Genomic DNA, 72,089 nt, shown 5'->3' with positions numbered 1-72,089 from the left:
TAAGGATTGTTTAATGATCAAACGTATGATGGCAAATAGACCACCTGTAGCCTGGACGGATGCGCCTCGAGCTCCTGTATTGATGCCTACTCCACCTGTTGAGCAACTACCGCAACACATGGTCCCTAGATCTCAAAATGTTGTACAAGCTACACCGCTACCACCTCCTGTGCTAGGACCGCAGCCCCCGCATCCAAGAGTCGCCCCTATGAACCAAGTGGGTTGCGAGCCATCAAATGCTTATGCAGATGGCTGTGAGGAGGAAATAGACACTAGTATTGCCTACGGACTTGATACATTGGAAGAGTGTCCTATATACTACATGGAAGATTGTTGGGGGCAAGTCAAGCCGGTTTATCAAGCTGCTGCTCTCGCATCCAGAGGTCAAAATATCAACACCCAGGCTAGGAAGCCACCTCTTCAATGCTACGAGTGTGGTGGACCACATCGAGCAGCGGAGTGCCCTATTAGGTTGCAAAAGAATGCTGCACAGATGCAAATGAATCAAGGGAGCACGTCTGCAATGCCAATACTCACATGTAATCGTTGTGGCATAGATCACTTGATTGCCCAATGCCCCTATAACCCAAATGCGCCTAAAATCACACCCCTAAATTTGGTCGAAATTGCTAGTGTGACATCGCCAATACCACCCGTCGCACCCGCTTATGCGATTACACGGTCCATGCTTCAAGGGCCAGGACATATCCTCGAAGAGAGAGATACCGCGTCAGTTATCCAAGCAAAGAAAAAGAAGACACGAAGGACGAAGTCACAGAATACGGAAAATTCAAAGCCAAGTTCCAAAACAAACATAGGAACAGGAGATGACCCCGTGTATATGAATGACCTCGAGGATGATTCAGAGTCAGTCGAGACAATGGAGACTAGAACCAATACCACAAAGGGAAAGACCGACAAAGAAAACCGTAACATGGAACCAAATGAAAACCGAATAAGAGAAAACCATAAAGAGCCTCTGAAAACACCACAAGTGTTTCCAAATCTAATCCAAGACCCCCAAGATAAACCGCAGGGGCAAAAAGGGAAGAATCGTAAAAAGAAGATTGGGACGTACCCAAACCCTGTAGACGAGATTAAGCAGGTGAAACATCTAAGAGGTTTAGTGGAGGAGACTCAAAGGAAACTAGAACCAGAACCCATGCAGGTCAAAATTCATGACACAGTGTTTTCCACGCAAGTTCATCCACCCCACATGAACCATAGATTGTTAGCCATATCTAGTATCATCCAAGAAGGGAGTGAGGACGGGACATCAGAAAGTGAGCATACACCTTTCTTGTTGGAAAGGATGTTTAATGAAGGAATACCTGATCCCATTGAGGAATATGAGATTCCATCCTCACCAGTTCTTAGTCAAGGACGTACACCCTGCAAAACGCCTATGAATGTTGCCAAACTAGTGGACTTCATGTCTTCTGAGGTCCGAACCACGATCATAGCAAAGCTGTATGGAGATCCTGAGTTATTCCTTGCACTTCGAGCATTCCTTAACAGAGAGATGCGAACGGGATTACCGCAGTTTGCGCAACCAAATAGGCCTGACTCGATTATGATTGATGAGGAAAATCATGTGCAATCACTTGACTTAGATGGACACGAGTCTGTGATCGAGGTACCCATTAACGAATTAGGGCAGTATTTTGAAGGCGACGAGTCTAATGCGACCCTACCCATCACTACCAAGGGATTAACTATAAAGGGAATTTTTGATGGTGGTGCGGGAGTTAGCATCGTTACAAAAGATTGTTGGGAATCCATGGGAAAACCCCGCCTCAGTGTTACTAACATTGTGGTAAAGATGGCAAATGGTACCATAGCCAAACCTATGGGGATGCTCAAGGATCTTATGATCAAAGTTCTAGGACACAAGGTACGACATACGTTCATTGTAATGGATTTCTCTAAACACCTTATGTCATATGAAATGATTTTAGGACGACCATTCATGAGGGAAGCACAAATGGTGAAGTGATAGGTGAAGTGAAGAGATCAATTTCAAGCCAAGCAAGCACAAAAGTAAATAATCATGATTATTTACAGAAGTCATTTTTTTTGCAAGACTTGACAATTTGATGACCTAAACATATTATACACATATAGAACAAGTCCTAAAATGAATTTGGTAAAGTTTAGTCATGTTGGCATCACTTCGTGCTCTTGTGAACTCTGAAATCACCAATTTTTGTGACTAGATGGCATGTGGAGTTGGTTAGTCACTTTGGAAGCTATGGACTTGTCCGCTACATAGTCTTGATTCTACCCATTAAGTTTTGGCCCATTTGGAGTCAGTTTGACTTCATATGTCAAATTTGACGCTCTGTAGCCTTCGAGCTATAAATGAGGTGATTTTGGGCTACCTTGGATATCTATACTTGGACTTCCCAAACTATTTTTCCCCAAATTCTCGTGTTAGTCCTAGTTGGCCATGAAATCTATGTTAGACTTAAAAAAATTTGTCAATCGGATTCCGTTAGTTCATTCTGCAAGAATTTGTGAAAGTAGGCCTTAGCGGCCTAATTTAGGCTTCCCGCTTCCATCTGTCAATTTCATTTAAATTTTTTGTGCCTGTCCCCCTTGTCCTTCTGATCATAAATGTATCTTCAATTTCTACATCTGAGCTCATGTGCTATTTATTATTAATTTTTGACCTGTTTATTGACAAAATCAAAGAAAATAATAAAATGCGCTAAAAAAGCAAACTGAAAAATCAATAATTAAGAAAATCCATTGAGAAACACTCCTTTATTATTTTTGGGTGGATTCCTCCATTTTAAAGTCCCAATATCAAGAAAAATAATAAAAATAACAAAAAAGACCATTTTTTAATATTTTTTGATAGTATATATACTATTTACACTCATTGGAGAGATGTTATCAGTTAAATTTTCCATGTTGATGATTGTAAGAGAATTATTAGGTAATTTTGAAAAAACACACATGTTAATATCAAACTTTCCACCCTCTTCAAACATTACCCTTAATTTATTAGTTCCCTTTCAGCCCTCCTAGATGGCGTACTCCGGAACAACTCTGTGCATGGGCTGAACAATTGTGTCTATGCATAGACTTATTTGGATCTATCATGCTTCGAAGATCATTGCAATTCAAACCATTATGTTGTGCAAGAGTTGGATCTTGAGTAATTAACTCTAGGGTTTTTGAGGTCGAGCTTTTCTATTGTTGTTTCCCAAAGAGCAAATCTTGTAGCTTGTGTGCTCTTTGTCTATTGTACCATTAGGATGCTTCAGGATGCTAATTTTCTGTGAGCTATCGATATCAATGATGATGGTTGTTGAGATTTAACTCGCCATTTGTATCTTGGTTTTTCTTCGATGAAATGTTGTGGTGGAGTGTTTTGAGACTTAACTCTCCACCGTTTCATCACTTTTACAGTTTGTGGAGAAGATGCCTGCTCCTTTTTCTTCCAAATCCATTGTGTTTTAGGTTCCCTTCTCGAAGATGTTCTTCTTTGTGTTATGAACCTTTGAACCATCTTTGGTACAGTAGATGATGTTTTGGGCACCCAAATTTGAAACGGATTGTACTTAAGTTGTGCTTTTGGTACCCAAATCTACCTGACTCCTTGCATGCTACTTGTAGCATTTTCTTTTCTATAAGATGGAGAAGATTGATTTCTTTGTGGTTTGTTTTGCTGGGAATCTCTTTTCCATTCTTCTTTGCTTGGTGTAATTAGAACAATGAATTTTCCGCCTTTAGGTGATAGCTTCAATCTGTTGGTCTCCCAATCTAGTACTACCTTGTACGTTTGCATCCATGAGATTCCAAGAATCATTGTTTCATTCATATGTTCATCTGGTAAGCATAAAAATTGATGAGGGTATGAAAATCCATGTACTATCACATTCAAGTTGACTACTTCCAGTGTAGGTGTTGGGTTCTTGCTGCATCCTTTGATAGTCGAGATTCCTGATGTCAAAGACTTATTCATTGATTTCTTGTATGTGGAATAACTGATTGCATTTACTCGAGCTTCTATATCAACCAATACATTTGTGCTATTATTGTTCAGTTTTACTTTGATGCAAAGTTCCATTGCATCTAACCATTCATCATCTATTGACACTACATCCTTCTGTAATTCCCATACTCTGTCATCTGGTTCCAGAGGGCTGATGGGAATAGGTATTTGTTGATTTTTGAGAGCAGCTTTCCATTTGAGTACTCAAAGTAGAGCTTCCTCTTGGGCTTCATCAATAACCTGCTGTTGTTTTATCTTTCTTTGCTTTGCTGCATGCATCTTTTTTAGCAATTCATTGGTTAGTGAAAAAGTGTACTTCTTTAAACGGCACCCACTAATCCAATTAGCCATGGGCTCACCATCTAGGGTGAACAACTTAACTACTCCACTTGCAGATACGTCTTTAATGATAAATGGTCCATTTCCCTTTCTCTTAAACTTAGGAATGTGTTGTTTAAGGGAATAGACTAAAACTAAGTCCCCTTTTTTCAAGATTTTGTAACTAGATGGGAGTAAAAAAACTATTTTTGTTTCAGCTTTTGTGCATAGATGTGAGCTACAACTATTAGCCTTTTCTCATCAAGATTTTCTAAATCGTTGAGCCTCTCTGACAATTCATGTCCAGTCCACTCAAGATCCTTAGCTACCCTTAGTGTCGGCAATAGAAAATCTATCGACAGTAAGGCATCTAGACCATAAACAAGGTTAACGGGTGTAGCGTTTAACGCTGTCTTGAGTGAAACTCTATAAGCCCATAGGGCGGCATGCAGATTCATTTCCCAATCATTCCGTCCAGAACTAACCACTTTAGTCAATATCGAGCTAATAATTTTATTTGTATGCTCAGCTTGTCCATTTGCTTGTGCATGATAGGGAGCATATTTGTTATGGATGACCATAAATTCATTAGGGAAATACTCGTTACCTCATTGAGGAAATGAGTTCCCCTATCACAGACAGTTTCTATTGGCAATCCATATCTTGTGAACACATTCTCATACAAGAATGCGGCTGTGGTTCTAGCATCATTCTTTTGGGTTGCCTTAGCCTCCACTCACTTGGTCAAATAGTCCATAGCTACAATGATATATTGAGCTTGGGTTCTATAAGCACGTGGTTGTATTAGCCCAAAACAAAGTTTATACCCCATTTTGTAAAAGCTCTAGCCACCATCATCGGTCTTAAAGGCATGCTATCTACACGGGCTAGAATTTTTGCTCATTGGCATACATCACACCTTCGAACATATTCTTTGGAATCTGCAAAAAGTGTTGGTCACCATATGTCTGCCATTACGATTGCTCCTGTGGTGGTTTCACTCAAAAAGGGACCTCCATCTAATCCATTATGTGCTTGTTCTATAATGGGAATATATTCATCTTCATTTACACAAAGACGTAGATGTTGATCCTTTCCTATTTGATACAATTGGTTTCCAATAAGAGCATAGTATCTTGCTTTAGTTATAATTTCTCTTTGTTGACGTTTAGTCATATCCTCAAGAAATGTTCGGCTTGATAAGTAAGCAACTAGATAGTTACTTCACTTAGGAACGAGTGATATTTGGAACAATGTCACATGAGGTATGGGTGCGTGTTTCTAGCATTAAGTACATTTTTTTACAAATGAGTGAACATCACTCCTCATAGTTGGCCAAAATACTCCAAGTCTCAAGATCCGTTGCATAGTTTGTTCTTCCGGAAAGTGGAGTCCCACTTTGGTAATATGTGCTTGACGTATTGGGTTTTCACTTTAGGATTAATACACAAAATCAATATTCCATCTTGATTTCTTTTGTATAGTCTTCCCAGCTAGTAATTGATACATAGCCAATTGCTCAATTAATCCGGTTGTAATAGGAAGTGGTTTTTGCAAATCAACTTGAGCTATGGTCATCAATGATACCATATTTTTTTACCATCGGGGTATCATTTCCATGGAGAACAGATATTCATCTGGTAGATCATCATCTACTACCTTTGGTGGTTCTCCTGATATAATCCTTGACAAATGATCTACTCTTTGGTGAGTGGTGCCCTTTTTCACAACTACAATGTGAAATCAAATTCCAAAATAATAATGAACCTCTCACTATTCTTCCTGTGTTGCATGGCTTGTTGACCAAGTACAATAGGGCTTGGTGGTCCACAAAGAACACAAATTTATTAGCTAATAGGTAATGTCTATACTTTTTAACGGCATAGGTCATTCATAATCCTTCCCTTTTGGTGGTTGCATAGTTTTTTAATGCCATGTCCAACTGTTCACTAGCATAAGAAATAGGAAAACAAATTTTTCTGTCTCCTGTTTGAGCTAGTATACACCCAATGGCAAAATTGGAAGAATCTACATGTATGTGGAATATCTTATTCCAATTTGGTGCTTTAAATATTGGGGCTGAAGTGAGAGCTTGATTAAGCTTCATGAAGGATTCTTCACACTCATCAGTCTATTCAAAGAGTGTAATCAAGCTATACATAGGTTTTGCAATTACAGCGTACATGTAAATGAATCATCTATAATATCCACAATGTCCCATGAACGCTTGAGCCCCTTTTGGCTATTGTCGGTCTAGGAGATTTAGCAATAACATGAATTTTATCCATATCAGTAGCTATGAAATTTTTAGACACTATAAGTTCAGGTAAATGTTTCCTTGTCTGCCCATAAATGTGCACTTTTCAGGATTTAAGCAAATCCTATAAAGTCTACATTTTTTGAATACCTTTTTGAGGTGTTCAAAATGATCAGGCCGGATTGATGAATGTACACATAAATCATCCATATATAGTTCCAAGAGATTCCGAAGGTATTCCTTAAAAACGTGGCTCATCAGTCTTTGAAAGGTGGCAGGAGCATTAGTTAACCCAAAAGGCATAACCCGATAAGCAAAAATACCCCATTTAGTTGCAAAGGCAGTTTTATGATGATCTTTGGGGTCAACCAAAATTTGATTGTATCTCGAAAAGCCATCTAAAAAGATGTAAGATTTTTTTCCTGAAACTCGTTCTAACACACCCAAAATTTTCCATTTTTCTTGGGTACTACCACAATTGGAGACACCCAATCTGTGTGCTCAATTTCATAAACAAATTCGGCTTTCTTAAGCTTTTCTATCTCTTTCTTGATCTTTTTGGCAAATTTCTCATTATAAGTGTATGGCATTTGTCTGCTTGGTTTCACATCATCTCTCATAGGTATGGTATGTTGACAGATTTCTAGATCAACACCCTTGAGATCCTTAAAAGACCAAGCAAATACCTCTCGGTATTCTTTCAGTAAGCTTAACACAAGCTCTTCTTCTTCTTCTGTCCGGTCATTTGCAATGGAGACATGTCTAGGCTCCTCTCCTAGTTCAACCAGATCTATCTCTTTTGCATTCTCAGGTCCTTCGTAGGACTCGCCCTGTTTTCTTAGTTCCCTGACAAGTTTTTTGACTGTGATCTTTCGGTCTTAGAGAGTATATTTCTTGTACTAGTATGGAACACTCATTACATCTTTACCTTCCTCCTCGGTGGTTTCCATTTCAGTTGTATATATCTCCTTTAGAGCTTTTATCAACTCTTGATACTTCTTTCTTTGTTCAACTCGTGTCATGGTCAAATACTTGTCTTGGTTTTTAGGTTTTGCTTGAGTTTCTTTTCTCGTTTTTCTCAATGTTTTTGATATTTCCTGCTTTTTGTTTAAAGGATATTTACTAGTGATTTTGTCTTTGACACAATCATGCGCATCTATTTGCATCAAAAACTGTGTTCTACTAGAGACTGATTGCATAGGTCTTTTATACCATTTTTGTCTTCTCGGTTTTTGGTTTGGAAAGTCAAAAAACTTTTCCTCCCCTCCTTTTATGAGTAGTTTAGCTACCTCTAAGGTCTGTTCTGCTCTTTTTATCTCAGTGGTTTTACACATTATGGATTTGTCTTTGTTATCTCCTAAGTAAGAGGGTAGTGTTTTTAGAGTCATTGGTTTAGACATTCCTGAAGCTTCCGAGCCGCAATCTCCATACAAGGGTTGTACATCCATGTCCATATTAGGAGGTAGATTTTCTAACCAAACTTCATCTATTTGAAGTCGGATCCCATCATTAATCTCTCTAACTTTTTCCCATAAGTGTCCTGGCTAGTCTTCTTCTATGAAAGGAATTCCATCTAAGGCGTCTTCACTGTCAGGCACTATGAGTCCTGGATCTTTAGTTTCAAGGTGGGGTTCTATCAGCACTTTGGATTTCTCTTTATTGGTTCCTACCACAAGCTCCTCAGGTTTTTCTATACTCTTGAGCTTGGATTTTTGTTTTTCCAGTGTCTCTTGAGTAATCCTTACCAAATTTTGATAAGCTTCCAGCTTAGCTGTTTCTATATCTAGAGAAGGATAGTTTTTCCATTTTTTCTCCATGTTTTGACCTGCTTTAAGTCGTGCTTGGTAAGCTTCCAAGGCCGCATTGATTGGCTCAAAAAATTTGTCTACCAGAAATGATCCTCCAGATTTCACTGTGGTTTCCTTGATTTGACTCCCAGTTTCTTTCACTTTTTCTTAGAATAGTTTCTTTGATTTCTCCTCAATTTCAGTCCTTTGTTTCTATTTTCTCATCTCATAGCTTTTGCTTTTGCTTCTCTTGGTCGTTCGAGATAAAATTTTAGTTTTCTCTGAATCATCAGAGGAGTTATTTTTCCTTTTCTTAGCCTGGGCTCTGGTACTACCTTGATTGGAACAATAGCTTCACTCTCCGATGAGCTACTAGGTATCACTTAATCTACGTTCACTACTGTTTTACCCTTGTTTAAAGGATTTTTTGAACAATCTTCAGGGAAGTGTCCTCCCTTTTTGCAACATTGCTTCAACTGGATTAATGTTCTTGTCAGGCTCTGGGAATTCATTTTTTCAGTGATAATTTGCACAATACATATGACAATTTTTATTTCCTAGCTTAATCATGGGTCTTACCATCAGAGGTCTATCACCTTGATTAGCTACATAGTACATTGGTGAAAGTTTTGGTGTAGTATAGGTCACAAGTTCTTCCATTGGTGGTGGATGTGAATGATACCAGTCTCCTTCTACCATTACTGTAGATGGAGTAGGCTGAGCATAGGGTGTAACAGGCACTAGTGCTTGTTCATCTATGACTCCCTCTGAATGCATGTACTTTACAGGTACTGCATTATATCCAGGATATGGAGGTTGTTGACCCCACACGAGTTGAGGTCTTTCCATACCTATTGGTGGTCTTTGAGTTGGGGCCATATTAGGTTGATATATGTACGGGGGTTATCCTTGTGGCCTCATACGCACATATTAAACATTTCCATCATACTTTGGTTGGTAGTAGTACTCATTGGTCTCATGGTTGGTCCATTTATCCTCAATTGCACACCATTTTTGTGGCCTAATTGGTTGTCCTTGTTGAGGTATCCCTTGGCCAGGTCCCCTCATATGTGCTTTTTGCATGTTATTCATCATTTCATTCATTCCTTTGAGCATCTTTTCTATGGCTGTAAGCGGTTCTGCAGTAGCACTTTCCACATGTGCTGGTTTGGCTGATACTATTTTCTCACTTAGATTATCCTTATGGACATCTTCTTCATTGAAAATATCCCAATTGTCTCCTAAGTTGATAGCATCTGACACACACTCTTCTAGGGTCATATGTTTCTTGCTATACAATATAGAATGAAGTTCTTTGTTTAGTAGTCCCTCTAGAAACAATGATACTAGTCTTTGTTCTGCAGGTGTTTCTAGTTTTAGACATATTGTAATATATTTTTTCATTGTAGTTGCACAATCCCTAACAGACTCACCTTGTTTCTATTTGAAGCTATAGATATGAGCTACAATATTATGTTTGATCCCCGTTTTGGAACATGAAGCTACAAATCCTTGAGCTAATGTATTTAAGTCCATGATTGACCTCGGTGGAATGTTTTGGAACCAAGTCGGTGCTTTTCCTTCTAATGTCATTCCAAATCCTCAAATTGAGTATGGAAATCAAATATGCGTTCTCCTCTTAGCACTTGCTTAAAGCTTGCTAAGTGGTCATATGGATCCCCAAATGCACTTATTTTTGGTTCATTTTTTAAAATTAGCTAGTTTGACATGTCTATTTGGTTCAACTCCTTGCCTCCTAGGAATTGGTCCTATTCTGAGTCCTTCAAGCCAGTCTGTTGAAAATAGTGATTCCTGTAGCCCTAGATTGGCTTTAGTGTTACCTAGTTTTCTTCATGATGAGGTATTTTTGGACTTTTAACCTTACTTCTAAAATATCTCTTGCGGAGTTCCTCTCTTGGAATAGTTTCTGGCTCTTGGACTAATATACAATCCCTTATGGAGTACCCTTGGTATTTGGTTTGTTCCATCTCCTCAGGACTCATCATAACAAAGCTATTGTTATAAAAATCCCTAGATAGGTAAGTTGGTAGATCTGCCGAACCCTTATCTTTGGTTTTGAAGATATAGATGATCTTCATGGGTGTTAACTGTCCTGACCATAGAAAATCTTTGACGTATCTATCCTCCCAACAATAGAATCTGATCCTAGGATTATTCGTGCTAAGCCGTTTCAAAGGCTTCAAATCAACTTGATCGTATTCCTCAATTCTAAAGTCTATGGTCCTTCTTTTGCTGCCATAGTTATCAACTGTTTAGTGTCCGCCCAATTTTCAAGAATCTGATTTAAGTATCAATTTTGTGATCCAAATTTCACCAAATTTGATTTGTGACCTTGTGGTATACTCAAATGTACAAAAATGTCCAATTTTATAGCAGATGTAAATAATCATGATTATTTAGTCCTGGTATTTTTATGCAACTTTTTTCCACAATATTGACACAGAATGGCTAGGCAGCTCAAACTAAGCTCCCTAGCCAAGTTTCATCAAGTTTCGATAATCCTGTTCAAATGGTCTCAATAGTTTTGTGCCTGCATGCTGACTTTATAAATTTGGCCACAATGTTCACTTGAATGATATGAATCTTACCAAATTTGATTTGTGGCCTTATTATAACATGCTAGAACTAGTGGTATGTGGGGTTGGTCAAAAAAGTTGAAAAATGGGGTAAAAGTAAGTAATCGCAGTTTACTTTTGGCAATTTTTTTCATCTTTTTGGTCAATTGAGCATGTACACTTGTTGAGCACTTCAATATAAACCTATGAGTCAAGTTTCACTAAGTTTGAATAAAATTTTCCCAATTCATCCTCTAGTTCTCAACAATCGGTCGACAATCAACACAGATTTTAGTTTTTACCAATGTTTTGGTCAGTTTGGTGATCCAAATTCTATGGGCCTTTACAAAAGATGTTTGTACACATGCATAGAGTCTCTGATATCAACCTTGATCACTTTTTAGTTGAAAGTAAATGATCACGATTATTTACTTTTGGCACAAAATGAGAACTTTTTTCAACTTTTCCAGTGGACAAACTTTTTATGATCTATTTTAAGCCTCTGAGTCAAGTTAAAACTTAATTTGGCCTAAAATATCAAGAAAAAGTAAATAATCAGAGTTTTCACAAACTCTTAAAATTTTACCTCAAATACGTCCTTACGTCTACCCCACTGGTTCATACAACTTTTAAAGCATAATCTCAAGTCCAATTTAATGGTGGATAGCCTTTTGGTGTTGTTTCTAGCGGTAGTCCTGAAATTCTGCAACTTCACATAAACAACTCACAATTGATTCTTCTAGAGAGATCAATGTTATGAGATCCACCTCGGATTCTACTTACCCTACTCCTAGATTCTACTGCAATGGGGTTGTGGAAAGTGTCCACAAACACTCGTTTTCTGATCTTGAGACTTGTCTCGTCCATCAATTACTCTCAACCCTAATCTAATCTTACAATCCTAAAAGGTACTTAGCAAGTACAACCTACTTTCAAGATACCTCTACATAGCAAAAGACGACAATCTTAAGCTATGCGGTTTTTGAAAAAAAGGTTTTGAATCTAGGTGATCCTAGATGAAGTCAAAGGATAACTTCACAAGCCTGTTGTGTTTTTCCCTAGTTTAGGTCTCTTCAATCCCTAGCAGAAGTGCCAAATGTAGGACGGGTGTCTAACCTCACTCCTACCTTATTGCAGACATAGCGAGAACCACAAATATAATTGTCATTACATAGGATGAAGCTGACTCAACTAGTGTATAAAGGCTACAAGATGTTTTCAATCTCTTGGAGAACAACAAACAACTCGTATCTATCTCAAAATCTACACTCAAATGATAGAAATCCCCAAAAGATAATCGCTAATCGGCAAACAAATCATAACCGTTACACCATCAAACGGCATCCAAATGTTACAAAACTTCTAGGACATGTTAATAAGACCTAGGCACACATGCTTATGGTCTCAAATCTGTCAAGTGAAAAAATTGTTATTATTAACGACAGTGAGTTTTTGACGTAGTCGTTTTTGACCTAGAATGCATCTAAATGCTTAACAATGATGACCAAATACTCCACCTATACTTATTTTATAATTTTGAAGCTTAAATTAGTACTTATGATGAAATTAGGCCACGGTTCCATGATGCTAAAATCTAGAGAATATCATGAAATGCTTACGTCAATGTGTGGAGCTCTTACCTGTGATTGCAATGCAATAGACAGCACTGCAATGTGACAAACGGAAATGGAGTAGGGAGCGCAAGAAGGAGAGAATTGAGTGCCGTTAGCTCACGTTGTGTTTCTATTATCCAAAACTTTTCAATATACTTACAATAATATACCTTAGCCAAGGTTTTTTGGTCAAAACTAATAGTATGGGAGCGCTCTAACTAAAGATAGGTTGCTACAATCTAGAAGCTTGTAGCTCTGGCTTATCAATTACACTGTTTATCTGGAAAGTAGGAGTTACAACATTTTTGATTCATCAAATAATTGTTTTTACTATGAAAGCTCAGAAAAATGTTGTCGGAGCTAGCTTGCTGCTAATACCTATTATGAGAGTTAAAAAAATATTTAGAGAATTAGCTCCAAGACACCCATAATATTGTAATGAAATCATAAACATCAAATTTTGATGAATTAAAAAAAGCGTAGACTCAATTTTGATTCACTTGTGTACTAAGTTTTTTATGTCTCCTTGTCTTGTTTTAGATGGATCTTCTTAACACTAGCCCTGTAATTGAACACTAAAGTGTCCTGAGACACTAAAGTATCATGTTTTCCTACCAAGTTTCAGCAATTTATTTGTCAATCTAAAAATAAATTCTTTACACCTTGCTTTTACCTTAGGTTGGTTATGAGGGAAAGAAAACCTTGGATTTTTCTCCATCCCAAGATACAATCCCTATGGAGAGAATTATGGTAAGTTATAAGCCATAAATTTTAGTAAAATTTCAAGCTGTTTTGCAAAAAAAATCATAAAACTCAAATCCTTTTGTAGAGATGGTTTTTTTTTGTTTATACAAGTCAAGTGTTAGTACTTATTGCTACAAAACAATAGAATTCCCTTCAAACACTAGTTTCCATGTCACACGCAAGTTATATGCGTAATTTTATACTTGAGAATGTGTTGAATAAGAGCATAGTTTGGTCTTCCAAAGGTCCCCTCGTGGAATTGTAGTTTGACAACTAAAAGTGACTTTATATGTTAGAACAGAGAAAGTACGTACTTTTTTGGCTCCCTAGCTCAGTTAAATCTCATTGCTTGAACTCTATCTTGAATTTTTTTATCGTGCAAAAACTCTTGAAAATCTTGTGTTCTCCATAATAACATTGGAACCAAGGTTCTAGGCGCCGCAGTTGTTTCTGTACCACCATGTACTTTGATACTTTTAGTGGATCTACGTGGAAAGTTTGATATTATTTGAGGTTTTGAATGCTTATGTCTCAAGAATGAAAATATCAAATTTTTCTCTTACGCATTTTTGAATATTTGAAATAATCCAATAATTGTTGCATACCAAAGCCCTTCTCCTTGCCATCTTGAGTCCTCAATGGAGAGGGTAAGCAACGTATCACTTTCTAAAACTCACAAATACATCAAAAACATATTTTTCTTTGTATACTACGATATGCTCGAGATGGCCATATCAAACACGTAAAGCTTTCCATTATTTTATATACTCAAAAGTAATTTGTTTTGCGCATGCACCTTTATCAATAGCACAATTGTGGAAAAGTCACGTAAAATATTCTACAAGGTTGCTTCATTTTTTCTGGAGCTTATAAAGTCGATTTCTTCAAAGCATCAATTGTAGTCTTACGAAGGTCAACTTGATGAGTATAGCTAATGATCGTGATATCTTCTAAAATGCAAGGTTATATTTTTAAAAGACCCTCTAAGTGAAATTTTTAATCATATCAAGAGGGTTTTCATAAATGTACCATCTAATGAAAGTAGCATTTAATTTAAATTTGTGAAAAAAGAACACTTGAGTGTCTTGTTTTGGTACCAAACTAGTGTTAATTGTCTAGAGGAACCCCCGAGTGACTTTGCGCAAAGATTCTTTTTCAATTATGCGGTTGGATTCAGTCTCCATTGGGAAATTAAAGTGGTTCGAGTTTCAAAGGGGATTAGAGATTACCTTGTACCCAACACTTACGTAGCATGGGAGTTATATGTTAAAGCTTAGCCTAAACATCGAACACAAGTGCTCGATAATTTTATGACCAACCCATATATTTGGGTAAAGGAAAAGATTCAAGAAGACAATGTTAAAGTGGAAGGATATGTTCTTTACCTTAACAAATGTTCTTTTTTCGACATACCCAGCTGTGAACTCATAGTTAGTAAGAAGGCCCTTATGCTACACCAAAGATACGGTTTCTGTGAGAAGGTCATAATCAAAGTAAGGAAGAAGTCAAATAGCGGCAACCAATTCTATTATATACCCTAGGATTGGTTTAATAGAGTCCATGGACTTATTCTCAAATACAACCCTCACAATGTCACCGTTACCTTTGATGACTACGAGAAACCAAGGTGCATTAGTGACTTTGCCCAAGCATAACCAATGGCAGTGAACTCAAGTAGATATTTCTACATAAATGATGTAAATGAGAAACATGCTCATGTAAACTTCTTTAATAGATTATCAACCAAGGATGTATCACTGGGGGAAGAATGATACGAAAAGAAAGATGTGACTTTTAGTACACAAGTTGAAGTTCTAAACTTTAACACCCAAGATGTGAACAAATATAGGGATAGAACCTCGGTTATAGGAACCAAGAATTGATTCATTGGACCCTTTTGTATTTATGTATCTCCCTAGAAACACTATGTTTCTTTTTGGTCTTCTGCGGTTATAAAAAATTGATTTTGATATTGCACATATTGTTTTGAAGATAAAACTTTAACTTTGAATATTGGTTTTATCATTCTAACTGACTTGAGTGATAGGGTGTGTGTGCATAGATGACTGACATCTTACCTCGAGGATTATGGGCAGATATACTCTCTCGCCTTATGGTGAAAGAGAATTTCCAAACTGGAGTGGAAGTGCAAAGGCTTGTCACTACCATGCATAACGGGGAAGAAAAGAAAAGGTTGATGTCTACGGATTTCATTGTACCTAATACCTTCCGAGCTTGAGTTTAGACCACTTGAGTATAAACCCTCGCCTATTGGGAGTATCAAGTGGATAGAGTCCAAGTTGGGAACGGAGATTGTTGTCACTAATCAAATAATGTACATAAATGCTTATGAACTTACCCTAGGACCGACAAAGGATACATGGATAGCTAGAAACGTACTTACTTTAGAAACTGCTACAAGATGCTTTGACATTGTTATGTTTAATGTATGGGGCCGGCAATGCAAAAACAACGATCGACATTCCTTTAGCCCGGTACCTTGGAAGTTGTTCTTTGACTTGTTTGGGAATTCACTAGTCTGCAATCCTTGCAATGTAAAAATTTTATACAATGCCTACAATAGACCTCAATGCCTTGTAAATTGTGCAAATATACACAACTCAGTTACATGGGACACATTGGATGTGTTTCCAAAATAATCTTTCTACTTCGATGATTACTTTGGGTGTAAGAAGGCAATCGTCCACACCGAAATGGGGGTACCTGTAACAAACAAATCTCCTACTCAAGAAAGGTATGACTCACATGCCAACGAAGAGATGTTCTAGCCAAATATCACAAAGGATTTCTGGAATCAACCATCCGATATACTGAAGGAATGGGACAACTATGCCCCATTGGTGGAAGGATGCCACAATGGATATTACCGAGTGTATTATGTCAGAGCCATTAGGATTTATTATAATCTTTTGAGACACTTGTAGAATTTTTAAAAACCCAAAGTTTTATGATATAGAAATTGGATTTATCTATTTATTATTCTTTCTCTTATTTTAATCTCATCTTCTCTTTAAATGTCTATTCTATTTGATTTAAGGACTTCAAGCGGAATAAAATATTTTACTGTGACCTTGGTTGATATGGTGCAGTAAGTTACCATGCCTCTAGAGGAAATGTGGCTACTGCTAGCACAAATGCACCTATTATTCCTCAACACACCATCATCGATATAGACATCGATGCTATATTTCGCAAGTTTCAACCTCAAAATTTTAGCAGGGAAGGAAAAGATGTAGGCAAAGTTCTTGAAGATTGGATTGAATGCATGGATGACTACTTTGATTTGGCTCATTTGTCAAAGGTAAACAAAGCTATCACCACTTAGTTCAAACTATAGAAAACAGCCAAGTATTGGTGGAGAGACCATTGCAAAAAAAACAATGTTGATCCTAATGTTGCAACTTGGTACTACCTTAAAACCCAGCTCAAGAAGAACTATCAGAACAAAGTCTATCATTTAGACTCTATGAATGAGTTGACTGTACTAAAGAAACCAGAGATATGGAATCATACTATCAAAATTTCTTGACCCTTGTCAAGCATGCTCCACCACAGGTTGACTCAAGAGGTCAAAGTAGCTCAATTCGTGTCAGGGTTACATAATCCTATGAAGACTAGACTCCAGAGTCTTCGTCTTACGAATTCTGCAGATGTCCTTGATGCAAAAAAACCTATTGAAATAGAGTTATCTACTACCAAAAAAAGAAAACCAAAACCGGTTCCTTTTTGTGAAATCAAAAGGCCTCGTCTCGAGGAGGAACAAATGTCTGAAAATCCACAGCAAAGAAGAGAGAACTTATTATGTATGAAATCCAGACAGTATCATTTTTGCTACGCTTGTCTTGATCTTGGTCATCAATCCAAGGATTGTCCATTTAACAATTCAAGCTTCACAGAATTGGTGGACAATTGTGCACATAGGAACTTCAATCCGAATTGGCATTTTGGAAACTTTAGACCCAAACTATGGGCAGTTCAGAGACACTTCAATCAGCAAAACTTTAACCAAAACCAGAGACAACCTAAACAACAAGGGAATTTTAGACCAGGCAATCCACCTTTTGTTCAAAATGGACGACTATCAACAATAACAATAACGAGAATGTTAATCGTCAACCTTGTTCATAAGGAGGAGGAAATCAAAGACCTCAAGGAGGACCTCAAGTTAACGAAGCTCAATGGGCTAGAGGTGAAGGAAATCAGGAAAAGGAGTATGTTCATGCTACAATTGAACATTAGGGAGTGAATGAACAATTTCTAGTTTGTTTCGTGGATACAAGCAAATAGACGTATGCACACCAAACCCGACGGATACTCTATTTTTTTGGCAAAAACCCTGTAATTCTGCCTAAAATGAGTTGTAATCATAGCGAGATTAGACCATACTCCTTTTTATTTTGTCTGAGTCTACCCCTTGTAAGAGGACAGATGGCCATGGGAAAGCCCCCCAACTTTTAAAGTCAAAACCCTTAGTTTTGAAAGTTGGATTATCATTAGCTTGGAGAAGAAAACTTGCAATGCAAAATCTTCTTGTGACTACAATTTGTAATCATCATTTGTCCTGAACGGGTAATCAGAATTCTATTCCGAATAGTACATTGCGTTCCTTGTCTCTTTCTCTTCGATCTAAGTGTAATCATTTCCAATTCTGCTGTGGTTCACGATGAGTCGTTTGTGAGCTAAATGCATTGATTTGAGAGTTAAAATGGTTTTTATTTTATGTTTTGACCTTGGATAAGTGTTTCTATGCTTAAGGTGGATCTTTCCAAGTACTTCTGTTTTAGTTTTTTGCACATTTTTTGTGATGGATTGGGATTTATGTACCTTCCCATATGGTGACAGAACTTAGTAGGATTGAGCCCATTAGTGTTGTAATACCTCTCCTTAAGTTTCGTGACATTTCGGATTCGTTTGGATACCGAAACGGCTTGATTGTGTTGAGTGTTGAGAATGGACGCATACTGATTGTCTGACTAGGAAGTGGTTGATTTGCGTTTGTTGTTGTAAGAACGAGTAGTCTTTGAGTTCACTTTGGTGATATTGACAGTCTCATTAAGTCTCCGTGCCCCACTCCGAGTCGCTTCCTTGCATATTGACATTATGTTAGTACAAAAGAGCTATGCTATAGACGTCCATCACGGCGACCCGCTAACATTGGCGCCTTTGCAGGGAAACCCGATCCTTACGTGGTGAGTGACTCAGTGTACAAAAAAACAAAAAGAAAAATCTCCCTTCAAGGTTTTGATACCCGTTCCGTTTACCCATAGACAATGAAGCAGCTAGACGTAGGTTTAGTGCTTAATATCGGCTGGAGTCCGAGACTAGCCAGTGCTATTCCTTAAGAGACTAACCATCTCCATATTAGGTAATGTGGGAAAATCCCAATTCCCAGGTTGGACAACTTTCGATATATCATGTACAAAATATAGAGATTTTGTCAAAAATTTGAGTTTTCTTAAGGTCTCATTCCACTTTATGCAAATACAACACACAATGAAAACAAATAAAATACCATGGTTTCAATCAATTGGATTATTAGGAGACGAGTATATTGCATCCATTATCGTTGTCTATGTTCTACTATCCTACCTACAACTTATCTCAACATGGAGAGCTTGGTTTCTAGGTCCACCACTTGTCCAAGTTAATGTAAAAGTGACTCAAGGTTCAAAACTTGTGAAAGCAAGGATCCATTGAGGAATACAATCCACTTGGCTATTTTTCCTTAATTTATTGCATGGGACATTCAAGAAAGGTCCACTTCTAATCTATAACTTCTTAATTTGAGGCAAGGGGCAGACATAAAATATGTAGCATATGCTCTATTGCCTCATAGGAAGGTTGGTTTCAAGGTGAACTTATCCAGGCTAGCCTATCTTGGAGAAATTATGGAGCTTGATTCTCTCCTTGTTTCAATGGAGACTAGCTTGGACAAGTGGTGGACCTTTGCTTTTCTCTATGTTTCAATAGAGTTAGCTTGGACAAGTGGCGATCTTGGAACAAAACCCCCATGTAAAACATATCATGGGTATTCCAAGTGATTAGAAAGATTACCATTTAAGATATAACCTTATAGGTTGGACAACTGGAGCTTGACTTGGAGAAATGGTGGACCTTTGATTCTCTCCATGTTTCAATGGAGCCTATCTTGGAGAAATGGTGGAGCTTGCTTTTGTCCATGTTTCAATGGAGCCTAGTTGGAACAATTGGTGGACCTTTGCTTCTCTCTATGTTTCAATAGAGTTAGATTACACGTGATGGATCTTCAAACTAAACCAACTACTATCAATGTTTCCTAGTTTGGACAAGTAGTGGAGTGTTTCTCTACTCCATGTTTCAATGGATGTTAGCTTGGACAAGTGTTGGACCTTAAAACAAAAACCCCATGTACAACATAGCATGGATTTTCTAGATTTCAATGGAGTCTAGCTTTAACAAATGGTGGAGCTTGCCTTCATCCTTGTTTCAATGAAACTAGCTTGGAAAAGTGGTTGACCTTGTAACAAACCCCCCCATGTACAACATATCATTGGTTTTCTAAGTTATGGGAAGGAATACCATTCAAGATATAAACTTATAGCTTGGATAAGTAGTTGACTTTAAAACCAAATTCATCATAATACAATGAAATACAGGTCAGCCAATTCCTAAATCTTGAGACCAAACCTCCCATGCTATAGAGATAATATATTGGATAAGTGGTGGACCTTCTATTATTTTCCCATGCCTAGTTTAGACATAAAGGTTGGACGAGTGGTGGAGCCTTGTTTATGTCCATGTTTTAATGGATCCTAGCTTGGACAAGTGGTGGACCTTGGAAAAAATCTTCCATGTACAACATATATGAGGTTTTCCATGTTTTAATGGAACCTATCTTGGACAAATGGTGAAGCTTGCTTCTCTCCATGTTGATTTTGGAACTACCTTAGACAAGTGATGGAGCTTTGCTTTTCTACTCTTCATAATACAATGAAGTATAGGTTGGTTACATGGTGAATCTTAAGGCCAAACCTCCCATTTTACTAGAGATGATAGGTTGGACAAGTGGATCAACCTTCTATCATTTCTCCATGACTATATTGGACAATTAGTAGACCTAACATCTCTCTATGTTGTCTAGAGATGAGCTTGGACAAGTGATGGACCCTGCTTCTCTCTTCCCTTGGTTTACTAGTTGGAAGACTCAGTATATATACTTTCTTAGATCTAGCTTGAACAAGTGGTGTACCTTGTATCCACAATCTTAATTCATTACAAAAAAGTATATGAGAATATAACATAGGAATCTTGGTTTGAAGGTCAAGCAATTAGGTTCCAAATGCACATAATAATATATTTTCCACCCATAAGAAAATAAAGTTAAATATGTTATTACCAATTGACAAAGGTAACGTCCAAGAATTCTAGCTTTGCATCTTGTCAGATCTAAATCTTCATCAAGGCGACATGCATGTATACATCAACTTTCAAGCCATTCAAGAATACATGCACTTAGATTCCATAGTTTTGTTTTCAAAGTCTTTTAGATTCTAAAACTCTTTCACATAAAGTATGTAATGACAAAATTCTTGAAGCAAACATTTGTGCCCAAGAAAAAGATCTCTCTCACATATTTAAAGTCCATGAATTCTCTGATCCACACTTACAAGTTTTATTTTGACATCAAACATCAATTATCTCATAGTTACAAATAAATGCAACCTCCATATGAATTGACAAAAAATGAATTTCGTTTACTATATGACCCAACATAGGCCCCAATCAAATAAAAAATGAGTCCCCAAAAATTTGGGTGCACTCTAGCAATACATCAGAGTCCCCTTACAATACGATGCACTCCAATAGTACATTGAAGTTCCCTTAGAGTAGGGTGCACTCCATTCAAGTGTTCATAAAATTGACACACCTTTGTTTTTTTTTTTTTTAAGACTATATCAAATTATACAAATTTTGAAAGATACACACTAGAATAAAAAAAGCATCGTATGGCCATATTTATTCAATGCTTTCGTGCTGACAAGTACACACCAAGGACATAATTTGTCTCAGAATCACTATATTGATTTACAATTGTGTTGTATGTATAGACTCTCTTATCTCTTGCATACAACCATCCTACCAACCATGGAATTATGGTTCTCTACAAGAAGTTTTGAAGTTGCTCGGAAGTTTGCCTCCACATCTTCGGAAATATAAGATATGTCCCTGGCATGTTCCACATCACCCTATATGGAGTGTCATAAAAAATTAAGGTATTGTTTGCATCCAAATCCTCCAATATATTCCAAATATCACTCAAATTTTTGTGATAAACCCTTGTAAATCCTAACATGATATTTGGATTTTGGCAATTTCTGTTACTCATAAACACCTTGAACTTGGTATACTGCTCACAAAAACATTTTTGTGTGATGCGTTGCACCCTTCTTAAGTTATAGCAACTCCATATCCATAGCTCAAAGTATTCAGCACAAAAATCCAAAAAACTTTGTGCATCTGGTCGCACCACATGATAAACTTCATCTTTATCCTCCACATGTCGCATGTGTTGAGCCCAAGATGGCATAGAATCTCCATGTTTCATTTCAATTGTCTTGAGAAGTAACCCCTCTAGATCCAAGATAACTACTCTTTTGATGTCCTTGAAAGCAAGTGGTAGGTGATAAGGAGGTGATTCATTCCTTGGACAAGGTCTTGGAGGAGGTTGGATGGGTAATTCAATAGTTTTCTTCAATTTATGCCAGCATATAGCCAATCCATTTTTCTGTAATGATTCTGAAATTAAAGAACAAGAACACTTAATGCAAACACAACAATAGACATGAGTTTTACATTGTCTACCCTAAGCTTTTATTAGATACCAAAATCCATCTATGATCTACTCATTAATAGAAAGAAAGTCAAATTAAAATCCTCACTCTTTTTTATGCTACACTCTCTCTTAGTCTCAATACCATGGAGTTCAGCTAGACTTAAGTCAACTAATAACTACTACTTGTTGTTAAAGGTATGCTTGAAGTGCATAAGGCTTAACCAATGCTCTAGTGTAGAATGGGTATTTAGGTCTCAAGGTCTACCACTTATCCAAGCAAAGATCCATTTAGATATGGAAACCCAATTTTTCTTAATATAATGATATAGAGTGGACAAGTGGTGAATCCTAAGACCAAACCACTCACGCTACTAGAGATAATAGGTTAAACAAGTGGTGGACCTTGAATGTAAACCCCCCATGTACAAAGTATCAGGGGTTTTGGGTATTTCAATGGACTCTAGCATCTTGGAGCCATGGTGGAGCTTACTTCTCTCCATGTTTCAATGGAGTCTATCTTGGATAAATGGTGGAGCATCATTCTCTCCATGTTTCAATGGAGCATAACTTGGACAAGTGGTGGACGTTTGTTTCTCTCTATGTTTGAACAGATTTAGCTTCGACAAGTGGTGGACCTTGGAACAAAATCCCCATGTAAAACATATCATGGACATTACAAGTGGTGTGAAAAAATACCATTCAATATATAACCTTATAGGTTGGACAAGTGGTGGACCTTAACACCCAATTATTATTAATATAATCACATAGAGTGGACAAGTGGTGAATCTTGTGACCAAACCTACTAGAAAAAGTAGGTTGGACAAGTGGTGGACCTTGAATCCAAACCCCCCATGTCTTAATATAATGACATAGAGTGTACAAGTGGTGAATCTTGAGACCAAACCACTCGTGCTACTAGGGATAATAGGTTGGACAAGTGGTGGACCTTGAATGTAAACCCCTCATGTACAAAATTATGGGTCTAGGGTATTTCAATGGAGCCTAGCTTGGAGACATGGTGGAGATTTCTTCTCTCAATGTTTCAATAAAACCTATCTTGGAGAAATGGTGGAGCATCCTTCTCTCCATGTTTCAATGGAGCCTATCTTGGACAAGTGGTGGACCTTTGCTTGTCTCTATGTTTCAATAGAGTAAGCTTGGACAAGTGGTGGGTCTTGGAACAAAACCCCTTTGTAAAACATAGCATGGACATTACAAGTGATGAGGAAAAATATCATTCAAGATATAACCTTATAGGTTGGAAAAGTGGTAATGGACCTTGACAAGTGGTGAAGGATACCATTTAAGATATACCCTTATAGGTTGGACAAGTGGTGGACCTTAACACCCCGTTATTCTTAATATAATGACATAGAGTGGATAAGTTGTGAATCTTAAGACCAAACCACTCATGCTACTAGGTATAATACATTAGAGAAGTTGTAAACCTTGAATGTAAACACCCCATGTACAAAATATCATGGTTTTAGGGTGTTTCAATGGAGTCTACCATCTTGGAGACATGGTAGATCTTGATTCTTTCCATGTTTGAATGGCACCTATCTTGGAAGAATGATGGAGGTTACTTCTCTCCATGCTTCAACGGAGCCTAGCTTTGACAAGTGGTGAACCTTTGCTTCTCTCTATGTTTGAATAGAGTTAGCTTGGACAAGTGGTGGACCTTAATACATAGTTCTTCTTAATATAATGACATAGAGTGTACAAGTGGTGTATCTTGAGACCAAACCACTCGTGCTACTAGGGATAATAGGTTAGACAAGTGGTGGGCCTTGAAATAAAACCCCCCATGTACAAAATAAAATGGGTTTAGGGTATTTAAATGGATCATAGCTTGGAGACATGGTGGAGCTTTCTTCTCTCCATGTTTCAATGAAGCCTATCTTGGAGAAATGGTGGAGCATCCTTATCTCCATGTTTCAATATAGCCTAGCTTGGACAAGTGGTGGACCTTTGGTTCTCTCTATGTTTCAATAGAGTTAGCTTGGACAAGTGGCGGACATTGAAACAAAACTCCCATGTAAAACATATCATGGGTAGTTCAAGTTGTGAGAAAAAAAACCATTTAAAATATAACCTTATGGGTTGGACAAGTGGTGGACCTTAACACCCAATCCTTTTTAATACAATGACATAGAGTTGACTAGTGGTGAGTCTTGAGACCAAACCTATCAAGCTACTAGGGATACTAGGTTGGACAAGTGGTGGATCTTGAATGTACATCCCCTATGTACAAACTATCATGGGTTTAGGGTGTTTCAATGGAGTCTAGCATATTGGAGACATGGTGGAGCTTGCTTTGCTCCATGTTTCAAGTGGTGGACCTTCAATTATTTTCCCATACCTAGTTTAGACAACCCATACACTTTGCAACTCTAAAGGTTGGACGAGTGGTGGAGCTTTTTCTATTTCCATGTTTTAATGGATCATAGCTTGGACAAGTGGTGGACCTTGGAAAAAAGTCCCCCCTATACAACATAGCTAAGTTTTTTCATGTTTTAATGGAAGAGAGATTCGACAAATGGTGGAGCTTTCTTATCTCCATGTGGATTTTAGAACTAGCTTGGACAAGTGGTGGAGCTTTGCTTTTCTACTCTTCATAATACAATGATGTATAGGTTGGTTACATGGTGAATCTTAAGGCCAAACCTCCCATCTTACTAGAGATGATAGGTTGGACAAGTGGTCAACCTTCTATCATTTCTCCATGCCTATAATTAGACAATTAGTAGAACGAGCATCTTTCTATGTTGTCTAGAGCTGAGCTTGGACAAGTAGTGGACCTTGCTACTCTCTTCCCTTGGTTTATTAGTTTGAAGACTCATTATATATACTTGCTTAGATCTATATAATTACCCATTAGTTAGGTTACAAGTAGGTATGTAATTTGTTAGCTTCAAGGGACTTTGAATATTGAATAGTAAGAAAGTCAAGTGATGGTTTGAAGATCTTTCACTTATCTAAACTAGACTCTAACTCAATAATAAGTTTCTTAAGTTCCACGAATTGTCCTATCTAGGCTACAAAAGAGTCTTAATTGGTTTGTGCTAGATTATAACTTCCTTGATGGGGTAGAATCCTAGAAAAATGAGGCACTATAAGTTTTACCTTAGCTCAAATAGATTTTCACTTAAACTAGACTGCAATTTGGCACTCTAGTATCTTTGTCTCGATGGAGTTTAACACTAGATACATAGTAGTGATATTTAAGCTTCACTTGATCGAGATATGAGACCATACTTTCAAGGTCACCACTTGTCTTACCTAAAGACCAATGTGAGACATGGGAGCAAGAAAGCCATCCGATATTGTTTTAAAGACTATTACATAGACAATCAATAATTCAAGTAAAGAAAAAAGACTTGGATCTTTCACAATTAATAACTTAAGTAAAGCCAAAAAGACTTGGATCTTTGACAGTTTTTTTCAAACTAAAAAAGAAGAATCTCATGCTAACTAAAAAAGACTTGGATCTTTCACAATTAATAACTTAAGTAAAGCCAAAAAGACTTGGATCTTTGACAGTTTTTTTCAAACTAAAAAAGAAGAATCTCATGCTAACAAAACTATAAATCACAATTGAAAGTTTTGAACAAGAAAAAGATCAGCAATCTTAATAAGAACGATACTTTTCATTTCATTTGATGATTACAAACTAAAATAAAGTCTCTCAAGAAATTGATTGAGCTCAAAATCTCTATTGATTGAGCTCCATCTAGTAGTATCCTTTGTAAGATCCTGCAGGAAGGAATAAAAAGAAATATTTGTTAGATACCATGCACATGAGTGTTCAAGCATGTGTATCAAGAATATATGACATGTCACTAGTACCTTAGGGCTGGTTTCTATCCAACCTTAGAAGATTGTTCTCAGCTTTCACCTTATTTATATAATCCTTTGTTGTGGTTGCCTTCAAAACTCCTTTTGTGTTACAACCCAATTGCCTAGCTAAAGTGGTCAATTGTGACACCTTCATGCTTTCAATGGGTGTACGCTCCTTCAACCAGTGACGGTGGGGTTGGCAACTCAGAAGCTCCAACAGGTCAAGGAGTTTCTGCAAGATCATATGGAAATGCGGAGACTTGCTCGTCAAAATGTTCGACAAGCATAGGATCGGTATAAGAAGTATGCTGATGAGAAACGTTGGCAAGTTACCTTCACGGAAAGTGAAGAGGTATTTTTGCGTGTACCAGAGCATTCAGAAAGTCTGAAGACTGGACCTACACCCAAATTATCTCCATGTTATTGTGGGCCATTCAAGATACTCAAGAGAGATGGTGATAGGGCCTACAAACTTGAGTTACGTGTGCACTCGCGTGTCCATCCGGTATTTCATGTAAGTCGTTTACGTAAACGCTTGCATGGGGACGACAATGTTATCGGCCAGCAGATATTGGTTGATTTCACTGAACCTCCCACTCAACCGCATGAACCTGATCGCATTTTAGATTTTCATGAACTCTGTACTCGTCATCATGTACGTAGTCAAGATTTAGTCAAGTGGAAAGATCGCCCTGAAGAGGGTGCCACTTGGGAAAACATTAGTGTTCTTAAGAAGAAATTCCCCACTTTTGTTTTCGAGAACGAAAACGCTTCTCCAAGGGGGGAGTAATGTCAGGCCAAGGGCCAAACCAAGGGGTCACGGACTTGGCCAAGGGTCGGCTGCCAGTGGAAAGGGGTCCGAAAGGGGCTAGGATCCTATTAAAGGGAGGTTGGGCGGATGGACCAGGCATGGCAGTCCCTTGGTGTTTACACTTTCAAGGTCACCACTTGTCTTACCTAAAGACCAATGTGAGACATGGGAGCAAGAAAGCCATCCAATATTGTTTTAAGGACTATTATATAGACAATCAATAACTTAAGTAAAGCAAAAAGACTTGGATCTTTCACAATTAATAACTTAAGTAAAGCCAAAAAGACTTGGATCTTTGACAGTTTTTTTCAAACTAAAAAAGCACAATCTCATGCTAACAAAACTATAAATCACAATTGAAAGTTTTGAACAAGAAAAAGATCAGCAATCTTAATAAGAAGGATACTTTTCATTTCATTTGATGATTACAAATTAAAAGAAAGACTCTCAAGAAATTGATAAACAAAAAATGTAGGTGACTGCTTCATGATTTTGAGCAAAAATATCAAATCTCTATTGATTGAGCTCCATCTAGTAGTATCCTTTGTAAGATCCTATAGGAAGGAATAAAAAGAAAGATTTGTTAGAACCATGCACATAAGTGTTCAAGCATGTGTATCAAGAATATATGACATGTCACTAGTACCTTAGGGTTGGTTTCTATCCAGCCTTAGAAGATTGTTCTCATCTTTCACCTTATTTATATAAGCCTTTGCTGTGGCTGCCTTCAAAACTTCTTTTGTGTTACAACCCAATTGCCTAGCTAAAGTGGTCAATTTTGATGCCTTCATGCTTTCAATGGGTGTACGCTCCTTTTCCAAGATCTCTTGTATTTGGGCTCTTCTCGTTTCATTGTGGTGGCTTGTGTCACTTGCATCTTCAATGATAGTTTCATCTATGTCACCTTTTGCAGGTGGTATTCTTCTTGTAAAGAACACCTTAGCTGACCAAACATCATTTTTTTGCTTCCAATACTCCATGATTTGTTTGTATTCACTATCATTTGTCACTATAGGTTGTCCATAACGATTAGAAGCAATTAAATCATGCACATCCCTTCTCTCATCAAGCTGAATCAAGTATGGCAGTAGCTCCTCCAAGAGCATATTGTCAACCATCTTCTCAGCATCAAATTGTGGTGGAAAAATGCAATTGTTTGCTGGTGAAATACATCCCTTGTAAGGAGAGTCATCAATAAGCATTGTTCTTTGTGGATCACATTCAAACCCCATGGCAATTTTGGCTAGAGGCTTGAACATTGCCTCAACGTTTGGATTGTCGGGTCTAAACAATTTTTGAGTTTGAGCGGTGTAGCAAACATCTTGCGAACAAATTGCAAAGAAAGGCAATGTATCCTCAGCTAAGTTGTTTAGTGCTGCAAGGATTTGATACACATTATTCCTAGTAGCTGTCGAGCAAATTGCAACATTAAACCTCTTAAAATAGTCTTCAAGAATTGGATGCGACCTGGCCTGAGTATAATATATCTTTTTGAATCCATTTGCACTGAGTTGTGGTGTGAGGATGGTTGAGGGGAACGTTTCAACAATAGACCATTTAAATCCAATATAATTGTAAGCATGGATTTCTCAACATCTACACTACATGACGTAGTACCAATTGGCAATAGCTCGTGAGTGGACTTTTCAGTCTCTTTTGATGTATGTTGCATTTTTGAAGAATCGATTTCTTGGTTCTCATTATTGGAATCTTGCTCAAGTTGCACAACACTAGACTCTAGTATATAAATATCATCCATCTTGGGCACTTTAGAAACCATAGAATCTATGGATTGTATAGTTGCTGACTGAACCATAGGAGCATTATCCATCCCAGTTTGTGAATCTAAGAAAACACACACACAAATGGTGTTAACCCTCACGGCACACGGACACCCTATCGCCTACGATGGACACGTATTATGTATTATTTAGAGTCAGGTACCGGGCTTGTCGGACCAATAGGGAAAGGTAGAGTGATCGCCGATGAGAGGTGCACTTTAACTTGGACATTCAAGGGATTAGTTGGTTAAGCATGGGCGCCCAAGTGTGAATGGGGTGAGCTCCTATAAAAGCCAACTAAACCTAATTTTTACTCATTCTCTCATTTGTGCAATTGAAGAGTGCTCTTGCTCCATCTCCATCTCCATCTTCTTCTTCTTCACCTCCTTGTGTGTGTGTATGTGTGAGAGAGAGAGAGAGAGAGGGAGAGTGTGTGTGCGAACGAGCATTACGAAGGCACGACGGCGGCGAAGCGGTTGAGCGCGGCACGACTGCAGCTTCTTCTTCATCGCGCCGAGGAATCCACCACGAAGGCTAGCGTAGAGCGGTGAGTGACACACCCTTTGTTTTCTTGAGCTTGCTAGTTTAGGCTTGTTGTGTGCTTGGAGCCGTTTGTGGCTCGCACACGGTGTATTGGCAAGTCCCTTGCTTCGACAGTGCAGCAAGGAGCGCACATTTTTGGCGCCGTTGCCGGGGATATGCACTACACTAAGCTCGGTTAGCACTTTACGCTTCCTTGTGGTGCAATTTCTATCATAGGAAAGGCAGGGAAGGAGTGTGTGGAGAATTCTGTTTTTTGCGTTTTCTGCATTTGCTGTCAAGTTTCAATTTCTGCTATTGTCTGCGTTTTTTCAATTTCTGCAATTTCTGCATTTTCAAGTTCGGCGTTTTCAATTTCTGCGATTGTTTGCATTTCTGCGTTTTTTCAATTTTCTGCATTTCTGCATTTTCAATTTCGGCGTTTTCAATTTCTGTAATTTTCTGCATTTCTGCGTTTTTTCAATTTTCTGCATTTCTTTATTTTCTGCATCAAAAAAAAAAAAGATTTTTGTTGGGAAAAAAAAAATTCTGGAAAAAAAAAAGTTTTAATTAAAAATAAATAAATAATAATTTCGAAAAATAAAAACGCGAGCGAGCGGGCGGCTAAATTTTTCGAAAATAAAAAACGTGACTCTTAAAACGGACGGGTTGGTTTGTATAAAAGGTAGATCGGGATCATTTTCCCAAGCCCAAGCCCAAGCCCAAGCCCGGCTTGGGCCCAAGCCCAAGCCCAGGCCTCAGTCCTCAGTCTTATGATATATACTAGACTCACTCTTATATATATACCCTACTCCCTCAAGAGAGAATGAGAGCATGTGGGACAAGTCCTCCACTCTCCTCCTTTCTCTTCCCACTTGCACCCTTAGACTTTCTAGTTTGGGCCTAGTTCCCTACTGGAAATTGACAGTTTTAGGGATTCTGAGGGCATAGAGTGACCAAACGGAGGGCTGTAAAGCACGGCACGACCCTCTGACCGATACGCTCGTTTCGAGATATCACACGGCCCATTCCACGGCACGCTCTAAAAAATCTAGCAAAGAAACAAACAAAAAACACGCTAAAACCTAGTCACAAGGCCTCCTAGAGCAGCTTTTTGACACCTTAGGGTATCAAAAGCACATGCACTTACGCTCTGGGCGGGTGCTAGAACACGAGCATATTGAGGGTGCATTTGTTCATACGGACACCCATTACCCATCCACGATAAGCTCTAGACCCTCAGCGGGGACACAAGGTAGCACCACCCAAGACCCTAAAATAGCCGCTAGTGATTCCTCCTCCGACTCAGAAATCATGGAAGCATACCCTACCCAAAACACTGAGAGAGAAGGCCATGCACCTCCCGAAGCTCCACAGCCTAGTACTAGTATGTTTAGCCGTTTCATGGAAACATTAGGTAGAGCTACTCGCTCGGAACCTGATGCAAATGAAGCACACAAAGGGGGTGGGGAAGTGGACTCTCCTTTCATATCGCACGTGGACCCGACACCCCCAAAGAGTGTCCATGTGGATATCCTACCAACTTCTTACCAAGAAGGCCCTGTTGAGCTGCCTCCTTCAGAAGTTCCCTCTAGAGTACCGTTGGTGACAAGTAAAACCACGGGGAGCAACATTGCTTCTACCTCACAAGAAACAGTTAACACGTCGACTCTAGAAGGATTGTTCATTAATGATCATTGGACATACGACCTACACACTGAGGTGTTGACGGATCTACACTCTGGCCACGCCTACCATGTAGGATGGATAGAGATTGTACAATCCACCTCTAGTGCCACGAGCATCGAAGATCAACAAAAAATGATCTGTAATGTTATCCATGGCATTATTCAATTAGAAAGGCAAAACCGAGGGGTAAATATACTCTCAACTGGTCCCATGAGATTTCTGGATACGAGCAAGGCTCAACAGCCTACTCTATCACAAATGGAGACTCCTTTAATGAGCCCCATGGACCCATCTTACGTCATTTCACCTGGGGTCTCTATGCAATCTGAGCCTCCGAGCGAAAACTTTAGCTTCCCTAACTTGGCTCAACCCTCTATCAAGGAAAACACAGTGCTCACTCCAGGGATAAGCCTAACAGAGAATGTACCGATGACATCTACGGTTAGCGCAGTGCCACTACCTAGTGTTGTAGTACCTAATATGGGGCATCGACTGTATGTGCCTCTAGCCCCTTATGCACACATGGCCCCCACACCTCCAATTGTACCACTTACTTATGCTCCTCGAGTGCCGCTCCCTAGCTCTTATCCGAGTGGACCTATGCCCGGTTATGTTCCATATCCTGCATCATCTACACATATGCCAAGACCGGTACCCGTTCCTCTCCCACATATGATTCCAAGAGTACCTCCACCGGCCCTACCTCCTCACATAGGTGACTTGGCAGCGTTTGCTCAAACCATAGGTCGATCTATCGCGGAAAATATGCGTCACGCATCTGATAGAGAGCCTAGAAGTAAGGCAGTACAAATTGCCAAACTCACGCAAAAATTCAATGGGGACGAAGATGCTAGAAAACACATTGAAGTGTTTGAACAAGTATGTGATTCCTTAGGGGAACGCAACGAACTACATAAGTGCAATGCCTTAAGCTTGACATTAAGTGGGAAGGCTAGAGATTGGTATAGGACCCTAAGGGTGGACGAGAAAACAATCTACCCTACCCTTCGAAGGTTGTTTCTAAAGGAGTATATACGAGAAGGTGTGCTTTGGGGTGTAGCATCTCAGCTACAGAAGGCCGAACGTAAGGAAGGAGAGTCAGTAAGGGACTTCATTAGTCGTCTAAAGCACTTAAACTCTCGCTGCCCTGTAAAGGAGCGCTTCAACAATAACCAACTGCTTGATCGATTCATTCGAGGGTTGAGGAATGAAGGAATCTATAATGGACTAGTGATTAGAGGTATCACAACTTGGGAAGATGTCACTGCCAATGCAATCCAATTAGAGGACAACTTGATGATAGCAGGCATGAGGGTGTCTACTGACACGAGATCCACTAGCTCACAAGCCATTGAGTATGAACCCATGACTGCAAAGCCCATTTCCAATGAGCCAAAGGTATTTGAGACCTTCTTGACAGACCTCACCAAGGCAATCCAAGAGTCTCTTAAGGATAATCGACCCCCTCAAAATAGTCACATGTATCCAAGAAGGGAGCAACAATGATGTTCCATTTGCTTAGGTCCACATAGCACTAGTGAGTGCCCTACGTTTAGAGTAAAATTTAATGGAACTTGCAACGCATGTGGTAGGTATGGTCACCAAGCTAAGGATTGTTTAATGATCAAACGTATGATGGCAAATAGACCACCTGTAGCCTGGACGGATGCGCCTCGAGCTCCTGTATTGATGCCTACTCCACCTGTTGAGCAACTACCGCAACACATGGTCCCTAGATCTCAAAATGTTGTACAAGCTACACCGCTACCACCTCCTATGCTAGGACCGCAGCCCCCGCATCCAAGAGTCGCCCCTATGAACCAAGTGGGTTGCGAGCCATCAAATGCTTATGCAGATGGCTGTGAGGAGGAAATAGACACTAGTATTGCCTACGGACTTGATACATTGGAAGAGTGTCCTATATACTACATGGAAGATTGTTGGGGGCAAGTCAAGCCGGTTTATCAAGCTCCTGCTCTCGCATCCAGAGGTCAAAATATCAACACCCAGGCTAGGAAGCCACCTCTTCAATGCTACGAGTGTGGTGGACCACATCGAGCAGCGGAGTGCCCTATTAGGCTGCAAAAGAATGCTGCACAGATGCAAATGAATCAAGGGAGCACGTCTGCAATGCCAATACTCACATGTAATCGTTGTGGCATAGATCACTTGATTGCCCAATGCCCCTATAACCCAAATGCGCCTAAAATCACACCCCTAAATTTGGTCGAAATTGCTAGTGTGACATCGCCAATACCACCCGTCGCACCCGCTTATGCGATTACACGGTCCATGCTTCAAGGGCCAAATCATATCCTCGAAGAGAGAGATACCACGTCAGTTATCCAAGCAAAGAAAAAGAAGACACGAAGGAAGAAGTCACAGAATACGGAAAATTCAAAGCCAAGTTCCAAAACAAACATAGGAACAGGAGATGACCCCGTGTATATGAATGACCTCGAGGATGATTCAGAGTCAGTCGAGACAATGGAGACTAGAACCAATACCACAAAGGGAAAGACCGACAAAGAAAACCGTAACATGGAACCAAATGAAAACCGAATAAGAGAAAACCATAAAGAGCCTCTGAAAACACCACAAGTGTTTCCAAATCCAATCCAAGACCCCCAAGATAAACCGCAGGGGCAAAAAGGGAAGAATCGTAAAAAGAAGATTGGGACGTACCCAAACCCTGTAGACGAGATTAAGCAGGTGAAACATCTAAGAGGTTTAGTGGAGGAGACTCAAAGGAAACTAGAACCAGAACCCATGCAGGTCAAAATTCATGACACAGTGTTTTCCACGCAAGTTCATCCACCCCACATGAACCATAGATCGTTAGCCATATCTAGTATCATCCAAGAAGGGAGTGAGGACGGGACATCAGAAAGTGAGCATACACCTTTCTTGTTGGAAAGGATGTTTAATGAAGGAATACCTGATCCCATTGAGGAATATGAGATTCCATCCTCACCAGTTCTTAGTCAAGGACGTACACCCTGCAAAACGCCAATGAATGTTGCCAAACTAGTGGACTTCATGTCTTCTGAGGTCCGAACCACGATCATAGCAAAGCTGTATGGAGATCCTGAGTTATTCCTTGCACTTCGAGCATTCCTTAACGGAGAGCTGTGAACGGGATTACCGCAGTTTGCGCAACCAAATAGGCCTGACTCGATTATGATTGATGAGGAAAATCATGTGCAATCACTTGACTTAGATGGACACGAGTCTGTGATCGAGGTACCCATTAACGAATTAGGGCAGTATTTTGAAGGCGACGAGTCTAATGCGACCCTACCCATCACTACCAAGGGATTAACTATAAAGGGAATTCTTGATGGTGGTGCAGGAGTTAGCATCGTTACAAAAGATTGTTGGGAATCCATGGGAAAACCCCGCCTCAGTGTTACTAACATTGTGGTAAAGATGGCAAATGGTACCATAGCCAAACCTATGGGGATGCTCAAGGATCTTATGATCAAAGTTCTAGGACACAAGGTACGACATACGTTCATTGTAATGGATTTCTCTAAACACCTTATGTCATATGAAATGATTTTAGGACGACCATTCATGAGGGAAGCACAAATGGTTCACGATTGGTCTAAAAATCATGTCTATTTGCAATTCCAAGACTCTGTCCTTAGAGTGGATTTGGTGACTGGTAAGGTACACCCCTTAGGGAGTAAAACCATTATTGATCATCGCTCTGACACCACAGTTCACTCGGCGCCACTACAATATTGTTACACTTGTAAGAAGGATACAGACATTGGCCAAGATTCTCCTTATATGGATATCCTACCTGGGATGACTGAGTCGGACAATGTGGATTGGGTACACCTAGCTGCAACCATAGATACCTGGGGAAATAGAGGAACCACTTGGGTCACACCAGAGGGGGAAGAGGTACCACAAATTGCACCTCTGAACATGATAAGTGCCATACATGCATCTTCTAAGGGCAAGGCAATTGTGGACCAATCTGACAGTGACACCGATAGCTCAATAGAAGACTTTGACCAACACGACTTGGACACTGACTCCCAGCGTGAAACGGATTCTGAATCTCATGAATTAGAGAGTGGAGCAAGTTCAGAGTCAAAACATTCGGAAGGACCGAGTACATCAACCGATGATAACTCCTCCGAGAGTGGAGAGGACACCAACGAGGACTCCTTTAGTGAGCCAGATCTAAATGCAAATCAAAAGCAGGTCTCAAATAAGAAAAAGAAAAACCTTAAGAGGCGTCGATATCGAGCCAATGTACGTGCTAGGATAAACAAGAAGAGATCCTCAGCAGAATGGCTCAGTTATATAGGAGCATGTGATGCTCATCAAAAATTGGTAGACAATTGGGGTGAATATCTCCAAAATGTTATGTGGTGTAGACCACGACCCCATGACATAGCCCAATTAGAGATCATAGACAAGCCAAAGTTGAGCCGCACTGCAAGGAGGCGTCAAAACCAAGAGTTAGCTCGACAACACAAGAAAGCAGAAATGGAAGCACAAACCAACGCACAACCAGAATCCACAGACTTGCATCCTGCACCAGAACATTTCAAATCTTACACCACAGGGGAAGCAAAGGTTGTGTACACAAAAGCCCAAAGAATACCCATCGATGGGAATAATGGAATCTATGATGGTCCGGCAATAGTTAAAGAAATAGAATTAGTTGACCCCGGTGAAGAATCAAAACCTGTTTTTATTGCCCAAGACCTCACAGAAGTTGAAGAGGCGGTCCTCAAAGAGCTTCTCAAGGAATTCAAGGACGTATTCGCTTGGACATACCATGATATGAAAGGTGTTCCGCCTTCTGTGGTCCAACATACAATCCCTATGATTAGCACTGCGAAGCCCGTACAACAAAGACCCTACCCGATGAATCCTAAGTACGCAAAGATCATTCAAGAAGAACTAGAAAAGCTTATCAAATGTGGGTTCATATATCCTATTGAACACTCTGAATGGGTGTCGCCAATAGTTATCGTGCCAAAAAAGAATGGGAAACTCAGGGTGTGCGTGGACTGCAGCTACTAGAAGAGACCATTACCCCCTACCATATTCCGAACATGTACTCGAAAGAGTTGCAGGCAAGGAAGCTTATAGCTTTCTAGATGGGTACTCAGGCTACAACCAAATCACGATAGCGCTAGAGGACCAAGCTAAAACTGCCTTCATCACAGAATTTGGCGTGTCTGCATTTCGTGTGATGGCTTTTGGCTTAACAAATGCCCCTGCTACATTCCAACGATTAATAAACACTGCTTTTAAAGAATATTTGAGAGAGTTTTGTGAAGCTTTCTTAGACGACCTTTGTGTTTACTCTTCTTGGAAAGAACATCTATCATGTTTGCGGAAGGTGTTTGAAAAATGTAGGTTATATCGTATCTCATTGAACCCGTTCAAATGCCAATTTTGGGTCAAGCATGGAGTTATTTTAGGGCATATAGTATCCAAGAATGGTATCTCAACTGATGAGAGCAAAATTAAAGTGATTCTAGAGTTACCACCACCAACCAATTAGGAGTTCAAAGGTTCATGGGACACGTGGGTTATTATCGAAGGTTTATTTTATTTTTCGCTGAGATAGCACGTCCTTTGTACAAGCTTCTCATTGAATTTAAATGGACTGAAGAGTGTGACCAGGCCTATGAACAATTGAAGAAAACACTAGCAAGTGCTCCGATTTTAAGGACACCTAACTGGGATGTCATTTTCCATGTGCATTTTGATGCATCAAACTTTGCTATTGGGTGTGTTCTCACTCAACCAGGAGAACATAAATTGGACTATCCCATTAGCTTTGCAAGCCGTCAATTGAACGATGCTGAAAGGAACTACACCACTACAGAGCGAGAAGGTTTGGCAATGGTTTATGCAGTAAAGAAATTTCGCTACTACCTTCTGGCAAACAAGTTTGTATTTTATGTGGATCATCAAGCGTTGCTGTATCTGGTAAACAAGCCATGCTCCACAGGAAGAATCACACGATGGTTGTTAATTCTTCTGGAGTTTGATTTCACGATTGTAGTGAGACCCGGTAAAAGGCACGTCATGGCTGATCATTTGTCCCGCATACCCAATGGTGAAGCCCCTACAGGAGTTGATGATGAATTACCTGATACTTCCCTATTCATAGTTGAGACTATGCCTGAATGGAGTGAGAACATTGTTAACTTTTTAGTTCATGGTTTTCCACCCAAGGAACTTCGTAAGGATATCGCTCGAAGGCTAGTAAAAGAATGTGAACCCTATTGTTTGATTGCCGGAACCCTGTATAGATTAGGCAAGGAGGATATTCTTAGGCGTTGTGCCCGCGAGGATGAATATTTGTATATCTTGCAAGAAGCACATATGGGCATAGCAGGAGGACATTTTTCAGGGGACCTGACTGCTAGAAAGGTGCTGCAATCAGGCTATTGGTGGCCAACTTTATGTAAGGATGCATCACTTTTTACAAAAGGGTGTGATGAGTGCCAACGTTACAAGACCACACAGTGCAAGGACAGAATGCCCTTACATCCTATTAAAGTAACCCAACCATTTGAAAAATGGGGCTTAGACTTTGTAGGTCCAATTAGTCCCGCAGCTCGCAACACTCAATCTCGATATATTCTAGTTGCTACGGACTATGTAACAAAGTGGGCTGAAGCTAAGGCTTCACAAAAAGCTGACGCGAGGACAACAGCTAAGTTTCTTTTTGAGAACATTATCACAAGATTTGGTTGCCCTTTTGAAATTGTTAGTGATAATGGTACCCATTTTATAAATGAGGTAATAAGAGAGCTTACCACGACCTTTATGATATCCCACCATAAGTCTACACCTTATTACCCGCAAGCTAATGGACAAGCCGAGAGCACCAACAAGACTCTAATCTCTATTTTAACCAAGACGGTAGAAGCTCATCGCACTGATTGGGATTTGAAGTTGACATCTGCTCTATGGGCTTATCGTACTGCTTATAAAGTGGCTATTAATTGTACGCCATTCAAAATGGTATACTGCCAAGAAGCGGTTATGCCTTGGGAGTTTGTCATTCCTTGTCTTAGGGTAGCTTCGCAAGAAGGATGGAATGGTAACCCCTTAACCGAGCGTTTGTTTATCTTAGAAAAACTAGACGAAGAGAGACAGTTGGCTGTGCAAAATGCTCTTGTGGAAAAGGATAGGAGAAAGAAGTGGTTTGATCGCCATGTGAAGGACAAGGACATCAAAGTTGGTGATAAAGTCCTTATGTATGGAGTACGTAAAGAGAAGAAAAAGTTGAAATATGCTGGTAAAGGACCATATAGAGTATGTGAAATTACCCCACAAGGTACCCTTCGTGTGGAAACTCTTGATGGAGTTGAAACCATTGGATTCCTCAATGGGAGTAAATTCAAAAGATATTATGATCCTTTAAGCCAAGAAGAACTACGGGCCATTCATCAAAAAAAGGCCGCCAAAGCACAAACCGAGTTAAACAAGATACAAGCTCAAGCTGAGGCTAAGGAGCGACAACAACGTATAAGGAAAAAACGAGAGGCTAACCTTGGGGTCACAAATGCATTCCACGTGGAAATCGAAGAGGATGGGTTGGACTCTGACACACCTCTACGATACCCCATTGAGTTAAATAGTGCCTATGGAAAAGTGCTATATAACGCCTTATTGGACACGGGTGCTAAATACAATCTGCTATCCTATGGGGTGTGGTGTCAGTTAGGGAAGCCACCTCTATCTGAGAGTATTATCCAAGTCAAGGGTGTCAACAAGAAAAAAACTACGGTTTTTGGAATCTGGCACACTTCTGTCAGTTATGACCATGGGGTTGTAGCTCAAGACTTTTTGGTCATGCCTACTGGAACTATGGAGGGTAATATAAACCTAGGCCGCACGTGGATGATAGCCACCAAATGCACTATTGATTGGGGGACTGGGGGTGTTACAACGCAAAAACCAACTCTTAGCCCTACCACTCAAGCCATAGTCCCTGAGATATTGCCCAAGGAAATAAAACCCAAGACATTGCATGTCCAGGAGGTTGAACCATACGTCCCCATAGCCCAACTCTCTAGAGCTTCAACTGATGTAGTTGAAAGAAAGCTTGAGACACACAAGAACCATCCTAATATAACAGAGAAAACATACAAGTGGGTCCCTAAAACCTCTGTAGTGAGCATGGTTGATGCAAAAAAACGGAAACCTAGTAATAACTGTACCACTCACTCCAAGAAATGTAAAGAAACGCTGCGTTGGATTCCTAAACGACTATTGGAATCCCAAGGATACTATGAAGAAAATGATCAAATCTGGGTGCCCAAACGTAAAGTGTACTCTTACCTGTCACCTGGCCCATGTAAACCCAATCCTGTGGCTCCAAAACAAATTGAAAATCACGGAAAGGAAAAAATCATGGAATGTTACACACCCGTTCTAGAGCTAGTTTGGGTACCAAAGAAAGAACGATTTGTTCCACCTAGCTCAGGAACAGGGAAATCAAATGAAGCTTCTTGCTCTTCATGTAGTTCCTATACGCAAATAGAAGCTTCGACACAACCTCCACCTACCACTGTACATATCCATCCAAGCACGAAAGAGTTTGCACCTTCCGGGGTAAGTTCACCACCTACAACAACGTTGCAAATAAAATCATGGGAGAGTACCTTACCACCCTTGCAACTAGATGAACCGCATAGGGCGGTCGAAAAGTATTGGTTAAAATCCTCACCTATTACCAACTAGAACAATTGGTTTCAAAGGGTGACAAGCTCATTTCAAACGGTATGATCTACCCAAGGAAGGGGGGAGTGTTTGCTGACAGTCATCATTCATTTGTTTCCCTCTCAAACTTTTTCCCTGACCTCTCAATCTCCGATCTTAGGGAATGTATATATATAGCCTTATACTCACAAAAAAACAAAAATAGTAAAGAGCAAGAGCGCCTAGCAATGAGAGAGCACCCTATCAGATCTTACATATAAGTCCAAATTCACCGTGTCAACTCAAGCAACACACAAAAACAACTCTTATGTTTTAAAGGCCTAACCAAATCTATCTGTCTTGTCAGAAATGGCTACTTCACCAGAGGCATGCACTTCTATTTTTGATGAAAGGTACCCCTTGTCTTTTCAACAAGTGTTCTACGTATGCTACCCTATACTTTCTTGCGAATGGGATTTGATAGAGAGTCTTGCATGTGAGAGAAATTTTGAGGAGTTAGAATGGCTGATACGTCTATGGCTAACTAGTGATCCCTACCCAGTAGCGAATGTGTCTCCAATGGCACATGCTTATTCTTTTGCACAAGATGAGTATCCACGCATCACGAGGTTCTTGATTAGCATGCTTGCACAAGAGGATGATGAAGAGGACCTAATAGAGACCGAGGAAGACTATGGCCTCACGGACAACGATTTTATTTATCTAGATGATGAGGATAGAGGCCTAGCCTTAGGGTGGCCACCCGGTTTATATAATATCCTCTTTCTTTGATTCTAAAAGGGGTGACAGATAGGTAGGTTAGGGGTCTAGATTGTGTTTTGAGTTTGTTTTTTAGGAGTTTTAATTTTTCCCACTGATGTGCCTCCTGGAGGTATTCCTTTTGTTTCCTAGTGTGTACAGGAGCGTGTTGCTATTGATAGGATTTGGACCTTCATGGAACCTTCAAATCAAGCACGACCATCAACACAAACAGGTGTTTCTTGTCCATTAGCATTGCCGTTATCTTTTTGCATCTATGATTGGTAGCATAATATTCAGCGCATTGGCTTAGTATCAAACATTTAATTCAATGTAATGTATTGTCATAATCACTTTTTTACGTGTAAAAATCAAGCAGTCCGACTAAGCTAGTTTGACCAAGTTAGGTGTTAGAGATCTTCTCTTAATACCATGGGGAATGCCTTCCTAATAAACAATGGTTACTTAGGTTCTTAATCCGATTTAGGCAGCATTGTATGAAATGTACTAGGGCTTTCTAATGGGCTTAACCCTATTGACCTTTAGCTTAAGTATTATAAAGGGAGTTTACTAATGTGATGAGCCTGGGGAGGGTAACAGTGTTATATGACCCCCCAAAGTTACAAAATTTAAATGCTGAAAATGAACAAACAAAAAATCAAAGTGCCACAATGTAAAATTTTAAGCTGGAAGAGAAATCTCAGCTTGAATTGGTACTTCACTCACATGTATCGCCTATGGTACTAGAGCCGTAGAGGTTCCCAGTGTGGGCGCTTTTCCTTGAAAAGCAAAAAACCCAAGGCATACAAAATAAGCACACACATCATAATTGAATCAATGTGAAAAGACTTTGGGGGGTCAAAGAAAAAGTAATCAGTCAGGCGATGATTTCATGAAAAATTCCTTTTATGGTAGCTTAATTGCAAGGTTTTCTAGATATAGCCTCTAGTCAGCCCTCGAACATCAATACTTGGCTCTCGCGATTAAACAACTTAATTGACCACAGAAAATTAAGAAGCTTACCCATGGTATTAATATTCGATCTCTAGTGCCTTTCGACCGTCAAATTAGCGACCCCAGACTTGTTTAATTTTTTACCTTTACATCTGTTTATGCATTTGATTACATTGCAATTTAATGTTCATTGCTATCAAATTGTTTGAAATTCTTTTACCAATCAATTTGTCTACCTAAAACTGCATATGCTTATTAAGAGAATGCAATTACTGTGCCAATGTTGTTTGATTTTGCAGTGACTGAAGAAGGCTAAGGACATTCATCTCAAATGCTCTTCCACCTCGACGACCCAGCTTCAACTTAATATCTTCCGCGGACGGAATCTACATCAGGAAGGGGGGCATGTTAACCCTCACGGCACACGGACACCCTATCGCCTACGATGGACACGTATTATGTATTATTTAGAGTTAGGTACCGGGCTTGTCGGACCAATAGGGAAAGGTAGAGTGATCGCCGATGAGAGGCGCACTTTAACTTGGACATTCAAGGGATTAGTTGGTTAAGCATGGGCGCCCAAGTGTGAATGGGGTGAGCTCCTATAAAAGCCAACTAAACCTAATTTTTACTCATTCTCTCATTTGTGCAATTGAAGAGTGCTCTTGCTCCATCTCCATCTCCATCTTCTTCTTCTTCACCTCCTTGTGTGTGTGTGTGTGTGTGTGAGAGAGAGAGAGAGAGAGAGAGAGAGGGAGAGTGTGTGTGCGAACGAGCATTACGAAGGCACGACGGCGGCGAAGCGGTTGAGCGCGGCACGACTGCAGCTTCTTCTTCATTGCGGCGAGGAATCCACCACGAAGGCGAGCGTAGAGCGGTGAGTGAGACACCCTTTGTTTTCTTGAGCTTGCTAGTGATAGCTGTTTTTTCGGCTCTTTGTAATTGCCACAGTGAGTTACCTCACCCTACCAAAGTCACCCAAACACTGTGGCTATCCCTACCATTTCACTGTACATAGGCGTGCGTGAGTCACGGGACTTTTCCCATACCTTCTTAAAAACCCTCAGCTAGGTGAGCCAAAAAAAATAAAAATAAATAAAAAAATAAAAGTATATTATGGCCTCTTTGTGTGTAAATAATTCATTGTATATATGGCCTAAATATAGGGATTTTTTATAATTATTTTGGTATTTTATTTAAATATTTATACTTAGGTGTGTGTTTTATTAAACCTATGTACACCTTCTTTCATCCTCTTACACCATAATTATATTTTTTTGCCAATATATACATACTCTAACCTCATATTTTTCCTTTATACAAATCACTCCCACATTTTCACCCTCACCCTCGTGAAAACAAAAAATTGATTTCTACTCACTGGTTACTTTTATTATATTATTTACTTGCATACCTTTTCCTCTTTCACCCAAAATAATTCAAGGAGGGACCATATCATATGATTCCAATATCTTTCCATATCCATAACTCCTTCATATTTTTATTATTATTTTTACTCATTATTCTAACACCATGTGCTCATTGAGCTAAAGTCCATGAATAGTCCATACACTAGTCCCACCATGTATATATTTCTTATTTCACCAATAATCCTCCTCCATGCATGGGGCAAGGGCAACTTGAATGATTTGTATTATAATATGACAAAGGAGGGGCTCACTCTTGGATGCATTGTACAAATTCAACAAAGGAGGGGGCCACTAAAAGACTTTTGCAGGCATAAAAAACAGGCTTTTTGGTGAGAATTTTGGCACCTATCTCCACTCTGAATTTGGAGCGGTGGTCAAAAGAGAAAATGTAGCCCACGCCCTGAATAATCACCCCAAAGTTTTTCATGATTTTTGGAGCTACCAGCTGTGAGCTATGATTTTTTTAGTGGACCCCAGTTTTCCCATGCTATGCAGCCACACTCTCTCTTCCACTTTATCATTTTCCTCTTTCACACACACTTCTCCACTCATCATCCCCATCTCTCTCACCACTCCTCTCTGCACACTACTCACCTTCTCCTCAACCTTGAAGAATAAGAGAAACCATGGTGAACTCATACCTCCCACACACAATTCCATTCCAAAATTGACCACCTAGTCTCATTTTTCCTCCTCCAAATTACCCATATCTATCAAAAAACCACAAAATTCAGCCTCTTCTCTTAAAAGATAGCATCATGGTGGTTGATTACTCAGCTTCAATTACCTTGTCTCTCAAGGAAGGTCAAGAGTGGAGAAAAAATGTACCGTCAAAGCTAGTGGACCGTCAACAAGCGTCAAAATTGGCCCTACTCAAGACACTTGGAGCATCAACCTTGTAAGAAATTCACCTTTTCTTACCTCTTAAGAGTTTTTCTTCCTTATTTGTATCCTACATGGATACTCCCATTGTAAATATCCAATTCCATTTGTAAATTAATACTAACTCTACTAACACTAACCCACTATGAAAAGTCCTATCACCTCCATTTCTCTCCTCTCTCTTTCCCCACCAACTTCTTGATAATTCCAAGCAAAAGAAATTAGATAAATTGCTGAAAATCTAACCCAACTATGGTTAGAGGAGTAACCCTAGCCTTCAAAATTTCTATAAAAGGAGGGTGTAGCTAGCATAAAAGGGGGGGAGCCATAAGCAAGAGCACTATGCTATAGCTTGAGAAGCCAAGCTCAACCTCTCTAGAAGGAGCTCTTGGGTGGAAGCTCATTGTCTTATGCATGTGCATGTGTTGTAATAGGGGATTAGCAAGGGAAATCTATGCCATTGTAAGAGAGAGAGTGATCATTCAATTGAGAGTGGAAAATCTATCATTTCTCCTACTAGTGTAAGCCCAACATTTGCTGAATCAAGGAGGGTGGATTTGGACTAAGCTTGGATACTTTGTCTCCCTTCCAACGTGAAGTAATGGACAACAATGATGCGTAAGTGTCTTGGTGTTTTTTTTGTTAAGTTCTTGATAGCTTGTCTCTGGTGTTGTCATCAATCTAGCCATAAATCCCACATACTGTAAGAGGGCGACAGGGTGGAGAGGACTCCCCTGGCCTTAAGACAGTGATTGGGGTGGCTTTTCTTGTGATGTGTTGTGGTGAAATTTACGCAAAATATGTTGAACAAGTACTAATCTCACTTTGATTTGTCATGACAGATTTGTAAGAAGGTATTAATGCAACAAGCACCCCCTCCCCCTTTCTCTCTCTTTCTTAAATATATAGTTGTGTTTGCTTGATCATCGCCGATACGTTTCAAAGCAGCCCGAGCACTATCTCTCTCTCTCTCTCTATCTCTCTCTCTCGTGTTTTAGTGTGTGAGAGTATTCCATTGGTGTTAGGGTTAGTGTAAATTCCTTGCTTGTTTGTGGGTTGCTCTAACGATTCTCCTTTTTTGCGTCCTAGTTCGCTCTTAAACTAGGTGGTGCCCCTTGTGTAGTTGGGATTTGGCGGTGGGTTTGTTGTTTTGGTTTGTGTTGTGTTGTGCCCCAGCCCCATTGAGCAGCACGCGAGTCTTGAAGGGTGTCTAGAGGCCACTCTTCTTGTTGCCCGCCCCGGACCGCCTCAAATTGGTGCCCCCACTGAGGACGGCTTGTGTATTTTTGTGTAGAATCAACCTTTAGCATAGTCAGGTAGTTTTAATGAATCACGAATATTTGTATGATCCCTTCATTCCCATTGCAAGGCAAAAGGTACACATAATTGTTAGTAGTAAGTTGCAATTTCAACGTGTCATTCGTAGAATTTTAGGTCCTCTTAGGTTGGCCGAGATAAACGTTTCAGTAAATCCTTTTATTTTGCCTCTCATTAGGTACGACCTTAGTTTGGACGTCTATATTTTTGTTTTGTTTTAAGCATTAGGACATGCATAGGCCATGGATAATGGCCCAGGAATAGAGGTTTTTCCCTTTCATTTTACTCCACACATTAGAATAAACGTTGCAATTAGTAGAAAGATCCATTTTCAACAACGAATGGTGTTCATGTTTGGTGCCCAAAGAGCAGGAGAAATTCTTGCATCACCAAACCCTCGCATTCTACCTCTCATCAACTACCACACTTCTTTTGATGTACATGTGTTCATTTTATTTTAAAATGAAGTGCAGCCCGGCAAAGTAGTGTGCATGTTTGTTTTTTCTTTGTCCAAGTTGTTACAAGAAACAAAAAAACGATCATTTGTTCTAACTGGGAATGTGTGTGCAGTGAAAGTTCAATCCTTAGAGATCTAGCTCTATTACCAATTGAGTTGCAGGAGCAAGTAGTAAGGCGTCTCCCTCATAACAAGAGGGTGGTGAAGTTAAGACGGAAGGTCCTACGTGTGGATTCCATTTTCCTCTTGTTGTTGGGCACTAAGGAAGACCGCGCATTCATCCAACTAGTGTGTGCCCTAAGATTGGTAAATAGAGTGAAATTTGGCGTTTGGGGAGTGCATTTCACCATTGAGGAAGACTCTTCAGGAAACTTGCGGCCAGAGTTCATGCTTCATAGACTCACATTTGGTGAATTTTTCCCTCATTTGCGTCTTATTAATAGTCTTCCTTTCGCTTTCAACAAAGGAGATAGGGAGCTATTCAGTGCTTGTCTTAATAAAGAGAGCATAGAGAAGATTGCAAATTTGTATAAATTCTCATCCTTCTCTACTTTCTATGACACTTTGTTCATAGAGACATTGTAAATCTCTATGCTTTTGAATGATTTAACCATAATCCTAAGGAGTTTTTGTCCAGGAATTTTGTAGCACAAGTGGAGTCTTTAAATCTTGCAAACTTGATTGGACTTGATGAGGATGTTCTTTATGAAATTGTGAGAAGGTTGCCTCACTCCGACTGTGTGGAACTCGAAGGAAAGGAGCTCCTAGTCAATTGCTACTTTCTCACGGCCTTCGACGAGCATGAAGATCTAGTTTTTATACAAACCGCTTGTGCATTGGGAATTGTAGAGCAAGTGCAATTTATCACTTGGGACGTGGTTGCTCTTTTGGATCCAGAAAATGAAGTTCTAGAGATTTCTGTTTATCGCCTTAGCTTTGAAGAATTTCAACCCTTCTTAGAGCTCATCAATAGTCTACCCTTTTGTTTTGATCAAACAAATCGAGACCTTATTGAAGCTTGGATAGCTGAAGAAGAAAACCTAGAGTGGTATTTTCTCACTTATTCATTTGCAGGCGAGTGGTTCTAGATCTCTATTGTATCCCTTATTGTAACTCGTGTTGTAATCTTTCATAATAATGGAGAGCCAACGCCAAATGTCTGGATATCCTCTTTTCTTTGGAGAGCCTGGAGAGGATGCAGAATTATTTTTAGCAAATTTCAAGATGTCTTGCCGTATCAAGAGGATAGTAACCGATCAAGAACGTGTAGAAATGTTTGAGGTGGTCCTTAGGAAAGATGCTAGTACTTGGTTTGAATCTTTGCCTGAGGAAGTTAAGGGGAATTATAGAGAAGTTTTGAATCGTTTTAAGAGATACTTCTTTGATCCCCAAAACACTCAAAAACTATGGCAAGACATTGTTTCTCATAAGCAAAAAAACTTAGATGACTACTACTTGTACAAGCAAGAGTTTCTACGTCTTTGGGCTCTATGGATACGAAATGTTGCTAACCCTGGTGATGGTGCAGAATTTTTAAAGAAGGAGAGGTTCATAGCCGGACTCTTTCCTGACCTTAAGGTAAAAGTTGAGGCGGGTGCACCTGCTACTTTTGATGCAGCTGAAACTAGGGCTGCTGAGAAGTATAGGAAACTCAAGTGCTTAAGGGGAGAGGTTCCAATAGAAGGTCTTAGACCCAAAGGTAAGTCACAAGCATCAACATCGAGGGAGCTTCCTGAGGTAACGACGGAAGTAATTGAGAAGTTAAACGAATCTTTAAGCAGCCTGTCAATTCACCTTGCACAAGCTGTAGGTCCAAAGGGACAAGCAAAGAAGTCTGAAGAGCGAGATCCACGATCTAGGAGAGTCTTGCAATGTTGGAATTGCGGAGAGTCTGGACATGGGATGTATAATTGTCCTTGGCCCCGTGGGGAGCCAGGGAGGCCTAACTTGAATTACCCAGTGATGAATGCAGGTGAAGGAACTGGTCAACAACCAAGGCTTCTACAAAGGCCAAATGGACCAAGACCACCTCCACAAGGGGTAGAAGGAGTTCCACCTTTGCGAGATCCAAATGTGCATGTGGTAGAGGTGACAAATTCAAATGAGGTTGACATGGAAGCCAATGGAATTAAGCGTGGCCGAGGAAAAGGTAAAGAGAAAGAAGGAGTCACATCACAGAGTGACCATGGACAAGGCAAGAAGGCAAAGGAAACCAAGGAAACCAAGAGGACTCGACGTCGTATCAACCTCCAAGACTTCCCTCTTGGACATGGTATGGCTCCGTACAACTTGTTGGAAGACATGAGAGGTAAGGGTCCTGATATTTCATGGCCTCAATTTCTTGCATTATGTCCACAAGTTAGGAGGGATTTAACAAGGGCAGTTAGCACTAGGAGAAAGGTAAAAGAGAGTGTGCCTGTTGTAAAAATTGCACAAGCTGAAATGAATGAGGACATTACACCGGTGCTAGACTGTTACATCAAAGGGAGATTGGTTAGCAAAGGTCTAGTGGATGGGGGTGCACAAATTTGCATCATGACAGAGGGACTCATGCAAAAACTAGGCATGCACATCCATGAGACACCTGAAATTAGGGTCAAGATGGCAAACAATAGCAAGGCTAGGTGCGTAGGCATTTGTAAAAATGTTTTTGTGGAGGCCTTTGGCATTAAGAAGGCAGTGGATTTCTATGTCATGTCTACCAAGGGAAATGGTTACCCATTTATCCTAGGAAGACCATGGCTAATGAAAATGCGAGCTTTGCAGGATTGGGAGAGTGGAAAGCTAATTTGCAGGAATGACAATCACAAGAAGGTTGTCTTTGACATGAAGGAGCAACGCCAAGAGGAGCTCCATGAAGAATCATCTCAAAGTGAGACGGAAGAAGGTTGGACCGATAGCACTTCAGAAGAAGAAAGTAGCGGCAACATTACTGAAGAGGAGTCTTCCATCGAAGTCATGGGGGTAAGGTTTAAGCCAAGCAACCAAGAGACCTCTTGTCAAGGCTTGGAGGAGGTAGGTCCTCAAGAGAACGAAGGTGATCAAGATGAAGGGATGCTGGAAGGTATGCTATCAACAACACTTACAAAGGATGAAAGAGAGGAGTTCAAATGTGTGCTAAGGAAGTTTCCTAGGCTTTTTGCTAAAGACTACACCGATGTGCGTGGAGTAGATGCTGTTCAACACAAAATTGAGTTGAAGCCAGAGGCCACACCTAAGGCTCAGAAGCTACGAAGGCTAGGAGTCATCAAGGAGCAGGCTTTACTCAAGGAGGTAAGAAAGCTTCTAGCAGCACGGTTCATTTATCCAGTGGAGAATTCAGAGTGGATCTCTCCTGTTGTTGTCACTCCTAAGAAGAACGGCAAGTGGAGGGTGTGTGTGGATTACCGTCCCCTCAATGAGGCAACAAAGATAGATCACTTTCCCCTCCCATTCCAGGATGAGATGCTAAATGAGGTAGCTGGTCATGAGAAGTACACTGTGTGCGATGGTTACTCAGGTTACTTTCAAATAGGGATTGCACTGGAGGATCAATTGAAAACAACCTTTATCACTCCTTGGGGTTGTTATGCTTTTAGAGTCATGCCATTTGGTCTGACAAATGCTCCTGCAACATTCCAACGTTTCGTGAATATGGTGTTTCAAGCATTCTTTGGAAAGTCAATTAGGGTGTTCATTGATGATTTCTGTATTTATAGCTCAAAATCATTGCATCTACAAAGGGTAGAAGAAGGTTTAAAGAAGATCTACGACATGGAAGGTCAACTCAACCCCGACAAGTGCCATATAGGTGAGGATGAAGTAATCTTGCTTGGTCATAAAGTTTCTTACAAAGGCATTGAAGTGGATCCTTCGAAGGCAAAGTCTCTTATTGAGCTACCATCACCCAAGAGTCTTAAGGAGGTCATCTCATTCATTCAAAAGGTGAAGTATATGTCACGCTTCATTCACTTAGCCTCGGAGTCACTTCACCCTTTGCAAAAGTTGACACAACAAGTAGAATTTGCATGGTCTGATGAGCTTGAAGAGTACTTTTGTAACATTAAAGTCATTTTGTCAGAGCTACCAACACTCATGCCTCCTTGTTGGGAGTACACATTCTTTGTTAGCTCTAGTGCTGGGAAAGAAACAATTGGTGCTGTGTTGCTACAACAAGATCCCCATAGTACAAGGATGCGACCCATCTACTTTGCTAGTAGGGTCATGAATGCTTTGGAGAGAGACTACAAAGAAGCAGAACTCATGATGCTTTCTCTCATGTTTGCGGTGAGAAAGTTTAGATCCTACCTGCTACCAAAACCTTTTGTAATTCTCACTGCAGAAAATTTGTTCCCTTGGGTGTCATCTCAAATGAATCTTAGTACTAGGATCTCAAAGTGGATTATGGAGTTGCAAGAGTTTCAATACTCTTTCAAGATAGAAGATAGTGTGCGTGCACAATTGGCAGGAATTCTCACTTATAGGGTGCACGAAAAGGAGATTAAGGTGCCTGAAGTAAAGACCCTACCATTGCCACCACCAAAAAGTATTCCTAATGCTTTTACTTTGTTCTTTGATGGAGCTTTTCGTCGAGCCACAGGAAAAGCAGGGGGAGGGCTAGTGTTGCTCAACCCAAGTGGAGAGGTGGTCATGAAAGAGAAGTTCAATCTACCAAGTTCAGCTAGCAACAATGAAGCAGAATATGACACTCTACTTCATGGTTTGAAGATGTGCATTGGCCAAGGGATACAACGCCTCATGGTAAAGGGAGATGCACTTCTCATTGTTAAACAGATTTTAGGCATTTGGGCATGCAAGAATGAGAGCTTACGGACAAAAGTTCATGCCATTCGTAGATTGTTTAATCAATTTGAAGAAGTGCAACTATATCATATTCCTAGGAAACAGAATGAAGATGCTGATTTACTTGCACAACAAGCCGTTGCATGTGTAAAGAAAGAAGTGCAGGTCATCATGGTGGCGGTTGCTGTGAAGCAACCGAGGTACCAGGGATTGGAGTCATTGGCTACATTTTGGAGGGTGAGTTTCCACCAGACTTCACAAAAGCTCAGAAGAGGAGACTCATGAAGAAGGCAAGTGTATATCTCTTCCTAGAAGGCTCCCTCTATCAAAGAGGAAAGGATCAAGTGTGCAGACGAGTACCAACTATCAAGGAAATTCCAGCCATTCGAAAAGGTTTGCATGAAGAGGCATGTGGTGGTCATTTTGCCCAAGAATTAACTGTGAAGAAGATTTTTCTTTCGGGGTATGTTTGGCCAAGTTTGCATGTGGATGTTCAACATTGGTGTAAAAGCTGTCACACTTGTCAGATAAATGGAAATAAAAGGTTGGTGCATGGCCCGAGTCAAGTAGTGCTTGCAAATGGACCCTTTGAAAAGTGGGGCCTTGATGCTATGGGTCCTCTGCCTAGGACAAAAAATGGTAAACTCTACATTCTAGTGGCTGTAGACTATATGACTAGGTGGGTGGAAGCACAAAGTGTGGCAAAGGTAAATGAGAAGACAGTGAGCAAATTCGTCTACACTCACATTTTCTGTAGATTTGGCACACCTTTGGAGATTGTTTCTGATAATGGTCCAGGGTTTAGAAAAGGATTGCTCACAGAAGTTTGTGAAGAGCTTCACATTCTACATCGTCATAGCACACCATACTACCCACAGTCAAATGGTTTGGTGGAGAAGGCTAATGGTGTCATTGTAGGAATCATTAGAAAGATGGTGCAAAACAAGACAAAATTATGGGATGACTTCTTGGATGGTGCCTTGTGGGCATATCGAACCACATATAGGGAAGCCACGGAGTTCACACCATTTCACTTGGTCTATGGTCAAGAGGCTTTGCAGCCTATCAAGCTCAACATTCCAACAATGCGACTTCATGGCAAAGGAGCACAAGATGATCAAGAGGTATGGATGGATCGACTTCTTACGTTAGTGGAGCTTGAGTGGAAAAGAGAAGCAGCATATGAGTGCTACAAGAGGAAAGCCACACAAGCGAAAGAAACGCACGACAAGAAACTGAAGGACAAAGGCACCAAGGAAGGAGAGCTTGTGCTAAGGTATGACAATCGACTTGACAATCGTTTTGATGCCAAGTTTGAAACAAGATGGCAAGGGCCATACATAGTCAAGAAGGCTTTCAATTCAAGCTACTATCAGCTTATGGACTTGAATGGTAAAGAGCACTCCAAGAAAGTAAACGGGTATCGCTTGAAGCCCTATTTGAGTCGCCTTCTACCAAAGGATCTACCAAAGATCTGTCCAAAGGCCGCTGTCTTATGTAAGTATTGTTACATGAAGCATGAGTGTAGCTCCAGCCAAAATTCTTAGGGGCCAAACAATGAAGATCTCGTCAAGGACTCTGAAGCACTCTCTTTGGAAAAGATGCTCTATGATGGTACATGAATATACCATCATCCAGGGGGAGGGCTAATGATAGCCATTTTTTCGGCTCTTTGTAATTGCCACAGTGAGTTACCTCACCCTACCAAAATCACCCAAACACTGTGGCTATCCCTACCATTTCACTGTACATAGGCGTGCGTGAGTCACGGGACTTTTCCCATATCTTCTTAAAAACCCTCAGCTAGCTAGTCACTGGGCTAGGTGAGCCAAAAAAAATAAAAAAAAATAAAAAAATAAAAGTATATTATGGCCTCTTTGTGTGTAAATATTTTATTGTATATATGGCCTAAATATAGGGATTTTTTATAATTATTTTGGTATTTTATTTAAATATTTCTACTAAGGTGTGTGTTTTATTAAACCTATGTACACCTTCTTTCATCCTCTTACACCATAATTATATTTTTTTGCCAATATGTACATACTCTAACCTCATATTTTTCCTTTATACAAATCACTCCCACATTTTCACCCTCACCCTCGTGAAAACAAAAAATTGATTTCTACTCATTGGTTACTTTTATTATATTATTTACTTGCATACCTTTTCCTCTTTCACCCAAAATAATTCAAGGAGGGACCATATCATATGATTCCAATATCTTTCCATATCCATAACTCCTCCATATTTTTATTATTATTTTTACTCATTATTCTAACACCATGTGCTCATTGAGCTAAAGTCCATGAATAGTCCATACACTAGTCCCACCATGTACATATTTCTTATTTCACCAATAATCCTCCTCCATGCATGGGGCAAGGGCAACTTGAATGCTTTGTATTATAATATGACAAAGGAGGGGCTCACTCTTGGATGCATTGTACAAATTCAACAAAGGAGGGGGCCACTAAAAGACTTTTGCAGGCATAAAAAACAGGCTTTTTGGTGAGAATTTCGGCACCTATCTCTACTCTGCATTTGGAGCGGTGGTCAAAAGAGAAAATGTAGCCCACGCCCTGAATAATCACCCCAAATTTTTTCATGATTTTTGGAGCTACCAGCTGTGAGCTATGATTTTTTTAGTGGACCCCAGTTTTCCCATGCTATGCAGCCACACTCTCTCTTCCACTTTATCATTTTCCTCTTTCACACACACTTCTCCACTCATCATCCCCATCTCTCTCACCACTTCTCTCTGCACACTACTCACCTTCTCCTCAACCTTGAAGAATAAGAGAAACCATGGTGAACTCATACCTCCCACACACAATTCCATTCCAAAATTGACCACCTAGTTTCATTTTTCCTCCTCCAAATTACCCATATCTATCAAAAAACCACAAAATTCAGCCTCTTCTCTTAAAAGACAGCATCATGGTGGTTGATTACTCAGCTTCAATTACCTTGTCTCTCAAGGAAGGTCAAGAGTGGAGAAAAAATGTACCGTCAAAGCTAGTGGACCGTCAACAAGCGTCAAAATTGGCCCTACTCAAGACACTTGGAGCATCAACCTTGTAAGAAATTCACCTTTTCTTACCTCTTAAGAGTTTTTCTTCCTTATTTGTATCCTACATGGATACTCCCATTGTAAATATCCAATTCCATTTGTAAATTAATACTAACTCTACTAACACTAACCCACTATGAAAAGTCCTATCACCTCGATTTCTCTCCTCTCTCTTTCCCCACCAACTTCTTGATAATTCCAAGCAAAAGAAATTAGATAAATTGCTGAAAATCTAACCCAACCATGGTTAGAGGAGTAACCCTAGCCTTCAAAATTTCTATAAAAGGAGGGTGTAGCTAGCATAAAAGGGGGGGAGCCATAAGCAAGAGCACTATGCTATAGCTTGAGAAGCCAAGCTCAACCTCTCTAGAAGGAGCTCTTGGGTGGAAGCTCATTGTCTTATGCATGTGCATGTGTTGTAATAGGGGATTAGCAAGGGAAATCTATGCCATTGTAAGAGAGAGAGTGATCATTCAATTGAGAGTGGAAAATCTATCATTTCTCCTACTAGTGTAAGCCCAACATTCGCTGAATCAAGGAGGGTGGATTTGGACTAAGCTTGGATACTTTGTCTCCCTTCCAACATGAAGTAATGGACAACAATGATGCGTAAGTGTCTTGGTGTTTTTTTTGTTAAGTTCTTGATAGCTTGTCTCTGGTGTTGTCATCAATCTAGCCATAAATCCCACATACTGTAAGAGGGCGACAGGGTGGAGAGGACTCCCCTGGCCTTAAGACAGTGATTGGGGTGGCTTTTCTTGTGATGTGTTGTGGTGAAATTTATGCAAGCTATGTTGAACAAGTACTAATCTCACTTTGATTTGTCATGACAGATTTGTAAGAAGGTATTAATGCAACAAGCACCCCCTCCCCCTTTCTCTCTCTTTCTTAAATATATAGTTGTGTTTGCTTGATCATCGCCGATACGTTTCAAAGCAGCCCGAGCACTATCTCTCTCTCTCTCTCTATCTCTCTCTCTCTCGTGTTTTAGTGTGTGAGAGTATTCCATTGGTGTTAGGGTTAGTGTAAATTCCTTGCTTGTTTGTGGGTTGCTCTAACGATTCTCCTCTTTTGCGTCCTAGTTCGCTCTTAAACTAGGTGGTGCCCCTTGTGTAGTTGTGATTTGGCGGTGGGTTTGTTGTTTTGGTTTGTGTTGTGTTGTGCCCCAGCCCCATTGAGCAGCACGGGAGCCTTGAAGGGTGTCTAGAGGCCACTCTTCTTGTTGCCCGCCCCGGACCGCCTCACTAGTTTAGGCTTGTTGTGTGCTTGGAGCCGTTTGTGGCTCGCACACGGTGTATTGGCAAGTCCCTTGCTTCGACAGTGCGGCAAGGAGCGCACAAATGGTATCTCAAAACCACTAGAATTTTATTCACCATATTTATATGAAGAACTCCTCGTAAGAAGTTTAGTTAAGGTAAAGTCTTTGTTAGAATCCTTGCAACCATTTTCAGCATTCGTACACAAAACACCACTTGTCTAAAATACAATCTACTAACTCAACATTTTCCATCCTACACTTTATTAAAGATGAGTACTTAAAGTGAAAACTAAAAGCCACAACTTGTTGAGGAAACATGGATACAAGGTCCACCAAATGTCCAACCTAGACTACAAGCAAACAATTAGAGATTTGGCTTAGATTTGGATTCAAAGGCCACCACTTATTCAAGTAAGATAACTCCACTTGTTTAAGACAGTAATGTTTGAAGCCCCGCCACTTGTCCAACCTAGACATTGATTACATTTTGGTAAGATTACACAAATCTAGAGTAGAATCAAGATTCTATGGCCAAGGTAGTCAAATAAGTTAGACAACACACAAAGCATAAGAGCACTCTAGATTCTCATTGAGAATAAACTAAACAGTAATCAAATGTTATATTCACTTGAGATTTCATTCATGAAAAATGAAAATGATGCATTTACTTGAGATTTCCATCCATGTACAATAGTTTACAATGTCAAGTAAAGTTATAGTTAGCAAACAACTCTTCTCCTGCTTCAACTTGACAAATAGTCTCAATGCATACATGGCCATATTCTTCTGACTTGACGTGTGAAGAGGTGCATTTATGCCAAGGTGGCAAATTTGGATCAAATGTATAGTGTACATTGGGACAGACATTTGTACTGTGAGAACTATTTATATAGCCCGACATGTTTCCTTCTTCTACACAACCAATAATGTATGATTGATCTTCCTCTTCTTCTATGTTTGGATCCTCTATAAGAGAATATTTATAAGCTCTTGGAAATATTTTTCATATCTTTTTTCAGTATTGAAATCTATACTTATGCCCTCCATAGTTTAGAATAGTCAAACCACTTTCCACGGTAGTATGCACAAATAGCCCATAACCAGCTCCTTCAATACATGAAAGTCGCACTTCAAAATCCACACTGTTAATATGGAAAATTACATCTTTGGGAATAGGAAAAGTTGGTGTCCCAAAAGGATCTTCATGCCAATCATAGTGTGAAATACATCTAGTTTTTATATCACTTAACTCCTTTGTGTCTGCAAAAAGAAGAAAATATTATGCATAAAATAATTACAATATCAAAGAAAGATATCATTATTTTATAGTCGAATAGGTCCATTGTATGGAAGACTTAGAGTGCCTCTTACATGGTGCCTCCAAGGTTTCCAAAAAATAAAATCATTGGAAAAAAAATGCCACTGTGTCTCCAATCTATTGCCCATTTGAAGGATAGAGGGAACCAGGCTCCACCACTTGTCCAACCTAGACATGGAGCATTGACACAAGATCCAACACTTATCCAAGAACCCTATAGTATATGTGGTAACATGGGATGCATTGATGCAACAAAAGTAGTCTAGCCTCCTCATCCATCTCTTTTTTCTTGTAGCCTAGAGGGATTAGTTTCAAGGTCTATCACTAGTCAAAAACTACACATAGAACATTGATACAAGGTTCCACCACATGTGAAACCTATCATCTCTAGTAGCATGGATGGTTTGATATCAAGGTTCACCGCGTGTCCTACCTATACTCTATTGTAGCATAGACATTCTGGTTTGGTGGTACTACACTTGTCCAAACTTGGCTTGTTGTTGATATCTGGAGGTAATCAAGGGTCCTCCACTTGTCCAAGTTAGGCATATAAAACAATTGCAAGTTCCACCATGTGTACAACATATGATTGATTATAGCATGCATGGTCTTATTTCATGGGCAACCATCTTCTCTCCAACATATGTCCAACCTTGGCTCCATTGAAGCATGGAGAGAAGCAAGGTCCACCACTTATCAAAGCTATTATTTTCTCCCAGTGCTTTCAAAACCCATAATACGTTGTACATGGGGGGGGGGATTCTTGTTTCAAGGTCCACCACTTGGCTAAGATTGGATCCATTGAAACATAAAGAGAAGCAAGCTCTACCATTTGTCCAAGCTAGGTGCCATTGAAACATGAAAACCCCATAATATGTTGTATACAGGGGGGTGTTTTTCAAGGTCTACCACTTGTCTAAGCTATGGTCCATTGGAACATGGAGAGAAGAAAAGCTCCACCACTTTTCTAAGCTAGGATCCATTGAAACATGGAGAGAAGCAAGCTCCATTGTTTGTCTAAGCTAGGCTCCATTGGAACATGGAGAAAACAAGCTCCACCACTTGCCTATTATTGCATAGAGATTCTGGTTTGAAGGTCCACCACTTGTCCAACCTTGCCTTCATGTATGGAGATAATCAAGAGTGCAACGCTTCTCTAAGCTAGGGACAAAAAAGAGTTTCAAGGTCCACTACATATACGATCTATGATGGGTTGTAGCATGGGAGGTTTCATTTTAAGGTTGACCACTTCTCCAGCTCCGCTTGTCCAACCTCAGATCCATTGAAGCATGGAGAATAAAGTTCTACCAACTCTCCAAAATAGGCAAGAAAATCTCTATAAAACCCATGAATTCTTAATATATTCTATGATGTGGAGTTTTGTTTGAAGGTCCACTCCTTATCCAAGCTACAATCCATTGAAGCATAGAAATAAGTAAGATATATCTCTAGTCGAAGATAGGATCCATTGAAACATAGAGAGAATCAAGGTCCACCACCTATCCAAGCTATGCATGGGTAATTGATATAAGGACCACTACGTTTTCACCTATACTATGCTCTATCATGGATGGTTTCATATCCCACCAATTTTCCAACCTATTTAGTAGGTTGTATTATGGGGGTTTGGTTTCAAGGTACTTCACTTGTCTAAGGTGGATTCCATTGAACCATGGAGAGAGACAATGTCTACCACTTGTCCGAAATATGCTCCTTTAAAACATAAAAGCAAGGTCCACCACTTGTCCAAGCTAATGTTTCTCTCCATTGAAGCATGCAGAGAAACAAGGTCTACCACCTATTCAAAATATGCTCCATTGAAACATAAAAGCAAGGTCCACCACTTGTCCAAGCTAATATAACAAATGGGTGTTGGTTACAAGGTGTACCACACTTGTCTAAACTAGTCTCCATGCAAGGTCCACCACATGTCCAAGCTATATGAGCTTGGTTTGAAGGTCTACCACACCTCTTGAAATTAGGATCCATGTAAGGTCCACCTTTTGTCAAGCTATGCCTTTAGTGAGTACTAAAACTAAGTAAATTGAAGTACTTAAATACCTTTCCAAGCTCATTAAGATTTTGGTCTCTAAGGCCACCACATGTCTAATCTATGCTCTAATTGATTACTTATGCTCGTTCTCAAAGTCCAAACATAAGCTCCCTTCTAGCAAGGCTAGTTTAAATTTAGGCTCCAGCACCTGTCTAAGCTAGGTTCAATTTATGAAGCATCACCATTTAACCATGATACGATCTAATGTATCATATCAAGGGGGTATTGATAAAAGGTCCAAAACTTATTGAGTTCAAGCTCTTAAGTAATTAATTCTTTGTGAGTATTAAATGTTATAGTTTTAGTCTAAAGATCCACCATTCAAAAACTCAAGTAATTTACTATTTACATTCAAACCTTGAATGCTTGAGATAAAACATACAAACTCAATCAATACTATATAAAGCAAAATCTAACATTAAGAGTATCAAATCAGTAACAAAAAACACTAACATGCACAAGAAACTCAAAACATACTTGTCTCCATTTCCAAAAAGTCCTCCATTGACAGAGGATGTTGTTGTTGTTCTTCTTCTTCTCTTCGTGGAGAGCACTCCTCTGTAACAAGCACAGTGTCATCTGATTGTGAAGTAGATTGTTGAAGTCCAGCCCATTTTTCTATATCTTCATGAGACTTAACAAAGTCTAGCAGCATGGTCTCCATGTTTTTTGCCTCCTCCACACTATCAATTAAGCATATAACTTCTTTTTTCTGTTGTATTCCTTCTTGTGCAACCAAGGAGCCATCACCAAAAACATCAACAAGCTTGCGGTCTTCAAAACAATATGTACGAATGTAGTGCTTGACCAAAGATCTTTTTTTGTCCTCCAAATATTGCAAATCTGACATATCGTTATCTGCTACCTGAAGAAGAGAACAATCAATTGGCATGGGATGTTCCTCTAATCTTCTTCTCAGGTCTTCAAATGCATTGCCTTGTCCCAAGAAGGCAATAACTGTTAGGAATTGAATTGCTCCTTTGCAAGGAGTTGATGGAAAGTGATGCAATGTACCACAACAATGGTAGCTCAGATTATCTCCCATGGAGTGAAAGGCACATTGCAATTTTGTGAAGTTAGTGAAATCAACAAATGCAAGAAAGACAAATCCAAGATTTGTTGACCCTCCAGCAATAGCAAACATCCCATCCAAAGCATTGTTAAATGTCTCCTCACTCCACTTCAAATTGCCTCCAACGTTTTTTGTCATATCTAAAACACATAAGCCAATAGGCACTTTATTATTGAAGTGGCGCATCAAGTAGAGATTGCCTTCCATTTGTAGGCTCACCACATAGATTGACCATGGAAAATCTCTAGGCTCAGATTTCTCCTTTTGAAGGTGAATTGCCCATTGCATGTATTTTATTGCTCCATCTGGAAAAGCCATTTTCTTTGTTCCACGCGTTAAACTAGATCTGATCCATTCCTCGCATAGCATTAAAAGTGTTTTATAAACAACATCATTGATGTTATACATTTTGACCACCTCCTCCCAGTCTTTACATGGTGAAGACTCATTCAAATTGTTGAAACCTTCAAGAAGTGCATCTTGAATCAATTTGTCTTGCTTCAACTGCTTGATTCGATCATACATGTCAGTTGCATCACCATCCTTTGCACTCTTTGACAGTAAAATCTTCTCATCTCTAATCTCTTCTTGAATAGTCTTTACCTCTGATTCCTCAAGGCCACAAAGGTATCTAAGAGGAAATCCATATACCGAGCAAAAAAAACCGAGCGTTTCATTTTTCCAAGGAAAAGTGAAGAGAATTGTAACACAAATTGCTTTTTTGATTAAGCCCTACCATAATGTCAAATGCAAGAAGTAAAAAAAAAGGGTCAATCCATAGAGGAAAGAAAACTCTGGCACATGAAGGTGATCGCTGCTAAAGTTGTATTTGATTAAGTAACATAAGTTATCAAAACTCCAAGCAGTGGAAATTGTAGGGAATCCAAATTGCAAGAAATCTCGCTAGGTTGTGCTCCACGTTGCCGAGTAGTGAAGTTGTTCGGTTGTGCTACCAAAATATTGCCTTGCAACACAAATCCTTTTTTTTGTAGCATCTCAACCTCCCATGAAATCAGACACACTATGTCAAGCCCTATTACACAGCCCTACCACATGCGCTCGTTGACTTGATGCTCATGTGGGGAGAGAGAGAGAGAGAGAGTCTTTCCTCGCGACAGACAAAGAAAGAGAAAGAGGTCTCCTACCTTGCCTCCACTCCACACCCTAATACCACACAGATAGAGAGAGATATCTCTATGAGAGAGAGAGAGAGAGAGAGAGAGAGAGAGAGAGAGAGAGAGAACTTTTCCCGAGAGACTCTGACTAAAAATCTTTGCTTGAGAGATATGGCATGCAAAACCATGTGGCCTGCTCCCCCCCCTTCCACTAATGTTTTATTTTTCCCACACTTATCTTTTTCACTTGGAACTAATGCACGATTTTTTCAATTTCTTCCAACCGGTCTCCCCTAGTTGTATGACAGAGCCTGCTACTGCTATTGAAGCACAAGTACTCTCGAGGCGGAAATCAAGGACTCATTCCTGAGCAAGCGAGCATCAGTAACATAGCTAGAGTCTCCGCTGATTGAGGCTATGGTCATGTGAGGCTTAGTTATCAATTATTTGAACTGATAACTAAGGGTGGTTAGAGATTGCCGAAGCCTCTGCCCATCCCCTCAGGGGATAGGTGAGGAGGCTTTACACACTAATATGCCCAAGTCACAATAGATTAATAAAAGTGACTTCCACGTGCACAAAAGACAACATGGCCCATTGGTTGCGCCCTTTGTCTTTTCTGGTGGGGCCTGAGAGGTTCAACCCCTGCCCGTGTATCGGCGGGGGAGTTTGCGTGTCCACGGAGTTGTCTAGCGCGCATTTAACGGAGCCTGTAATTTTTTGGCAATTGGCGACCTGGTCAGCTCCCGTACCTGCCGCCCAAGTATGGGCAGCCGGTCTGTAACCGCCCTAAGCCCCATTCTCGGTAACACCACAAAAGATCATTAAATGAATAACAATGCCACCCTTTGTAACTATGCCGATATTGGCATAGTTGTGAAGGTCAAGGCATAGTTGGGACGTTGAATGGATACTAAGCCGTGTGTGACCATGCAAGAGGCTTAGTAATTTCTTTAATGATGTATCTCGGACTAGTTGGCATAGTTATCTATAACTAATAACTAAGCCTCGCGGGTCGACCATAGCCTAAGAGAGAATGGTTGTTCACAGTGGAGCAAGTGGGCGTACTGCAGCTAGAGAAGCTACTACAACCCGGCTTTCAATCAGGAAGGACACTACTAAAACTACATCGAACAAGTGACACTTGAGCTCCTGGTTCGAAATGCAATGTTAGGAAAATAAAACTGGAGTCCAATGTATTGTAACCGGCTAAAATCGTAAAATCATGATAAGATTTTGAGCTTGCCTTGAAGAAAACCAGAAAATATATACAAGTTTTAGTGAAAATACCGGCAAGAGCTTCAAATTTTGACCTAAAATCCGGAAAATTTTTAAGTTTTCCATTATTTCCTTTGGTTAGGAAAAATGTATTTTTCTAGCCCTTGCCCGGCTTGGAGAATAGTGTCTCTCCGAGCAAGCTTGCAGTTACAATTCAAGCCTGCGAGATCATCTGCAGCCACAAAATAAGGAGGATCTAGCCTTGTTAACTACATTCCCACTGAAACTGTAATGCATGCAGAGAGTTGCTAGAGGGGGTTTTTTGCAAGGGAAGGTAGAGCGTCAACGGTGGAGAAAGTTGGCCGACGAGGAGCACAAGGTCACGCGTGGGCTTGGCCTTTGCTCGGCCCAGTTTTGCTGTCAGTACACTTGAGTGATATATGGAGGGGGGGGGGAAGAGAGAGAGAGAAGGGGACAGCACCGGATGCCCATTCAATATCAAACAAGCATCTGAAATCTATCCCGTGTTGGCATGAAAGTGGCCTCAATTTCTCTGTGCAGGGTTGTTCGTTTAGTACTAGCTACGTGTAGAATGGGTCGATTTCCTCATGAGATAGCGTTTCAAATCTCTGGACTCTACTGTAATACATTCCGCGCCGACGCGGTACGTTGACGGGCCAAGAACGGGTAAACGGGTCTATGGTCTTTTTTATGAGACATGATCTCACAAGGCTTTGAACTCTGCTACTTGCCCTTTTGCGCTGGCGCGGCATTCTGAAGGGCCAAGACTGTATGATTTTTTTAATGAGAAATGATATTCTCACAAGGCTTCGGACTCTGCTGCTCGCCCTTCCGCGCCGGCGCGGCATGCTGAAGGGCCAAGAACGTATGCTTTTTTTAATGAGAAATGATATTCTCACAAGGCTCCGGACTCTGCAGCTTGCCCTTCCGCGTCGGCGTGGGATGCTGAAGGGCCGAGAATGGGTAAACGGATTTCTGCTTTTTTTAATGAGACATGATCTCATAAGGCTTCAGACTCTATTGCTTGCCCTTACGCGTCGGCGCGGCATGTTGAAGGACCAAGGACAGGTGTAGACATTCAATGGGGATCGCATTCTTTTTAACTTTTGCAGCGGCTTCACATGGTGTGGGGAAAACGTATGAAAAGCAAGATGTAGAGGGGGGCACAACAGCGGCCACTTCTGTCTCCCTTTCTCTCATTACGACTTGTCCCTACTCATTACCTATCCCGCGTCTTTGCAAACTATTGAGCTTGCAAAGAAAACTTAGCATCAAGTGGGACATTGCCTCAATCAGTACCGCGTCGGCGCGGGAGAGTTAAGTGCAAGAAACTGATTATCTACAAACAAAAGATTTATACAATTTTTGTTTGAGACGTGGCTCTAATCCATACCGCGTTGGCGCGGGATATGTAAGTTCAATGTCCCGTTCTGTTATAACGACCTCCTGAACTGCTAGACCTTTGCGGAATTTATGGCCTTGTTTACATTTCAAGTGCCATAAAGTTTCAAGAGTAAGGATCCGTTTTCAGGATGGGACGTGCCCAAAATGCTTTCTACATCATTAATCCAATAGGGACATGGCCGGAGTCCATACCACCATTGACGTGGGACATTTAGATCCAGAGATAGTGTTGTGATGCCTAAGTGTAGTGTGCTTGCCCCTATAACGTTGGGACCTACCCCTAACTAGTACCTCGTCATCGGCACAGGAGGGTAAAGGTTCGAAAACCTTAGGTTTATTAAAATTGATAGTGTGTATTAAACAAATTAGTGAAAGCATTGAACGACTGGGGAAATGGAACCTTCATGCCACTCTTGCTTCTGTATTAGAATTAAACATGCAAACAACACCGACCCAGCATACAAATTTAGAATAGAAGTGTGTATATTAACCAAAGTGGCTTCATTGATGAAGTCATCAATTAAATGAATAAAATTAGCAATGCCTTTGAAGAAAAGAAGAAAAGTACGCATCAAGTTGGACTTAGCCCTACTTAGTACGCATGGGTGGGAGGCATGAAGGGTAAAAAACATGCTATTTGCTGAGCTTGCAAAGCAAAATTAGCATTAGATGGGACATTGCCTCAACTGCTATCATAATGTGCCACTCCTAAAAAATATGTGCACATGAAAATGGGAGAATAATTCGTTAAGGGTGGGGCATCGGAGAGGTTAATAGGTAGATCTGTGCAAAATGAAGAGTTCATGTCTTAGCCTAAGATATACAAATAATGTTATGGCTATGCATTAATTGATTATATCACCATCATAGATCTGTCCTTCCTATCATTGACACGTTACTTTTTTGAGTGTCTTCCCTTACTTACATTGTGCTTTTGCAAGTTATTTATGTTCATTGTAATATTTTAGACCTTCAGCTATTGTGATTTTCAATGATTTTGGAAAAACTATTTTTGAGGTCGGTTGATATACTTTGATGTGTTAATATATTGAAGTGCATAATTGATAGTATTCATTGAGGTGGAGGCCAAAAGGATAGTGAGCGAGATATCAATTCCCAACATTAGCTATCATGAACATTATAAAGCAACACAAACTATTAAAACAAAGGACTTCAAGACTAGAGGCAAAATGAGTACCTTTTCATGGAATTTTCTTGCTTGAATTGATCTATATATATATATATATTTATTTATTTATATTTATATCCCTAGCTCACAAGAACTAAAGTTATAGAGGGATCGCTTTGATCGCATGCAATGCCACACTTTACTCTTCCTAGTCATGTAGTTTATCCCCACGCATGTATCTCTCTCTCTCTCTCTCTCTCTCTCTCTCTCTCTCTCTCTCTCTCTTTGTGGGGGTTGAATATGCAGGGAAGAAGCTCTTTTCAATAGAAACAAAAGAAAAACCTCTCTCCAAATGCAACCATATATAATTTTTCCTTGCTCATAGAAGATTCTATAATAGCTACACTTGTAGGGAAACCAATCTCTTCCTTTTTGGCCTCTTTTGTCGGTACAATGTTCAAACCTATGATAAACCATGTTGGAGATATGCCTTTATCAATGAAGAGTGTGATTCATGCTAAAGTATCATATTTTGTACTTGATCAAAATAAATGAAAGAATTACTTTGTTGCTAATAAATGATGATAGTTAGTGTTCACTAAAGTGTTACTCTTGACTTGGATGTGGCTCTTGCTACTACTGTGAGGTTGGATGATTGTCTAGCCATAATGCTCTTTGTTTTATGCAAATATTTTCTTCTCCTATACTCTCTCTCTCTCTCCTTGTTTTTCAAGTAAAAGACATGCTTTTATCAATGACGAGTCTGATTCATGGTAAAGTATCATGTTTTGTACTTGATGAAGCTAAGTGAGGGAATTAAGTTATTGTTAAGAAATGATGTTAGTGTTCACTAAAGTGTTCAAGAAAACATCAAAAAGAAAACTTGGATATCCATGTAACAAATAATTCCTTCTCTCTCTCTCTCTCTCTCTCTCTCTCTCTCTCTCTATCAGCTTTGATTTGATTTCGCTCGATTTTTGTGTTCGCTCGGTGCTTGGTAAGACTCGGTATCTAAATACAGTTGTTGGGGGTTTCTTATTTTCCTCTTCTAGCCTTTCAATGATTTCTATCCAGAAATCATAAATTAAATCAGAGTACGTAACCATGTGTGCTTGTTTAGCAATCCAACTTGCTGCTGCACTCATTCTTGCCAATCGAAGAAAAGCCTAGAAAGAAATAGAGAAATAATTAAACTATTGAGCAAGATTTGTTAATTAAACACTATCAAAAAGACAAAGAAAATAACTTACATCCCATCCGGCACAAGATGCATGTCCCTCTGCAATTCCACTTGCTGCCTTTGGTGGTCATCCTGAGAAGATCCATTGACTCCGTAAATGTCTCAATATTTGGCTGTAAGGTTTCTTGACATACAATGCCTGAGCCTCCGCATTTGCAATGGAAAATATAGCAGTTGCAACAAATGGAGGAGCATTCACAACAATGCGAGCCTTTCTAAATTTATACAAGCTAATCAGTCTTTCAAATATCTCTTTGTTGTTTTGTTCATTGTGAAGCAAAACTTTTGCAGCATAGATTGAATGTTGCCCATCAAGAATCCAATAATGATAATCTTTAATTTTTTTCTCCTCTACCTCTTCTACTGCCAAAGGAGTCCCCTTCTTTGCTTTTTCATTTCGAACAGGCATCAAATATGCACATGCTGCAGGCTTGGTCGTACTCCGTGAAAATCCAAATAACATACTTTCAACGTGTTTTTTATCCATAATACGTGCATTATAGTGATCAGGAACAAGCCAACAAACTGTTTTTTTGGATCCATCTTTCCTTAACACTAGGTTGGTAACCTAACAGGACATAAAAGTGTCCTTTCAGTGTTTTGAAAAAAAATTCCAAAACCATAGTAGATCCACTCATTTTGTAAAATCCTTTCATGAGGTTATAGTTCAAGGCCTACTACACATGGAAAAAATAAGAAACTTGTAAAATTTCTCATCTTTTGGTCACACCAAGCCTCCAAAGTTGATGGACCAGTACATTTTCATCAAAACAGTCGTTTCTTATGTTTTGTTGCATAAAAATAAGATTGGGGATTTTTGCAGGACTTGAGATAAATTTCCTAGTTAACTTAAATGGGTTGGTGATCTGAACATATGATTGCTTCTCACTCACTATTTTTTGTTGTGCCAAACGAAATAGGTACAAAAAAGTTGAATTTTTACGATTCTGCAAACCTATCGTCAAAGTTTTTATAGCCACGCTCAATACAAATAATATATGTATCTTTTCTTAGTTCCCTATTTTCCTTTAGGTTCATAAGGATCCATGGAGCATGCCAAAAGAATAATACATCTATTACCAAGGGGAATCCTAGGGACAAAGATGAAGTGCTAAATACAGCAAACATGAAAAAACTGGGTTCAACATTAGGAGTTGTAGAATCCCATACAAACTATTCAATATCTAGCCAAATTTGATCCTTATGACTAGATATGGTTACTACCTACAAAATGCATGTAGTTGTCACAAGAAACTAACAATATTGAAAAAGCTATACTTGATATACTAGAATGTTTCGTTTTCTTCTATAATTGAAAAAATCAACCATCGTTGTCTACTATGCAAAATAGGGTATTAGGTGCCCCAAAACTCAAAGAATATTAGCTTTATGTTACAATATGCGACATAGAAAATCAAAACTGCATTTGGATAACATGAAAGACACCAAAAAAATCATAGAAGAGCTAAAATTGGCTAAAAAACAGGATTTGACAATTTATGTGATTTGGTCATAACTTACAACTTTAACATTTATTTCTCCCTAGAAGCATCACCACATGTTGAGGACTACTAAAGATAGTTCTCTATCATTATAGACCTTACAAACATGAATTCTAGAGTGGTATAGCTGCAAAAAGTTGAAAAAAGCCAAAAACAGGACCCGTTTTTTCACACAGTTTAGGTTGTGAAATGTTGTGCAAGGACAAGGTTAAAGATGGAATTGATACTCCAAAAAAATGTCAAGTTTTTTTCAGCTCATGAGACAACTTTCTAGATATATAGCACCTCAAAATCCATTTTGAAACTCTTGACATAATTCAAGGAAAATGGTCACTTAACAGGACATAAAAGTGTCCCAGGACATAAAAGTGTCCCATTACCAACCTAGTGTTAAACAAAAAAAACCAAATGTTACTTTAACATATACCCTTTTTATCAAGGTCCACCACTTGCTCAAGCTAGATCTAAGCAAGTATACATAGTGATATTTTAAGCTAGTAAACTAAGGGAAGGGAGAAGTAAGGTCCACCACTTGTCCAAGCTCAGCTCTAGACAACATGGAGAGATTCGAGGTCTACTAATTTTCTAATATAGGCTAACTATATTGAAACATAGAGACAAGCAAAGGTCCACCACTTGTCCAAGTTAGGCTCCATTGAAACATGGAGAGAAGGATGCTCCACCATTTGTCCAAAATAGGCTTCATTGAAACATGAAGAGAAGCAAGATGCACCATGTCTTTGAGATGCTAGGCTCCATTGAAATACCTGAAACCCACGATATTTTGTATATTTGGGGTTTAAATTCAAGGTCCACCACTTGTCCAACCTATTATCCCTAGTAGCATGAGTGGTTTGGTCTCAAGATTCACCACTTTTCTACTCTATGTCATTATATTAAGAAGATCTGGGTGTTAAGGTACACCACTTGTCCAACCTATAAGGCTATATCTTAAATGGTATTATTTACCACCACTTGGAATGCACATGATAGGTTTTACATAGGGGTCTGGTTCCAAGGTCTACCACTTGTCCAAGCTAACTCTATTGAAACATAGAGAGAAGCAAAGGTCCACCACTTCTCCAAGCTATGCTCCATTTAAACATGGAGAGAAGGATGCTCCACCATTTGTCCAAGCCACGTTTGATTTAAACATGAAGAGAAGCAAGTTGCACCATGTCTCCAAAATGCTAGACTCCATTGAAATATCTTAAACCCATGATATTTTGTACATGGGGGGTTTACATTCAAGGTCCACCACTTGTCCAACCTATTATCACTAGTAGCATGAGTGGTTTGGTCTCAAGATTCGCCACTTTTCCACTCTATGTCATTATAGTAAGAAGATCTGGGTGTTAAGGTCCACCACTTGTCCAACCTATAAGCCTATATCTTTAAGGGTATTCTTTCTCACCACTTGGAATGGCCATAATAGGTTTTACATGGGGGTTTGGTTCCAAGGTCCACCACTTGTCTAATCTAACTCTATTGAAACATAGAGAGAAGCAAAGTTCCACCACTTGTCCAAGCTAGGGTCCATTGAAACATGGAGAGAAGGATGCTCCACCATTTGTCCATGATAGGCTCCATTGAGACATTTAGAGAAGCAAGCTGCACCATGTCTCCAAGATGCTAAGATCCATTGAAATACCTTAAACCCAAGATATTCGTACATGGGGGATTTACATTCAAGGTCCACCACTTGTCCAATCTATTATCTCTAGTAGCATGAGTGGTTTGGTCTCAAGATTCACCACTTTTCCACTCTATGTCATTACGTTAAGAAGATGTGGGTGTTAAGGTCGACCACTTGTCCAACCTATAAGGGTATATCTTAAATGATATTCTTTCTCACCACTTCAGATGTCCATGATATTTTTTATATGGGGGTTTGGTTCCAAGGTCCACCACTTATCCAAGCTAACTCTATTGAAACATAGAGAGAAACAAAGGTCCACCACTTGTCCAAGCTAGGCTCCATTGAAACATGGAGAGAAAAATGCTCCACCATTTGTCCAAGCTAACTCTATTGAAAAATGGGGGGGTTTACATTCAAGGTCCACCACTTGTCCAACCTATTAAGGCTAGTAGCATGAGTGGTTTGGTCTCAAGATTCACCACTTTCTCACTGTATGTCATTATATTAAGAATATTAGGGTGTTAAGGTCCAACACTTGTCCAACCTAGAAGGCTATATATTAAAGGTTATTCTTTCTCACCACTTGGAGTGACCATGAGAGGTTTTACATGGGGGTTTGGTTCCAAGGTCCACCACTTGTCCAAGCTATGGTCCATTGAAACATGGAGAGAAGGATGCTCCACCATTTGTCCAAGATAGGTTCCATTGAAACATGAAGAGAAGCAAGGTGCACCATGTCTCCAAGATGCTAGGCTCCATCTAAATACCTTAAACCCACGATATTTCGTAGATTGTAGGTTTACATTCAAGGTCCACCACTTGTTGAACCTATTATCGCTAGTAGCATGAGTGGTTTGCTATCAAGATTCACCACTTTTCCATTCTATTTCACTATACTAAGAATATCTAGGTGTTAAGGTCCACCACTTGTCCAACCTATAAGGCTATATCTTAAACTTTATTCTTTCTCACGACTTGGAGTTACCATGATAGGTTTTACATGGGGGTTTGGTTCCAAGGTCCACCACTTGTCCAAGCTAACTCTATTGAAACATAGAGAGAAGAAAAGGTCCTCCACTTGACCAAGCTAGGCTCCATTGAAACATGGAGAGAAGGATGCTCCACCATTTGTCCAAGATAGGCTCCATTGAAACATGAAGAGAAGCAAGTTGCACCATGTCTCCAAGATGCTAGGCTCCATTGAAATACCTTACATGGGGGTTTACATTCACGGTCCACCACTTGTCCAACCTATTATCCTTAGGAGCATCAGTGGTTTGGTCTCAAGATTCACCACTTTTCCACTCTATGTCATTATATTAAGAAGATCTGGGTTTTAAGGTCGACCACTTGTCCAACCTATAACGCTATATGCTAAAGGGTATTCTTTCTCACCACCTGGAATGACCATGATATGTTTTACATGGGGGTTTGGTTCCAAGTTTCACAACTTGTCCAAGCTAACTCTATGGAAACATAGAGAGAAGAAAAGGTTTACCAATTTTCCAAGCTAGGATCCATTGAAACATGGAGAGAAGGATGAGTCACCATTTGTCGAAGATAGGCTTCATTGAAACTGGAAGAGAAGCAAGATGCACCATCTCTCCAAGATGCTAAGATCCATTGAAATACCTCAACCCACGATATTTTTTACATGTGGGGTCTATATTCAAGGTCAACCACTTGCCCAAGATATTAATCCTAGTAGCATGAGTGGTTTGGTCTCAAGATTCACCACTTTTCCACTCTATGTCATTATATTAAGAAGATCAGGTGTTAACGTTGACCACTTGTCCAACCTATAAGGGTATATCTTAAAGGGTATTCTTTGTCACCACTTGGAATGACCATGATATGTTTTACATGGGGGTTTGATTCCAAGGTCCACCACTTATTAAAGCTATCTCTATTCTTCCCATGGAGAGAAGCAAAGGTCCACCAGTTGTGCAAGCTAGGCTCCATTGAAACATGGAGGGAAGGATGCTCCACCGTTTGTCCAAGCTAACTCTATTGAAACATGGGGGGTTTACGTTCATAGTCCACCACTTGTCCAAGCTATTATCACTAGTAGCATGAGTGGTTTTTTTTCAAGATTCACGACTTTTTCACTCTATTTTATTATATCAAGAGTATCTAGGTGTTAAGGTCCACCACTTTTCCAACATATAAGGCTATATCTTAAAGGGTGTTCTTTATCACCACTTGGAGTGACCATGATAGGTTTTACATTAGGGTTTGGTTCCAAGGTCCACCACTTGTCCAAGATAACTCTATTGAAACATAGAGAGAAGCAAAGGTCCACCACTTTTTTCCAAGCTAGGGTCCATTGAAACATGGAGAGAAGGATGCTCCACCATTTGTCCAAGATAGGTTCCATTGAAACATGAAGAGAAGCAAGGTGCACCATGTCTCCAAGATGCTAGGCTCCATCTAAATACCTTAAACCCACGATATTTCGTAGATGGGGGGTTTACATTCAAGGTCCACCACTTGTTGAACCTATTATCGCTAGTAGCATGAGTGGTTTGCTATCAAGATTCACCACTTTTCCATTCTATTTCACTATACTAAGAATATCTAGGTGTTGAGGTCCAGCACTTGTCCAACCTATAAGGCTATATCTTAAACTTTATTCTTTCTCACGACTTGGATTTACCATGATAGGTTCTACATGGGGGTTTGGCTCCAAGGTCCACCACTTGTCCAAGCTAACTCTATTGAAACATAGAGAGAAGCAAAGGTCCACCACTTGACCAAGCTAGGCTCCATTGAAACATGGAGAGAAGGATGCTCCACCATTTGTCCAAGATAGGCTCCATTGAAACATGAAGAGAAGCAAGTTGCACCATGTCTCCAAGATGCTAGGCTCCATTGAAATACCTTAAACCCATGATATTTCTGTTAGAAAATAAGACGTAGCTAAATAGATTTTTGAGTAGATTACTTAATGGAGAGAGATAGATTTTACACACACAATAGATTATAGAGTAGAGAGAGAGAGAGTACACACGATAGACGTGGTTCACCCAATGTGGGCTACGTCCACGGGAAAGCAGTCACTTAATGGATTTAGCACTTCAAAAGAAGAAGTAGTTTACAAAGGGATTAAACCCTTGATAGAGATCCCGCCTTGCTTCACTCTCACCACCTCACACTCACCTTGTTGCATCAACTTCCGTTAGTAGTTTTGACAGAAACTGTATCTTTGCCGACAATCTCACAAGCTTCATCATCTCCCAAGTATACATACCCAAAATTACCTTTGGTGTAGTCTTGGAAATGTTGCTTGTGTGGTGTCACATGGAATGAAGCCCCGAAATCTACTATCCAGGAAATAGACACACTGTCTAATGAGAGAATTAGAGCATCTTGCTCTACTTTACCTGCCACATTGGCCTCCGATGTTGGCTTGTGGTCTTGAGACTCTGTCTCCTTCTTCTTCTTGGACCAACAATCCTTCTTCACGTGGCCCTTCTTGCCGCAGTTCCAACATTCAAGAACTGACTTTGCGCGTGACTTGCTCCGCCTTGAGCGATCACGACCCTTTTGGTTTTTGAACCTCTCCTTAGGCCTTCCTCTTGTTTGCACTGATACTGCAGCACTTGATGATTCTCGTGTGCTTTTCCTTCGCATTTCCTCACTTAGGAGAACACCCACAACATCATCAAACTTAAGAGTATTTGTGCCGGAGATAGAATTACTTAGAGCCATCACAAGGCTGTTCCAACTATCTGGTAGAGATGATAGTATAAGGAGAGCTCGCACTTCGTTATCGAAATTGATTTTCACTGATTGAAGTTGACCTATATTTGTGTTAAATTCATTTAGGTGTTCTGCAACTGAACCATTCTCTGCCATCTTTAGATTGAACAAGCGCTTCATAAGAAATACCTTATTGGATGCCGATGGTTTCTCGCAGAAGTCGTCAAGTGACTTCATCAAGTCCTCCGTGGTCTTCATCTCCGAAACATTGAAGGCCACTGTTGACGCCAAGCTTA

Source organism: Adiantum capillus-veneris, chromosome 10, assembly GCF_014529385.1.
Source record: "Adiantum capillus-veneris isolate H3 chromosome 10, ASM1452938v2, whole genome shotgun sequence".
Classification (NCBI taxonomy): Eukaryota; Viridiplantae; Streptophyta; class Polypodiopsida; order Polypodiales; family Pteridaceae; genus Adiantum; species Adiantum capillus-veneris.
The sequence above is the reverse complement of the archived record's forward strand: the minus strand, read 5'-3'. Positions refer to the sequence as shown.